This window comes from Cyanistes caeruleus, chromosome 4 (assembly GCF_971803275.1).
Source record: "Cyanistes caeruleus chromosome 4, bCyaCae1.hap1.1, whole genome shotgun sequence".
In the NCBI taxonomy this organism is placed as follows: domain Eukaryota; kingdom Metazoa; phylum Chordata; class Aves; order Passeriformes; family Paridae; genus Cyanistes; species Cyanistes caeruleus.
Window position 1 is genome coordinate 38,805,262 of NC_141704.1, and position 69,191 is coordinate 38,874,452.

Consider the following 69,191-nt stretch of genomic DNA (forward strand, 5'->3'; position numbering starts at 1 on the left):
TCTTGGCAGTGAGAAGCACAATTTCTTTTGAAAAAAAAATTATTTCTGACAGAATGCAAACTTGGAAAGTTAGTTTTCCTTCCAAAACTATTCTCAGCTGTATATGTACACCTAATGTTCTTCATGATTTCTCTATATTTAGTAATATTGTTAACCTTTGACATCCTGCTAGATACATTTTGGGACTAACATATGGTGTGAGAATGTTTCTAAAATACGTCTCCAGATTTAAAGAAAAAAAAATTATTTATCCATTTATCTCCTAGTATTTTAACTGATTCATTAAAACTCAGCCAATAAAAACAAATATTTAATGTAAACATGAAGGACCCGGCATTTTCCTGCCGTGCTGAGAATATTAATATAATCTTTAAATGTTAATGTATCAGAACTCATGGATACTGATTCTGAAGAGATTTTGGAGACTTATTTTAGATTTTTGAATGTGACTAGTCCCACAGAAGGCAGAAAACTACTCACAAATGTAAGAGTAGAAGTTTTTTTTAAACAAAATAATATGGAAGTTACTGTGTTTACAGGCTGAGCCAGAGGGGAAGGGCTTTTGTTAAATAATTGTTTCCCTTTAGACTTTCAGAGACCTAGGAAGGTGTTTTTCCTGCCCTGTACTGATATATCTAAAGGAATTTCTTTTGATGCCAAGGCTTGAGGCCTCCTCTGTCCAGAGGATAAATGGAGTAGACAGTCCATGCCCTGAAGTCCATGCCTTTAGCAGATAAGGGTTTGTTGGAGCTGGTGAAACTCCCAGCACATCTGCAATAGGTTGGTGGTGCTGCTGTGGCTTAGCTGGGTGCATGGCTGTCGTGCCTCGAGGAGTGTTCCTCTGCAGCCATGCCCCTTGTGTGGGCAGAGCTGGCAGGTGGAGCAAGAAAGGGGCATTACACCACAATGACCACAAAAGGAAAATCTTTGTGCTGCAATGGGCTTGGACAGACTTTTCAGGTTTGGTTTCATCTGTATCAGAGAGGTTGAGGTGTGGTTAGGAAGGTTGATAAACTAGTGGGAAGGAACTCCTGAAGACACTGAGGACAAGAGATGACACCAGGTGGGGAAAAGGCAATGAGAAGGACAAGGGAGGATGTAACTGAGGTGAAGGGAATGCAGCCATAAGTCCAGTGTGCTTTGGGCAAACAGATAGTTGGTAAACACTAGGCTCTTGCAGTTTCAAGGCAGTAGGAGCCTACTTTCCTAAATATTGTGACAAGTTTTTTAAACAAGAAACTGCCTTTTCTAACTATCGTCTCCCAGATATGCTTTGAACTGAGAAGGTAGAGAGAGATTCATATTCATTGTTGGCAGTATCAGGAAGGGCAAAAATTATATGAACACTGATCCAAGAGGTGTTGGGACAGTCCTGGGAGTTTCTGGCTTCACTGCAGGGCAAGGAGAAAGGAAAGGAAGAATGGAGAAGAAGCTGGAAAAGGAGCTTTATAAAGCTGAGGTGGGCCACCTTTATAAAGCTGAAGAGCACACCTGTGAACATGGCAAGTAGAATTAGGACATTGCAGAACTGGCAGATGAGTAGAAGACTAAGAAAAAAATAAGTGCCAATTAGGTCTGGGTAGCCTCAGAGATAGGAGCTTTTGCTGCTCTAACCAAGTTGCAGTTGTTTGGCTATTAGGTTATTTGCCTGCTCTGGGAAGTTGCTTCTTTGTTTGGCTGCATTCCTGGTTTGCTGAGTTATGTGCTTGACTACCTACAGGGCTACTCAACAGGAGCACCTTCACATTATAGTAGGCAGCCCAATCTACTAACAATAGATAGCAATTAAAAACAGATCCCTGTTGTATCCTACATCATCATTAGATTTGTCTCTAGTGGGTGTGAAGAAAGATGAGAGAAGGGATTAGGTGGTTAATTAGGACTCACTTCTTCAGCTGATCTCAGGCCACTGGTGTTTTTTCCTTGGACTGGAGATGACTAAAGATCATATGAAAGACCAAGATACCTTTATTATAATAAAGATCAAGATACCCTAGCAGTATAGGGTAAGCAAAAGAAATGGTTTACACCTGGAGACAACAGATGCCTGATCCCACCTTTATTTTATAAAAATTGCTAGGTTAGAAGTACCAGAGAGTAAATGGAGAGAGAACATGAGATACGATCTAATTTCATCCAGCCTACAGAATGCTATCTGTTGTTTCATGCTCCATGAACTTCTCATTGCTTGAGAATAAACAAGGAGGGTACATTTTAGTTTGGTACATTGTGAAGCATCATACACCAATATAGACAGTGCTGCATTCCACACTTACTTAGAACTCCCTGTTGCTCGTTTGACTTTAGAAAGCAAAACTGGCGCCCATTTCAAAATTCTCACCTCATGTTTTCAAATATACCCAGTATGCTTCCTTATAAACTATAGCAATATAAATACAGAATCAAATAAATTGCACTTGGCTGCCTGTGTAGAGTTGCAGCATTAGTAAGTGTGCTACGCTTTCTGGCACAGGGTAAGAAAAAAGCATCTATATATGCATTGATTTCCACAGCCTTATCTTTTAAACACCTTGTGTTCAACATATGTGAAATGATTAAGAAGTATTCTGTGGTGCCCTCCTGTCTGCCACATTTTGTCACTCTCAGAGATAAAACAAAACCAAACCGAAACAGAAAACCTCAGGGCATTTTAGAAGAGCCACATGAGTGATATCCTGGACCTTTTATCCATTTCATGAAAGGCATTAGTGACTGATAATGATAGCCTGTCAGATAATACCAGAGCCAAAAACTAATCTCAACTTCTTAGCTACCTGCTAACCATTTACTGCAAGAGTTCCTAGAGTCTGAATGCTTGAAAAAATTCAACAGAGAGAAAGCCATTATTCTGCCACCTTGTTAAAATACAGCTATGGTGGTGCTGTTCAATAGTGTTTACAGTGCCACAATGGAAACGCAGATAGTGAAAAGTCAAAGTGCTAAAGAGAGCCATCTAAATAACATCAATTAAGAATAGTTTTATAAGAGTTGTATTATTTTAAAATGAATTTTCAAGGTTTTTAATCTGAAAGAAAATAAATAGAGTATATGACACACGGTTATTTTAAAGCTGAGATATTCCTAGCTAAAATATGTGGTAACTTTGTTAGCAATGTTAATCTCATGGTTAGATTATTTCCATAGGTACCAGGATGTGGAGAATTTGAAAATGGAAACCAAAACGGGTGCCATCATGTTACTATTCTCACAGTGCTTTCTGCTGCCTGTTATTTTCCCGAGTCTTGTGCTGTATTTCCCTTTTACATCTGTTTCCATTGGTCTTCTCTTCAATTCCCAAGCATCTTGCACCAAATTGTGAATAATTTCCCTAGAATGTTTAATCACATTCTCCAAACTTTTATCAGAAAAAAATCACTTTTCAACTGGAGGAAAACAAATGCCAGCAAACAGAAGGTATTTATAATCCCTTGTTTCTTCATCCCCTCCATATGAGTTGTGACTGGTGGAGAGGTTCTTGTTTTGGCTAGGTTGCCAGTATACTTACCTCCAGAAACCCGCTGACACCTCAGAAAATCTGAGCAAGAACAGTAGTGTTTTTCCCATTATACATAACCAAACAAAGAGGATGGGAAAGCTCCTGAAGTCATAACACAAAGGGAATAGTGGATGCAGTTTAGTCTAAACGAGATTTATTTAAGATTTAAGCAGATTTTTTCCCCTTAGGGAGTTATGATGCTATTTTAATGTGTATTTCTGGACATTTAACACATTGCTGCAATCACTTTCAGATGACTTAAACATATGCATACTTATTATTGTTTATTCTTTCTGTCATCTCATACATTTTCATTCAGCTGCTCTTTATTTTGAACCCTCTTTGATGTATCTTGATTTAGGTCTTGCCAAACTGAGAACTCTTAATCAAGAGAAGAAATACTTCAAAAAGAGTTTCTGGCATTAGGTCTTCTTTCCCCTTCTCTCTCTTCTTCTTTGCCTCCTTCTTTTGTTTTGTTTTTGTTTTTTCTCCCCTTTTAACAAGAGAATGGAAAGAGGGAGGAGAGGATTAAAACATGGACCTTGCTCTTCACAGATGTGACCATACAAAATATTTTGCTGCTGCTTCCCAAATTTCTTTGAAGCCTGCTTCTAAACCTTTTTTTAATATGTTTTTAATGAAGCTTATCACACAGTTCATGGCCTGTGGGTTAGAAATTGTTTTGTAGTAAAGTACCACTAACTCCTGCAGGGATCTGAAGCTTCCATTATGATGTACCATTGCACCAAACTGTGATGTACCTTTTGTTAGACACCCAGACTAGTAGTTTTATTAATTTTGGCAAATACAGCAGTAGCTGCAGAAACAGTAACTGCACACACCCTATGATAGTTACTCTACTCTGGACAGCATCAGGTTCAGTCCTGCAAATTTCCTATTCTGTCCTTTGATGCCTGGCAAGCAGAAGGAAGACATGCAGGGGAGTGAAATAACATCTTCAGGATGATACACAGATTAATGCAGACTGAATATTAAGTTGGAAATTGATACTTATGATTGATTTTGGTTAGTTTCTGGCTAAGGAGACCCCTCACCATCAGCCTGGCTTTGGCTGCATACCCTTGTTGTCTGTGTGGTACTGCTTGGGCCAGGATTTCTGTCCTAGCAGTTTTACCTACTTTTCCCAATTCAAATGGTTTCCAATCTCTGTGAAAAATAGTACCATATCTGAAGAAAAATATTTTCATACTTGGTTTCAACTTGATAAACAATCCTTAACAGATGGACTTAGAAACAGCCTTTTCAGCTGTTAGTCAATAAATTCAATTAAATTGTGCTTCTCTTCCAATTGGAATGAAATCTGATTGGCCCCCAGGTTATCTACAGGCAATTCACATTTAATTTTCTTGTAATGAATTGTTAGAAAATTCACTTATTTCACAAAGTGCTGGAACTGTTCTAAGCTACTTCCATTCAAAGTGAGAGACACTTGCATCACAGAAATCTCCCTTTGAGGTACTCACCTATGGCCCTGTTCGCAGTTAATGGAGCATCGCTGACACATGTGGGATATGTTTTGTCTTTTCTAGAGATGTCTGAAGTAGATAACATGATTGAACTGCTTATTTTTCTCCCTGGTCAAGGAGTCTATGTGACCAGGAGACATCTATGTGACAAGGAGAGCATTTCAGGCAGACTAATATGGATGAATGAATTTCACACTATGAAGGCGCAGATCCAAAAATTTCCAGTGTAATAAAATTGTGATAAACAAGATTTCATGTGTGATCTCATGATGTGATCACAGAATGAATAACAGAATGTTTAAAATTAGAATACCACACTCAACTGAGAGTTTGTCTGACTCAGCCACCACTTCTGATATTGTTCTGGACATCCACAAAGAAATTAAAGACTGAAACTGGGGCAATCTTTTCTTTTTCTGGATATAGAGCTAAGGAGAAATTTAATCTCAAAGACAGATTTCTGCACTGGGATGAAGTTTTTCTCAGCATTGTGAGTGTTGTGTGCCACTTGCTCTGTGTCATGTATCTAGAGAAGTCTTGGACTGAATGCATTAGAGCCTTCATGGTTTTGGGATAATGTGACTCCCTTGTATTTTCTATTAGTGTTCTCTTTTCAGGTCATCTTTATACCACATCACCTTCTCCTAGCCTGAAGTGTTCTGTCTCCCATAGTTCTTTGTGAGATTTTGATCTCTCTTATTGATTTCTTGGATGTGTTTACAGTTTTCTTTTTACCTCTTTGATACATTTCATTTCCCATGAATGTTCCAAGCTTCTTTTTGAATTGTTCAATAGATACCTGGCTCAACATTTTCTCCAGTTCCCACAGTTCACTTTCTAGCATATTCTGGAAAAAACACACATACACAATTTAATTATTTCCTCTTACCTTCTTTCTTGTGACTCTGGTTTTCCATGGATTTCAATGTATCTACCCTCCTTTTTCATATGCTGCAGTTATTGATTTGTTTTTTCCACATTATTTTGAAATTGAAACATTCTCTCTTTTCATTGTAATTTTTGGCTGTAAACCTGCTGGTGTCTATTTGATACTGCAGTGCCATTTCATGTGGATACTCTGTGTTGCCATGCTCTCACATTTAAGTTTCATCAGGTAGAAGGGCATAAAAAGATCCAAAATCTTCGCTTAAAGTCTCTGGTATATCTCAGAGATATATATTGATATGATATATTACTTAAATAACATGAGGCCTGTCTGTTTTGCAGTATTACTAGCAACAGTCAGTTATGAATCCTTCATGCTTTAAAGTTTGAATTAGAGGGAATCAGGTGTTTGGAGTTAAATATATGTGATGATCCTGCTGAATCAGACACAAGGATTTGTCCTTTATTTCTATTCCCGTTAATCTAGTCCAGCTGAAAGTTTACAAGACATGTGCTGCGCAGAGAAAAAGATCTATAAAAGGACTCATATCTATTATGTCCTTGAGTAAAAGAATTAGTAAGGTATTTTGAAACTGATTTACTTTTGACGCTGTAGATTTCCATAATCTTTTACAGCTCAATAACCTTTTGCTGTTTTACAGTTTCATCTTAAGAATCTGCCTTTAGGAAACCAGCAGGCAGGCAAGCCAGTATTCCTGAAGCAACTTTTCTTGTAATCATACTATTTCAAATGAATGTTCTTGGGGTAAGGTAATTCAGAAGGTGATTTTAACCCAGCACAGGAAGCCACATCCTACCTAAGGATCTCTTTGAAGGAGTCTAGTCAAGCTTGTACTCGGCGCGCAGTGCTGGGGCAGGCCCTCTGCAGAAATGCAGTGATCAAAGTCGGACTGAACTGACGAGATTTTTTCCCATGACTGGCGGTGTTTAAGGTTAGGATAGAATCACATCCTCGTGACAGCCGTGTCCCTTTGTTGAGCCTTAGTGATTCCACTTCAACATTTGTGCCTGCCACTCCTCCAGATGCAGGTTAGATAAGAAGTTACCCTTTGGTGTAGTTCCACAGCCCTCTTTCAAAACACCATATATATGTCGACCAAAAAAAAAAACAACAAAAAGAGATATTAAATTATCTGTATGAACTTGATACTCAATTCCCCAAACCTAACCTTGTAAATATTTAATGCAAAAATATAGTAAAGATTCTCAGGCAAGCCATACTGAGGATCTCCATATAGAACAACTCTACCTTTCTGTGTTCAGACTCTGGATTGTGTCCCACACTGTTCAATTATTTTGCTTTGAACAATTAAGAACAGCAGATAAAGCAGCACCCCTCAATATTTTGTTTAAGGATTTATTTTCTGAGTTCTGAACCACATCACATTGTACAAACTTCTAAGATTAAATTACACAATGGAAAGTATGGTCAAAAGCAAGCTATCTAAAAAATATTACTCAAGGAATCATGATTTTTCATCTCATATATTTGAAGAGTACACACCTGTAAGAATTAATGACTCCAGCACTTACAGGGAGTTAATGGATTTCTTTAGATGTTCACACCCAAGCTATTGGCAAACTGAAAATTATGTAATAAATTACCTGATTCAGTTCTAGGCACTGAATCATATACCTGAGCAATGGGCAATTTAAGCAAAATTTCCACTTCAGGAAAACAACAAAATTCTTTACTTTTGTTAATTTTGAAATTTTAATTGCTTAAGGAGAATGGCTTATGACTTAAAAAATGATAGTTGAAATTTTTCCAATAGAGTATTCTCCTGTAGGGAAATGCTGTTAAAATGACAGAAAAATCTTGGATTGAGACATGCCCATACTTATACAAAACAGACTGAAAAATGGTGTAATTTAGATTTTTGTCTTGAATGTAAAATAACACTTTAAAACCAGTACATAGCATTATAAATCATAACATTACAGCAAGAAAAGGAAAAGATATTATGACAGGACAAAAGGTTATGGCTTTAGCAAATGAGAATGTTCCAATTACATGTGACAATTTTTCTATAACATTATCTCTAAAGAAAATTTGACATTTTCATTTTTTTAAAATTCAGAACTGAAACACATTAAAGCCCATGGAATTATACTGCTCAGTTTTTACCATTTGAAATACCTCACCTTTCATGGATGATGCTGTATTCACCAAAGTTCAGCTGCAACTGTTGCCCTTACCATTTACAGTAATCCCACAACAAGCATGTTATGTTTTGGTAAGCTGTTTTTCACAGTTAAGTTTTCACACTTTACACAAAATTTTAGGCTGATGTGACTGGTTCTAGTCAAACCCAAAAGGTGCAATTCTTCTGCATTTCAAAATACAAATATTGGCTGCATCTATGTGCCACTGAAAAAGAGAGGAAATGTTTAATGTGTAATGAATTCTCATGAGATCACCAAAATGTTAATTCATGTGTTTTGTTACTTTGGGGCAGGAATCTTTGTTAAATTGCACGGGAACTGTGGGCATCCCATAGCTACTGGAGTAGTACAAGAGTAGTAACAACAAGTCATTGCTGCTCTTGCTGGAAGTGGTAGATGAGGATACTGTTAGCAGAACTGGAGAGAATTAGAACAGGAAGCATGCAAGCTGGTGTGAGAAAATTTCCTGACAAGTGTGAAATTGCAAGTTATGGAATATTTCTCTAAGGGAAGTGGTATCAACTTCATTGCTTAAGATGCAAGAAGATGTATAATGAAACAGGACAAGTTACTAAATATTAAACTGTAAGAAAAAATTAGACAAAGGGACTGAAGAATGTCTTAAATCTTTCCATTGCTATATTTTTCATAAAAATTATATAGAAGAGGATTAAATTGGTTTCTTGGAAGTTCCATGAATCTATATAATTATTTTCAATGCATTCCTTTAAATAAGACATATCTTCCTCCATCCATCTCTGCAGTCACCTGCCCTGGCCCGCACACCTTAATGAGTATGGTCATAACCCACTTACTGCTGCTTCTGTGCTGCCAGCACTCATGGCATCTTGAAGTGGGAAATATATGCTGAAGCATCTCTGTTTCTTAAGAGAAATCTTAAGAGCATGATAATAAAATTAATTCAGTTTGTATGTGTATCATAGGTGTAAGTTTAAATAACCACATTCAGAATTTTCTGTGCACTCCTGGTTACAGAATGCACGTGTCTGTTGGGGTAGAAAATGTCCAGATTGCATTTTCAGACCATATCACCTGGGGTCAGTCTAGACAAGGCTATCCTGAATTTTCTCAGCAGATTAGAATGAATTTTGCTCTCTCCTTCTTCCTGTATCTGGGGTGACCAGCTCTGCCTTAAGAGGACAGACAGTGAAGCAAGAACTGGGAAAACCAGCAGAAGTTAAGGGAGCTGGTCTAGGGAAGTTACAGCCAAGTAAGAGACCTGAAAATATCTAGAAAGTGTCTACATATTTCCAGTAGTCTGGGTTTGGGATGTGTCCAGGGAGGAAAAGGAAATATCTGGTGTAAGTGGACACTGCTTCCATGTGTCCCTCAGGAGCAGCAGGCTGGAGAGTGCCAGTGAGAGTTTCCAGAGCAGTCTTCTGGCTGGAGGAACAAAAGAAGGAAGGTTGATACCCTGAGAAAACTTCTCTTTTCCTTTGGCCTGAACCTAGTCCCACCAATTGCTGCTGTGGCCTGTAACACAGCCCCAGATCTTGAATGGTCAGTTCACCTAGTGGTGAGCTGGCATCATTTCATGTAGTTTATGGTGTAACAAAAAACTGGTACCATATCCCAGCATTTCAATATAGATTACAGTATAGAAATGGCAGAATAGCAGACTTCTTGGAGACAAAATCCATAGTGAATACTGAGTAGTAAAATCTTTTCCCTTGGAATTAAATTATCTGACATAATGCAGTCAAAATGAAAATATTTAGCTCTTAAGGGAGGATCTGATAAGAATACATATTTAAATTTTATTGTATTCTGATAGCTTTCTTGGTTGATTTGCAGAAAATAGTTGTACTCCACCCTGCAGTACCATATACAAGGAAATAGCAGCTTTAATGAACAATGAGGAATGTCCTTTGTGACCTTGTTTTGTAGAGCCTTGTTTAAAAGTATAAAAGATTTTTGAATTATAACAGATTAATCTTCATGCATCTCTCAGCTTTCTACTTCCAAATTCTACAAGCGTAGTGTAAAGTGTAGTGTTGATTTCAGGTCATTTGTGCAAGGAGAACTTCAGCTCAGATTCTTCTATAGCAATTCAGTATTTATTATCAGTCTTTTATTACTTTTGATCTCAGTCAAACACAGCTGGGTGAGGTTTATCCCATAGTAGTTATACAGAATATACATAATGAACAAGTAAGGTCCACTGTTCTCATATTTTGTGGGTAACCATTTTTCATAACTTAATGCCTTTAAGGACTGAACTTCAAAGGCCATTACTGCTGTAAATATTCAAATCCTAAGTAGTTTTCATACAAACATGGGCAGTAAAGCAAAATTAATTTCTAGCTGGAGCTCAAGCTCCAAAGGTTAATAGTCTCAACCTTTTTTGTAGATAAACTTTTGGTATCCAAGACAAAGGAGCAGTGTTACTTGAATTGCTTGTTTGCTGCTGCATAGCACCATCACCTGATGCTGAAAAAGATCTGGAAGTGAAATGAGATTGTTTACTCTACTAGGGAAATGTCCGGTTCAAAGGAGCTGATTTCCAGGAGCTGGCCACTGAGGCTCTCTAGACTGCCTGACCATTTCACTGAACAAAGGGGGCAGATCCAAATCAGTGGCATTCCATTTTCTCATATATGCTTGGTAGATTTATTCAATGTCTGCTAGCCTGCTTTCCGCTTTAGTTTCTGAAAGTACTGGGTAGAATCCATGACCAGAGATTTAGGAGGCTTGAAAATGTCTTTTAGAGTAATGAATATCTGTGCTCCCATATATCTCTTCTGGCCTTATATATTCTGTTTCTTATAAATGCTTCTATGGAAGTGGTGCCCCTTCTCATGTACTGTCATCTGCCTCTGACCTATTTGACACACTTCAGTAAAGGATTTGATCTCAGTAAAGTACTGAGATATTGCTGCTGGAGGCGACAGATATTTTATGAGTTCTAAATTCAGGAATATTATCACCAGGCATTGTACTAAACCAGAAAGCAGCTATTAAGCTTTCTATCTCTTAATGCAGTGTTTGAAGTCATATGCTGATATCCCTGGAATGGTGTCAGATTAAATCTCCTGGACCCTGAGTCACTGGTCTATTTTATTGGACAGTTTCTCTGCAGCTATTAGTGTGTTTCATGTACAGTGGTTGGTGTTCTGCATCCTGCTGCCAACCTCAGGCTATTGACTCTCAGCAATTTTGTGTTTGTGACCTAATGGTTTATTTTTACTTCTGCTTGCACTACTGTTGTGATATCTGACTTTTCTTGGAATCTATTTAGCTATTAAAATATTACTGATCAACTAGTAACTCCTTGCTTTCCTGCTACACTTTTGTTGAATTCACTTAGACGATAAATTTTATAAATCTAAAGCTTCACAGGGAACATTGATAACCTCAGAGTGTACGTGGTAATATATTCATACCTATTGCCTTATACTCTAAGTTACGAAGAATTTACTCAACTTTTCATGACAAAAAGTTTTAATGCTTTTATTGTTTATGACAGGCTTTGAATTCAGAAGGGAGAGAGCCTTGGGCTAGAGATGTGTCTTTTCTTGCTCCCATGCAATTCCAGAGAAGTTTAGCAGAGCTTTAAGCTGCTAGACATCACTGTTTCTTGTCTCCTACAAGAACTCAGAGAAATCTTAATATCTTGCACAAAAGAAGTGCACATAAACATTTTAAATAGCTGGGTTAAAAAATACTGCCAAAGGAAAAGTAGCAGCAGCAACAGCTGCCTGGAAACCAAAGTCTGACAGCCTCAGGAAGATAACTAGAAACAGACCATCTTGTGAAAATTATTTTTCTGCCCCTCAGAAACCCAGCTGAAAAGATTCAGCATTGGCTATAACAGTCTGTTCCTATAGTTTGAGACAATAACTTCCTTTTTTTTTTTTTTGCCAAGTGCATAGGACAATGAAGATATCTGCAATGTTTTATGGATTACACTGGTGTGATCCTGTCTGTCTGAATTTTGTATTCATGGTGACCTGCAGCCCAGCCAGGGTCTAGACAGTAATCCAGCCTGCCTGCTGCACTGGGCTGACTATCCCTGTAGGCAGCCCATTGTCAGGTGTCTGCCTCTTTCCTTTGGTGCTTCATTGTGCCTGTCCCCATGTGCTGCAAGATGGAAATCAATCCTCCTGCACATGCTCTGCTGTGATCCTGGTGTAAATATGGATGGGCACACCAAGCCTTCCTAAGGTCCCAGAGGAAGCCTGAACCAGACGAGGTGTGGTCAGCAGTACAACAAACCTCACTGTAGGGAGTGGTGGCATTTCACTTTTTTATATGATGACCTTTCCTATGGTTTTAACATTTAGGAAAGAAATCTAAGGTTAAAGGATTTAGCTGCTTTTCTGTCAAGGCACAATATTGTCCATATTGGCCTTGGGAGTGTCCTAGTTACTAGCATAAAGCTAAGATCACTTTTGTATGTTTTCCAGCTGGCTGCAGGACTCCTGCCTGTCTGGCTTCATGGTGGCTCAGATTAAAAGAGGAGATCAAAGTCTCTTTTCACAGAGGTACAAAAAAATTCCCTTATCACGGTGTTCATGAAACCAAACGCTGGCATTGACACCAAGGGGTAGGTAGCACATCCTTCTCTGCACCTTTCTGTGTCCCAGTGCAGAAGAGAAGTAGGCAGCTAAACAGAGGCATTTGCCACTTTCCTACCAGTCCAGATATGATTTGGTGAACACTTTCCTTCGGATATGCCTCAATAAGGTGGACCTTCAGGAGGCCTCCAAAGACATCTTGCCCTCTGCTGATTGAATGTGGAACTCAAACCAGTTTGCTTAAGCTGGGTTTGATGGTATGCCTCATTTCACTTTTGGGATGTAATTGTGCCTGCCAAGATTAACTTGAACCAAAGGGAACTGCAAGTACTGTCAAGGAGGAAGTGAGACAATGGCATGGAGATAAGGCATCTTTGGGTATAACGTCAAAAAGTTAAACAGTGGCCAAGCAATTGACTGGGAGAATGTTAATTCTGGGTGCCAAGCAGGGCTGCATAGGCTATTTGCTAAGGGTAAGGATCAAACTGAAACATTTATCAATTCAGTTTAGAAAGTCTGAAGTAAAGTGAAATAAAGGAAGAGCTTGTGAGATGGCAGCTTCATATAGTACAGGTGATCAAAACATAACAGTGTGTCTGCAGCTACACTGCCCCCAGGGGAGTGAGAAATAACAAAAGGGGAGTGAGAAATAACAAAATTAATAGAACTACTAAGCTTGCATGTTTTTTTGTTCCAGCTCACTGTGGCCTGAGTCAGAATTATTAATGAGTTTCTGTGTAAGAAACGGAGTTGTTTAAATTTGCAGCCTGTGGTCACACCTATAGGCAGTGTTTTCTGAAAGGGGCAAAGGGTCTCTGGTGTGGGGAGATGCAATAGATTCCCAGGTCACTGGTGGAAGCAGGGGTTTGATTTGTTGGTGGGATTTCTGTTGAGAAAGTGCCTGTCCCATCTGGCTTGTGAGCAGATGCAGGACTGTGTATGTCCCAGCAAGCCACTGGTGCATGTGGAGGCCAGGGAGGAGAGCGTGTGAGTCTGGGGAGTTTTTGGTGTGGCAGAGGAGTGGCTCCAATTCCCATATTTTCTCCATGTGCTAGTCTGCTGCTGGCTGGGACAGCAAAAGGAAAATTTCTGATGTGTGGCAAACACAGCTGGCCCTGCCACATCAGTCAAGCAGAAAAAAGAGGAAGATTTCATCAGAGGTTGTAATATATTCACCCAGAGATCGAGTCTAAAGTGCTGGTTGCCACAGTTAAAGATGTGAAGGAAGCTCATCCTGTCATCTCTCAAGGATGTGCACAGAAGGAAAGGAAAGGCAGAGTTCACCCTGAGGCCAGTGACACCCTCAGTCCTATAGATGAGGACTGAGATGGAGGACTCTGTTTTCAGGGTTGAAAAATATATCTCTGATGGCAATATACATTGGGAAGAGGAGATTATTGCATACGGTACAGTTTATTCCTCCTTTTAATTGATTAGAAAGGAAAAATTGAAGACATTGTATTAAGCCAGCTCTGCTAACAGGGATTTTATTCAAGATTGCAGAAAGAGGAAGTGAGAACCTAGGAAATGTCCAAACAATCACTTCCTCTGAATCTGTAATCAATCCCTTGCAATCCCCAACCCTTCAGCTGCATAGCAGTGTGGTCTTTGTCTACAGGATTCAGTGCACAGCATAATCAGTACAATGCATAAGAGCTGTTAACAAACAAAATAATAACTTCTGTAGAAAGAGATAAGTTTAAAAATGCATTCCAGCAGGGCTAGTTGGTTTCTATCCAAACAATCAGTACTAGTCCCCAAATAAAAATATCTTCATCCATCAAGGAATCCTTGGGATTAAAAAACTCACCTAGCTAAACAGAAAATAAAATGTAAATATACCCACAAAGTCTTGTTGCTGAAATATATATCACTTTTCTAAATAAAACTGACACTCTGTGATATTGGAGAAGTGATTAAGGGCCCAAAGTGTATTCTTCCAGTGGAAAAAGCTATATATAAAGGAAAAGGAAACAGAAGGACTTTCAATTAATTTGTCCCTATTCATAGTTTATGTGACAAATAGCTACAAGCTCAGATGTTCCAGAACTGCAAGCTTTTTAAGTCACCTTTAACATTTTTTGTATTTGATAATGTTGCCTCTAAAGTGCCATAACCCAGAGTTTTTTAATATTTGTCCAAGGGAGTATTTATTTGTGGGTCTGTTAGTTGCATCCTATGGTCGCTACTGCCAGTTGCTGAGTTTACAAGAGGCATAAATACTGTCTGAATGCCAAGAAAAAACAAAAGCAAATATCCCTCTCAGCAAGGTGAAAAGCTATAATTTGCAAACAGATATAATTTTCATGGTTCTTTCTCCATGACATAATTTTTTTTTTTTTTCCTTGTTTGCCTTCTCAGATGATCTTTTTTACTCAAACATGACCTTTCCAGGAGATGGAAGTCACATTTTCCAGCCATCTTCTTTCCATCCACAGCTTCTGCTACTTCTGGCTGAGGCTCTGGGGTGTGTTATCAGATGGGGGCTTATGAAGTCACTGTGCAGCCCAAGAAGATCTCAGCTCTACTACAGAGCTCCAAAAAGACCCAGTATTCAGTGATGCCTCCAGCTGACAGACTGGAGAGAGAGAAATGGTGAGGGTAGCAGGCAGTCTGCTGGGCTGGGACCCCGGTCTCACACGCTGCTGTGCTGAGCAGCACGTCCTGCAGTCATCTTCCTGCAGCCTGGGTCTCACTGTGCCCCACCCTCCCATGGGACATAATGGTTTTACTCTGGCCTTGCACTGTCTTACTCTCTAACATATAGAAAACAACTTTCCCTTTTTTGATGGGTTAGGAGGCTGCAATGGCCCAGAAATGACAGAGGCACGGGAAGGGGAGCCAGAGTCAAGAGGAGTGTGGGGATATTCTTGGACTGGCACAAGCCACCCCTAATATGCCATCAGAGACAATGTGGCTGAAATAATTTTGTGCATCCTTAAGCAATAGTTCTGCTCTTCCATGCTGCCCTTCTCTCTGTCCTTCTCTCTCTTTCCTCCCTGCTAGCACAGCTATAACACCAAATCTGCTGCTCCTCAGCTTCATCTGTTGTTTCACTCCATGCAAGCCAGTTCAATCCAACAGAATGTTCTACACCTAACATTTGTTTTATAACCATAAATTGTTACATAGTTTACATTTCTGTTGAAGATTGATGCTTTATTTCATGTATTTGTGTTAAGACCTACTGAGTCTTTTTGTCCCTTTTCAATATTTTAAATCTTTGCACTTTTAAATATATAATAGAAAAGCTAAAACTCACCACTGGCTGAGATCTAGCACAAGATCTTCAGGGCTGGCCCAGGAAATAATTCTTCCTGTTGTTCAGTTCTTGTCTCGACAACCTCTTTGGGACCTCACCACAATGAGGCCTGAGTCTTTGCCTTTCCCTTAACCTTAAAGTTAGCCCTAATGCTAACTGCAGCCAAGACCTGAGCTTTACATAAGGACCTCCAGCCTTGGCCCTTTCTCTGCCCAGATTTCCATAGGCATCTCTTTTGTAGGTCCCTGCTCAAACTGGACCCTTAGGCTTTGTCTCACATCTTGCATTAGCTGTAACCCTGAAAGTGACTGAATCCTTTACTCAAGATCACAAGAAAAGGGGAAAATTATTTGTGATGCCCAGACTTACCTTTATCAGCTTCTTGCAACTCCACATCAACTATACCACAAAACTAACACAGAATAAACCTATCTGCAGCCAAAACAACCAGAAAGAAATAATTTCCTTAGGCCTCCCTTTTGCAGCCATACTCAGATTTTTGGAGTTAGGGGAATGACAAAGCCTATTAATTAAATTAAGAAGTACTGCAAAGGGGTTTCCAGGAGAAGGTTTGTGCACCAAAGGTATATCTCTCTGAGAAGTCTGATCACTCCTTGGGAGAGATTTATTGTCAGGGTTAACAGAGATGCACAGCCAAGGTGTCCAGTTGTAGTGGGGCTGTAAAGGGCCTGCAGAGGCAAGGTCTGGGCAATGAAAAGAATTTCCCACTGACCCCTTGTTTACTTGGCCAGAGCTGAAGATTCTTCAGTACTGCCCAATACACCCCTAGGATTAGAGTTGAGGCAACAGAGACACAAAGCATGGGGGTCTGGTTGAGGGCAGTAGTCCAAAGACTGTTAAGGGAGACTAATTCCCTTGTAAGGGAATTCCCTCACAAGTAGTTTTTCATCCAGTCACAGGTGCCCTTTGTTCTGTCATTTTCCTGGGACGTTTTCTTGTAGGATATCATGTTTATGTCCATTAAAACACTTGCTGAGAACTATGAAGAGCAGACGTGTCACGACTTCTTGTTATGTGCAAACTGAAAACAAAATTGCAAACAAGCCTATAGAAAATACCCTCCAGCTGGAGTGTAAAAGTTGAAAAGAAATTTCCTGTAATGTTATGGAATACAAACTGTGTATTAAAGGAGCCTTTAGAATTTGAAATTAAGTATGCAAGAGGTGATGGAACATAAGACTCTTAACACAGGAGCTAGTGTATGGGGTTGAGTGAAAGACCTTCTTAATGACTTGTAAGACAGGAATGGAAGGAGTATGAGGTTCCAATTGTAGTCTTGAGCACAGTAAGTAATTTAAAAGTGAGCAGTGACTTTATGGGAGTGACCTATGAATACACATGCTGGTGGTAATTCAGGAAAATCCCCAGAATAGGAAACTGAAGGAAGCAAGCCTAGTCTAAAAGCACCTATCTTGGCTCAGAGTGAACTGTAGACATAAATAACAGAACTGGTCATTTTTTACTGCTACTGTAAAAACCCCACATCTAAGAACTGAAAAGAAACTTGCCAAGAATTCAGAATTTCCCAGATTTTTAGAACTTCAAGTTTCAAATTCTCTGAAATCCAGATTTTGTTTTCTGGACCCAGTTAGGTTGGTTTTGTCTTCAGATTCATAATGCCTGATGAATACACTGAAAAATAATCTTCTTTCTCTAATAAATTTTTCTGGGGACAATAACCTGAAATGTATCACTTGATATCAGTTAATTCTTCCTTTACACTGATAAAATTAGCTGACACCTGGCAGGGGCTTCATAAGCATGACAATGTTTTCATAGTGTAGCAGAGGCAGGAGCCGTGTGCATCACAGTGCTGTAACAGTGCTATTCACATTCTGTTAATGTATGTACCCCAAACTGAATTGCTCTCTATTGTTGTACTCCAGCAATGAAGAGATGATGGTGTTTTTCTATCATTTCTATTTTCTATTAGGATCTCTATTGTGTGCAGCTGCTGCAAGCTGCAGCCCCCCTTTCAGCCCTGAGTATCATTTGCCTTCTCTGCATTACACATTAGGAGGGGACAGAAATCCAAGGGGGGGATGATCACCAGCTCACATGGCAGCCCATGTGTATGAAGAGATGGCAACCTGGATACAGAGCAGCATCCTAACCAGCTTCCCCAGCAACAAGAGCTCACAAACAAAAGACTTGGATCATGTGATGGAGCTGATGAGGGTGCCACACAGTAAACAAACAAGGAAAGTTTTTGGGAGGTGGGAAATGATATTTAGTCGTCTGTTAGGGTGACCAGAAAGAACTAGATTTTATTCAGTAGTATTTGAAAAAGGAAAATGTCTGTGTATGTGTACTGACCTGAGTGTTCTTGAGTGTAAATCAGGAGCAGAGAGACAAGGGCAGAGAAAGGCTCTAGGACTCCTAAAGAAATGGTGAAGCTGGGGCAGAAACACTGGCACAGGAATATCCAAGTGTTGATTAAAAATTAATTGTTTTGCTAAACAGCAGTCCTGATCTTCAAGTGGTGAACTCATTTAACTTCATACCTCTCAAATCTGTCTTGTGTCTTTCCAAAGTTATCTACAAGGTTATACAAATTTCATGTCCACTCAATTTTTTACTTGGACTGCAGCAGATACACCTATATCATAAAAATATTTATTTTTCTTGCTTAGTTCTTAGGCAATGCAGTAATATGTTTCCCTCAGAGAGGCAGGTGTATCATCTGGTCACCACTCTCATTCACCGTGGATGCTGTGTTACATGTAAATCTCCAGCCCTGGGTTGTGGCAAACCATAGACTGCAGTTTTTCATTTCAGCCAGCCTGCAGATCTGTTTTGTTGTCCTTACACAGCTGACCTCAAGCATGAAGTGCTGCTCTCCAGGTCTTGTCTGCACCTAGATGAAAAGAGGCCTCTCCCTCCAGCATTTGCCACTTCACTTTCAGCAATCCCAAGCAAACCTCTAGTGTAATAAATAATTTCAAATCTATTCTTTGTCTCAAAAAAAAAAAAAAAAAAGAACAATACTCAGGATTGCTCCTTACGCAGGCTCACTAATTTTTCTATCCAGTGAAGAACTTCTTTTGAGGGCCAAATGGATTAAATGCTCTTTGGTCTTTTTCTCCTGTTGGTCTAAGTGATATAGCATCTTCCTTTATATATAGCAATGGATTGACGCATGTCTAGGTTCAACAGGAATGGGTTAGCTTTAATTCCAAAAGTAAACAATAGACTTGTTTATCAGCAATGAAGACTGAAAGCCATTCACTTCTCTTCATGGTATTTAGCCTTTACCACGTCAAGCACTAACGATTTTGAACAGGGAAAACAATTTTCCCTTGCACAGTAGGCACTCTGAGCTCCTCTCTCTGGTCTCCACTGCAATTAACACTGAAATAATGGCGTTCGTCATGTTCGTCACAGAGGGAAGACATGCAGTAGTCTTCAGATCTTCAAAAAGACATTTCTGGTGTGGAGATGCATTATTTATGTATTTTAACTGTAAATCTGTCTGATAATTCTGTCATTAAATGCTATCTCACCCTCTCCTTCTGTCCTATGCCAAAATGGTAAACCCCCTGAAATTAAATTACTATTTTTAAATTCTAGAGCATTAGTTTATTTGTACTTTCACATGTCTTTTAATATAGTGTGTTGAAAACCCTGAAACTGTTTTCACAGTTTGATCAAAGTGTGTGTTTAACACACAATCTGCCTCATCAATGGCAGATACTGAACTTTAACATCAAGAGATGTACGTATATGTATCCTAGCCACAAAAATCCTTGAAATCCTCTTCAAACTTGGAGCCTATTTCCCCACATTCAGCAGTGTTAATAAGTCTGCCCTTTGTGTTCGTAGTATACTTACAATGTATTTGGATGCTGAGTAGCTAAGAAGATGTACTCACAACTGATAAGCAAGCACGAACAATCTAAGAAAATCCAGCTATTTCTGAATATGGTGATTAATTCTCCATCAGTTCTAACGTTATAACATTACATCTGAGGTTGCAAAATTGTCACAAATTGATGCAATTAAGAATTTCCATTTTCTAGACTGAAATTCCAGTTCTTAAATTCCTTTTAAATCTATGCAATACACAGCTTTTCTTAACCATATCTTGTCAATCAGCCTCCACACCCAGTGGTTCTGATTACAGCTCTTATATCTCTGTTAGTGCATTACTTTTCACCTTGCTTGAAATACAACAACAGAAACTTTTTCAGTTAGAAATTTTGTTTCATGTACAGGCAACTAGATTTTTCACAGTTACCTTACTAATGCTAGCAGGGACATACATTACTTTTCTATAGTATCACTATAAATTGAAATATAGATGAGTAAAAGAAAAATTAATACTGTATCTTTGGGGATAATATGTTCTGGGGTATCTAGAAATATCTTTAGCCATACACACACACACACACACAGACACAGACACAGACACAGACACACACACACACACACACACACACACACACACACACAAATGGGACCGGAATATCAAATGATAAACTGTGAAATCCTAAGTGTAATTTCTTTTCCTTTTCACTTGGTTTTGTGGTAGTGCAGACTAGTGCTTTATCTCCACGCTGCTATGCTTGTTCAATATCTGGCATGCACAGCTGTTCACATGCTGTCTCGTGTATGTGCTCTCGTTATTTTGACCTATTTAACACGTGTGGTGAGGCAAAAGTGAGTGGCAGGCTTTTACATATGCATTTGAACTACATGGCTGCCTGTGAGGTGTATGTATGTATGTATGTATGTATGTATGTTTGGCTGTGTGGGATGGCTGAGAGCAGAGATCACACATGCAACCATGTAATTTAATGTTATGAATGAATATCTGCTTCCAGCCTCATTGTTTTCCAGACATTGTTGTGCTCAGAATGGGCTCGCCTGGCATTAATTTTCTGCAGCTAATTCCCTTCAGTGTCTCATTTAAATGTGCCCCATTTGCTGTGCATTTGAAGCTGAAGGCCTCTCTTACATAATGATGTACAGCACGGCCCCACAGCATGCCCCAGTATTATCTGAAATTTACACAACTACCTGTCCTAAATGTTACCAGCTCTTTCCCTGACTGAAATGTATTTAATGGTTTATTCCTTGTCTACTGTTTGTTTTACAGTAATTGAGGATGCGTTCCATAGTACAGTTTTAAATGCAATATGCCAGACAACTGTTGTTTCCTATTAATCATCTTAGCTGAAATAATAAAAGCACTTTAAATTTTGAATGCCAACTGTTCCTTTAAAATCTAAATGTCTTCTGTGCCTGTCTGTTCCTTTAAGTGGAAGAAAAAAAAAAGGAAAGTATTGTGATGATTAGATACTTTGAGGCATTTACAGAAATGCTACTGTTTTGCAGAACATAATGAGACATATTATTTTCCAGGAATTGCAAGGAAATGAAAAGGAAACATAAGTCACCCAGGTGTGCTGCAATTCTGAAAATGAAGCACAATGCTCAGTGGCAGCTGAGGCAGAACTGTTTATTTACAGTAAAACATTTTTAAATTCCTTTTATTTTTAGCTGTGCTCCTCTTATTTGTTAAGGAAAAGGGAAAAAGTGGAATTTTGGTTTTTCAAAATATTAGGTTCTTATTATGACTCATCACGTTAATGACAAAGGGGGATTATACAAACTTGGGGGAAAAGCCACTTGAATTCAAAGAATTTAAGTCTGTGGATCTCACTACTGTTGTGGGATCTTTCAGAAATATGAAAGTCCAAGAGAGAGATCTCATAGATTGAAAGAATAGATATCTTCTTGCTTTGGATGTGGAAATGGAAAGCTACTAACCCTAAGGAAAATAACTACAATTAACTGCATACTAATATTTTTTCCCAAGATCAGTATTTCTGGAGGAAAAATGTGCAGAGCCTTTTGGAGTCTCTGAATTTCTGCTGGTAGCTCTTTTATGGCCCGGCAGCTGGTTGCCTTTTTTAGAGATGTCATGGATGCATGAGATTTGGCTTAATCCCAGTTTGAAGTTTTCTTCCCAATCAAAGGCTGAATAGGTATTGTGCTTCCTACCTTACTAAATGCTTGCTGAGATTATCCTCTGTCACTTGCTGCTTATTATCACTGTATCCCCAAAGAACCATCCTCTCTGATGCGGTGCTTTTAGAAGTGTTATTTCATCATTGAAAAGATGGATTCCAAATGAAAAGGCACTCTCTACAGAAATAACATTTCATCTCAGGAAGATAAAAGGAGCTGCCTGTGGCTAGGTCTGGATTGTGCTACTTTTCTTGCACTTCCCTATTGATTTTTGAGCTTCAGGCCTTCTCTTGATTTAAAATGGGAGATAATGTGAATTCATAGAGGCTGCAACTGTAGAAAGAACTGAGACAGTCTGAGATGGAGATAAAGACCAATTCTTGAGGTGCAAGATGATGCCTGGAGAGAATCAGGGGCCAGGGAGAAAGGAGAAAGGATGAAGAGCAAAACAGAAGGAAGGAATGTGAAGTCAAGCCTTAAAGGACTTGCTCAAGTCGTGATCATACATGCCAAACCTGTGTCCTATCCCACTGAAGCAATGCCATGAACAACCTGTCTTCTTGCCAGTTTACAGTAACAACAACGTTTGGACCCTTAGATCCCAACAAAACTGGTTTGGCTTCTGTCCAGTCTGAGAAAAAAAATCCTCCTGCAGTCAGATTTACCAGGCACACTCTGTTCATAGGGTTAAAGTGTGCTTAGCCCTTGTAGCAGCTCTGAGTCAACACTTGCAGAGCAAGGGAATCTCTGTGAAGGAAAGATGGACATAAAAACTCACAAGCTCATTAACTGGAACAGAGTTACAAATGCTCAGCTGCTATCTACCCCTTCATTCACCTCTGTCCTGAGCTGTGAATGCCCTAAACTGCAGTGAGGCCACCTCCCATGTTAGTGCGTGGCAGCCTTTGCTGCCAAATGGAACCTGTTAGGGCATCCTACTTTGTTATACTGTGGTCCTTTTGTCCCTGGGGGAAAAAAATGCTACTGAGAAGTGATTTTTCTGCAATACTATAAATATTAAAGAGCACTTCAGACCTGTGGGCAATATTTTGCTTTCCTTGAGATGCAGCAGCTTTCCTCTCTCCCACCATCTTCTAACTGATGTTCACATCTGGCACACTTAGAGTGATTTGGTTGTGTCTCTGGTGGGTTTATGAGGATTAGATTGTGTCAAAAACATGCTGAAAGGTATTTTTTACTGAAAAAAAAAGTTGAAAATAAAGAAGCCAATGCTTTCTGCCAGCTAGGTCTCCTGAGCTGCCTGGATTCTACTTCTCACGGCTCCCTGATATGCCCAACTTTGAGGCATATCATTTCATCATCTTTGAGGCTGACACATTCCTGATCTCTGAATTGATGGCTCCCCAGCTATGTGGCTCACACCTCTGTTGATTTCACAGCAGCTGGCAGTCGTGATTGAAATTTTTTCCCCAAGCCTTTTTTTGAAAATTCATTTTGCCAAAAAATTTGGCATTTTTTAATGCCAATTGTCATTACAAAAGGGTTTTCCATTACACCATCCACATGCAAGATTCTTCTTTCAGAATGGGGCATTTCTGACTAAGGGAAGCATGTGTTTCCACTGTGGAGCACGAGGCACTGGGGACATGTGTGGTGGGTCTCTCAGGCCTGCTAATTCATATGTGAAAGTGTGGAGCAGGTCTAAAGTCACAGTCAAATATGCCTTTTACAGAGAAATAAGTGATAGCCCTTTATTCAACAGGGGGCTGTGTTTATTCACACAACAATATGTGTGCCCTGTCAGCTTTCTCACTGCAGGTTAGCACAAAGGAGCTGTAACACAGGCATGAAAAAGTCCATTGTACCAGGGCCTGTGCCAGCTCCAAGAAGAATATAATCTGGGAAAACTGAGAATCAGTATAAAGGCTTGAGGTCTGTTAGCCTGACACAGAGAAGCTGGTGTTTCTGTCTCCTTTTGCTTGATAGGAATTGTTACTAAAATGGTAAAAATTAGAGACATTTCAGAGATACTTCAATCACTAGCTAGTCCTAAATCCCCTGAACCAGGGAACTGCAAGATTTTTTTCCCATTTGGCGATCTAAATCAGCATTAAAAATATATAAGACAGACTTCATGAACTGAGAAACAAAACCAAGTGTAAATTAAAGAATGGGATAATTGAAAGCAAGACATCTGTCTTAGAAACACACATGAAAATGTTCAAAAATGTTATTATTTTTGACAATCTTCATTATAAGGCAATTCTAGCCTGGGTTGGGTCCTGACTGTATTTCATGCTAAAAAATATGATATGAAGTGAGTTCTTACACAAAGATTTTGGTGTAGAAGTTTGAAATGCTGCAACAGATAAAGACAGGCAGGAGGATTAATGGAGTATCTTACTTATCTTGATCAGTAACACACAGAGATCTTATTTCACACATTTACTAAACAGCTCAGAAAAGAGAGGAAAGAGGGAAGATTTGAAGGCCTAACTTGGAAGGGTAGCAGAGGAAAGACATGTACTAACTGAGGAGGACAGCATTTGCATCACAACCTTTATTCAATATTTTACTTTTTCTTATTTTTCCATGTGTAGCTATAAGCCTTATGCTCCGTTGATCACTCAAACCCTGTTCTGGATTCTTAAAACAGTTCCTGACATAGTTTTGGCTCGTACCAATTCCTCTGGCAATTCCTGAGCGCAGGAGTCAAGCTAGGCCAGGAACTAGTCCCAGCAGAAACCGTGGAGGAGTCCATGCTCTTTTGGAAGCTGAGAATGGACAGATGCACTCCATGCAGTTGGTCAGTGAGTGGTCCTGGGAGCACTAAAGAGCTGTAGCCTGTGTTCACAACACATCTCACACTGGCTCCAGTTACACTTGGAAATGGACCAGTGCTCTCTGTATAAAATCCCAGGGTGTCAAGAAAAGGACTCCTGTTCCGGCTCACTGCCTGTGAAATGCTGATTTGAGGGACAGACCTTGTATAATATCAATAGTCTATGGCTGAAAAAAGGACAGAGTACAATTCTCCTGCGTCTTTAGCATAAGATCTCACTTTCTTTCTATTTCTTTCCCTTAAAACTGGCAAGCAGATTTATCTCAGCTGGAAGAGAAGACGTAGGTGTTTTCCTGTTCTTCCTGGATAGTCTAATTGATTATTCTTACTTATAAAACACGTGAATGTGCAGCAGAGCAGACACCTTCTCATCCTACCCTTTTCTAATTGTCACCAGTTCTTTCTTCACTTAATTCAGTGACTTAATCAATTGACTATAGAGTCAGTCCCTACTTGTTGTTCTCTTGCTTGTACAACTCTTACATTTTTTCTTGTAAATTGGCTTATTTCAACAGAGGCTTCAGAAAACGAATTGCAGAGCAGGTCTCTTTTGAACTGAGGTGAGTTTCTCAGGGGTTAGAATATCTCCTGCAAGATAAGATTTGTGAATTCAAAGTGCCTTTGAAGTGCTACAACCACTTCATAGGTGCTGCTTTTTCCAAAAGCATGGGCATTCCCATAATCGCTAGATACTAGTTGTGAGAAGAGTTTTTCTGCTGGGACGTAAACCATACACCAGGGTAGTGAAGCTGAGTTTGTGTGTGACACAGGCTTGCGGCTTTTTAGGCACACAGCATTTTGTATCACAGAACCACAAAAAAAAAATAGAAAGTGATCCCCTAGTCCATATCCCCACTAAGTCAGGTCAACTTGCTCAGGGCCTTGTACAGGTGAGTACTTTGGATCTCAAAGAAAGGAGAATCCACTATTCTCAGGGCCCCTCATCCAGTGCTCCACTACCCTTATTAGAAATGTCCTTTTCTGAAGTGTGTGATCATTCACTGCATTTTGTCCTTGTGCACCTCTGAGGATTGCCCTCTATGGTCCCTTTTAGACTGTGGTGGACAGTCCTCTTTATGCCTCTTTTCTCTGAGCTAAATGATTCCAGTTCCTTTAGCTTCTCTCTTCTATGCTTTAGAGCCATTATTCTCTCTTTGGCCCTCCAGAGAGCTCTCTCTGGTTTGCCTTTGTATGAAAGTGTCCAATGCAGAATATTCCAGATAAGAGTTCAGGAGTGATAAGCAAAAGGAAATAAACACTGCCTTTGACTTCTTGCTTGTCCTGCTGCTGCAGTAATAATCCACTCATTCATGTTCAACTTGTCCACAGTGATCCTCCAGAATGTTTTCTGCAGAGCTGGTACCTAACCAGACAGCTCCCAGCCCCTGTTGCTGCATGAGATTATTCCACCTCAGGTGGACTTTGTGCTTGCCTTTATTCAGCATCATGACTTTCTGCCCCGTTCATTTCTCCAGACTTTGGCTCCTTTCGAATGACGAGCCTGCCTTCCAGCGTGTCAGCAGCTTCTTCCAGCTTGGTGCCACCCATGAGGCGGCTAAGGGTGCCTTTCTTCACATGCTCAGGTTGCTGTTAGATATACTGTCCCAGAACTGAATCACAGAACACACCCATAATTGGCCTCCAGTTGTACTTTGCACCATTGGGTACAACCCTTCAAGCACAACAGTCCAGCAGTTCTTCCCACCAGGCTCCTGTCCATCCATCTCCTCACACCTCCTCAGCTCTGAGGACACTGTGAAAGAATATGTCCAAAGCCTTATGGAAATCAAGGTAAATTTACTGTTCTCCCCTTATCAAGTCTTTCATCACAGGTGGCAATCAGGCTGAACAAACACAATTTTCCTTTCGTAATTCTGTGCAGATTGTTTCCAATCATTTATTACCCTTCATGCACCAGGGAAAGGTTTCTACAAGCTGTTACTTATCATGCCCTATACTGCATCCACCTTCTGCAAAAAAAAAAAAATGTTAAAAAAAATCCTTGGAAACAACAGAAACTTCTTTCCAGCATCTGAGGCAGTGATTTTATTGTGTTAAAATCTTAATGTAATTAAATTTCCACATGTGCAGTGAGGAGATTTTTAATCTTGATGGTTGTGTGTAATGTACAGTATTAAAAGGGTTAACAAGCAGGCTTTGTGCTGTTTCTCATTAGGGCAAGTTCAGCTTTCAGCTTTCAGGCTTAAAGGCTATCTCATATCATATGTATACTGCCACATATGTAATTTGTTGGGTAGGACTGGTTACATTGTGGAGATGGCATAGAAATTCCCAAGAATCTTTCCTGCCCATAATAGCTTTCCAGAAGACAGAACATAATGCTGCCCATGCACGTTAAATCTTTGGATGAGCTAATATGAAATGCTTCTGCTGTTCTAATTTCCTCTTGTGTGTATTTTTTCCTGGCTCAGACTCAGTGACCTAATTCTTTTCTTCATTCTGTTCAAGGTTTTTGGTTATTTCCAAGCTACTCACATTGGACTCTTCTCCATTGTGGAAATTGTGTCTTTATTTCTGTTTTGCATTAGCATATTATTACTATTTTGTACTGCATAGTTGTACTGACTGCCCTGTTTCTCCTCTGTCTCCAGACCTGAGGATGGATACTAATAATTGTATCATGGCATCTCCCAAAAATGGTGACCAGGGCATTCTAGTGAATATAGTTCTTGTCCACTAGGGAATTTTTGCAAGCCCACAGGAAGATCTTGTAGGGTTTACATTGAAAAGATCCCATTTAAAAAGTAGTACCTAAAGGAAAGTTGTTTGCTTTCCTAATCTCTTGACTGGAAAAATGAACCAGTCAGTGTTTCTCTATCTTGCTTTTGAAAGCTGCATGGAGATTTGTTCAAAACCCTTTTTCACAAGTTATGTATGGTGCTAAATTTAACTAAACAAAATACACAAACTAAAGGCTGCTTAGTTTTCACAATTGTGAAATCCTCAAGCTAGTATATGCACGTCTCCCTGCTAGACTGAGGCATGCTTAGGCCGGTTCAAAGGCATGTAGAGAGCAGACCCAGCAGTTTTTCTGTCTTTGATTCTGATTCAAATGCACTTTTTTCATTCCAGTGCATAAAGGAGGTTGACAAAAGGACACATTTGCTTTTTTTTTCTTTTTTTTTTTTTTTTTTTTTGTTTCATTCAGTAGCACTTCTAGACATCTATTTATTTTTTGTGTTGTGTTTCTCAGTAGTTACTATGTTGTGGTTCCTTAGGGCTACCTTAATAAATATCTGCTTTCAGACTCAGACTTTTTATTGCAAGCAGATTTTGTGCATTTGCAAAATAAACTCCATGGCACCACTCATAGGCTTAGTGTATTAAATATGACATAGACTGTTTTAAACAATCTTCCTGCCTTGACATGAATTGGTATGAGTGCTGTAATCACTGTTTATCTGGCGAGAGAGAGGATCATTCCAGTCAAGAAATAAAAACACCCAAAATTATGAACATAGGTTTGGAGCTTTAGCCTAGGAATTAAACACATCTTTTCCATTGAAGTGCTATAGAAATGGATTTCTGTAACTTGCAAGTCATATATATGAGAGACTCTTTGCTTGATCTGTCTTTGTGCAGCCAATACCATTTCTTGAGCTGAAGAAGGCTGTATACTTGGACCCTGTGAGAAACTTTCTCCAGTAAAAGGCCAGATTTTCCACATTCCTGCAGACCTAAAAGAGCAAATAAGCTGCCTGTCACAAGTGCTTTACTACCTTTAATTCTCAAGCCTTCCTGTCAATCTAACTGATATTGCCTGGCTCTGCTTCTTCAGTCAGTCTTGCTCACACTCCTTGTCAGCACAGTCTTAGAGTTTCCTTACGTGCTGGTGTGGTTTTGTACACATTTTAATCTAAGAGGAGCAGGGACCCCCTGGTTTGTCACCGAGACAGCTCTGAGGAACTCCAGCACTTTAATTTTGGGAACTTTTTAAAAAGTGGGTGGCAGAGAAGTTCCTGTCTCCTAGATATTTTCTTCAGAACACTGTACTATTCCTTTTACTGCTGGTGTTAAAAAGTACTGTAGAAAGTGTATTTTTCATTAAAGGTAAAATCCAGGAACACGTGCAACTTTCTGGTTTTGCTTTGCTTCTGAATGATGAAACAAGAGCATGTATTAAGAGGCTTCTCACATTACTTGTAGAACAAAAGCAACTAAGTTGCTGGCTTCTAAAAAAAGGAAAAAAGTTTTGAGATGAAAAAGAGTTATATTTACCTCGCTCGTAAAAAACTTTCTTTTGTTGATGGTTTGGGGTATTTTTCTTTTAGTTGAATTCTTGGAAAAGTGCAATTTCATTTCAAGACATTTTGGTTCATATCACAAAGTGAATTTTATTAAGCAATAAGACCAGACAGGGCTTGAATTATTGTGCAATAATTTATGCTTAGGTGCATTCTCAGGCATGAGCCTGCAGGCTGAGTGCTATCAAACCCCAGTGTTCCACATAAATTATGTTGTAGTTAAAAACAAAACAAAACAAAACAAAACAAAACAAAACAAAACAAAACAAAACAAAACAAAACAAAACAAACACTAAAAACCAGAAACAAAACCCAAACTAAGCCAAAGAAAATATGCTGCAAGAAAGAAAGAAAATAAGTTGTGCTTTACACAGGCCATCACCTCAGAGCCCAGACAGTCTCTATCCGTGGCTGTTGGAGCTGCAGGGAAGAGGCTCAGCATCTGCTCCTGTGTGGAGTTTTGGGGAAGGCTCCCCCTGTCCCTGCTCCAGGAGTGGGCAGGCACACTGCTGCTCTGCCAAGCCTTTGCCCTGCCCAGGACACCTCTCCAGGATCTGTGGCACTCAAGATGCAGGGAGAGTGGGGCCCAAAAAAAACTTGAATCATGAACTTGAACTTTGCTGGTGGGTGAATGCTGGGATACATGAGATTACTGGAGCTGGGGTTCAAAAAGCACATTGTTAAATACAGGAGAGCTGGTAGCCACCACATTTGGCTGAGGGGATCCAGTTCCTGAACGAATTCCCACAATAGTTACCTGAATTTTTAACTAAAAAACTTAACTTGGTTAATCTTACACTGTTAGACTAAGTCCCCTGTCTAGTGAAGGACACATAAACCTTCCTTGGAGAAAAACCTTTTCATGACAAGATTGTCACTCACAACATTGATTACTTTGTTTACCCAGGCTGAAAAAATGGTCTGAAAACCACCTTCAGCAAACAACTTGACCAAAGAGAAACACAGAAATTATAAAAGCAACAATGAAAAAATAAATATGCCTCAGGAAACAAAGTTAATTCATCTCTTGAACAGTATTTTAATGGAAAAATAAAAGGACAGGCAGTTTCTAAGGTCAAGAAAAGTTTTAACATCTCTTCTGATTAATTTTTTATTTTTGAAGGGACTAAGATATTATTACCTGGGGAACAGTAAGCAATGTATTAATAAAAAGATAGCTCTTGGATGTAAAGCAGAAAGAGAGAAGACAGAAAATGTTGAGTGTTGAAGGCTGTGTTGATTTTTGGAACTTCAGATGATATTTTCCATCAACTTGATAAGTGAGCAAGCAACAAGAACATTTGTTCTGTGCATAAAATGTGCACAAAAAAGTTCCCTTAATGGAAATCCAGCAGAAAAACCAGCCACATGGTAGTGCTGAAACAAATGGAGAATAAGACATATAATTATTTTGAAAAATTATTTTTGGGTTGGATTTTTTGGGCTTTGGCTGTTTATTTTTTTGGTGGAGAAAGATAAGAGGAGGACAACACATCAACAAGGATTAGCCTGTACCCCATAATTTAAGTTAAAGGTTCTATTTTTGGAGCAGGGCTAACATGCTTGAGCTAAAACCTCCAAAATCTCAGCTGAGTGCCCTTTTCAGAGTATTTTGGCTGTTGAACTCTTGAAACTCAACAATTTGAGCTGAAAATTTTATCCAGCCTAACAAGTCTTCATGAAGAAATTGGTTTTGAAGAACAAGATTTCTAGTAAAGTTCAAGTTTTAAAAGTAATTCTTGGAGAACCTTCACCCTAACTCAGACAGAAAGCAGACATAGTGAATAGTATTGGCATTTTCTGGAAGAGCCAATGACTCTTGTGTTTCCAGACTAGCAAAGACTGAGCAACCAAGGGAGAGAAGAAGAGAGCTCCCACTTCACTCACTTGGTCCTGCCCTCGTCGTGGCTGTGGCTGGCTCTCATGCAACATCACAGTCTGCTCATACAGATTACTGTGGGTCCTTAAACCCCACAGGGTGCTGAGTCCAACATGTCATAGATGACTACACCTAAGACCAAATTGAGCCCTCGCTGCAAGGCTGTATCTGTGGCACGTGCATGCTGCTGACTCTGCATAGGCAATGACGAAAAACCTGGGGTTTCTTTTTTTCCCCCTATTTCAGATTGATGTTTTTCAGTCAGACTCTCTTTGTAGCTGTCTGCACATTTTTGAAAATCCCCTCCCTCAAGTTCTTATTTGTCCATTTCCTATCTCTGCTCCTTTCCTCCTCCCTATGGATGTAATCCAATTTGTGTGCTGAGCTGCAACTTCAATGATACCTCACTATATCTTTGGTGTCGTGGCTAAGAATTTGGTCAATATAGAGCACAATTCAGAGCTGATGCCAGTCACTAGTGACCATAAACCCCTTGATCTATTTGTCATTGCTGTGAATTGCAGTTTTCAACTCACTGTGTCTTTTGTGGGGAAATACAGCAACAGTGAATAAAGGAGAAGCAGGTGGTCCTCTGTGGTGTTCCTCTTTGTTTCCTGTTACCTTCCTACAAACCCAAATGCATGTTTTTATCAGTGCAATTTCAGTAATGATTTTGGTTCCTAGGGAGCACTCAGCATGGGAAATGTGGAATATTGTATTCCACTCTTGGCTCCACAGTGTACTCTGGATCACAGGGAGTTCCTAAAAATACTCCTTGCCACTTCTGGGAAGTGCTTTGAGATCTCTTTGGGTTGAAAACTGCCACCAAAGAACTAGGTGTTACTAATTAATACTTCTTACAGGTGGATATTTTCAAAGAGTTACTTCAATTTTGCCTGCCCTCCCCCCAAAGTATACACAGAGAAGGCAGAAAGGGAGTGAGAACAAAAGATAAAGAAATCTGCTGTAGCACAAAGGTTGATTTGGAAATGAACAAAAGCCGCTGCCCCTCAGTGAGCATTCTTATTTTAGTTGTGCCAAATCCATTCCTCATGCAAACCCGTTGCCTAGGGATGTTGTTAGGTGCTGTGGACACACTAGCTCTGCCAATCCTGAAGATTTTATTATTTATATAATTGTATAATTTGTTGCAATAGGCTGGAGAAAAATAATTAAAAGGAAACATTTTCCAATGACCTATTTATAACGACTTCAAGGCGCAGAAGATATGGAGCCTAATGGTTCCTCCTTTAAATATGCATTGTTTCAGAGTGGACTGTAATCTCTATTTCCTTGATTGATGGGGCCATAATGCCTGGGAAAGAGAGGAATGGATGAGCCAATCAGAAATAAAGACCCAAGAAAAGGTCAAAATGGTGGAGCACTTCACTATATTTCTTGAAAGATGTTGGGTATTAAATGTCATATGCAATCTTTGTCATGAAAATGAAGTAACAAGCCACTAGTGTGACCCTTTCGTTTGAATAATAGTCTTGTCACTTTTTCTAATGCTCTTTTGCCAGGATTTAAATTGAGGGACAGCACTGTCTATCTTGTAAGGTATTTAAATAATACAATATATTCAGGAAACAGAAGGAAAATGAGAAAACGGGTCAAACAAGAACAATTTCCATTACATACTTGCTTTTCAAACTTTGCCTTTTAAAATGTATTTCATGCAAGTTTAAACTGGATACTAAGAGTTAAATACACTGTGATTGCAGTATTGTTGTATTAAGATAATTTTTACTTTGGCTTTTTACTGTGCTCAGTGTGCCTAGAAGTAGCAACAGCTTTACAGTGTTTGTCTCAGTATGAGCAGACAGTTTAATTAGTGAGACAAAGGAAACACTGACTGGAAGGAAAGAAATTTGACAGTTTTTTTCTAGAAACTGCTTCCCAGTTGAGATATAGAGCCTTTTAAAATGCTTAACACTATCTTCCAACATGCATTTCTATATCATTATAGTACTGCCTCAGTCTTTCAATCAATAAATCTTAAATTTTCTTCAGAAGATTCAGCTTGGTCATCAGTTCTATGCCCAATACCTCTCGCTTCTGGCTGCCCTTTACATTGCCATGTCCCCCTTGATCTTCATCAGCTGTATCCCCTGCTTTTAAAATTTCCCAGCATAAGAAGTTTTCTGGTGGCTGAAGGGCATGTCTGGAGAAGGATATTAGGATTGCTACTCTGTTGTCACCCTTTCCTTACAAACATTCTGTTATCTTTTCAGTGGGTGCACTTACTGGCAGAGCTGCTAAGGAAAATAATTTAAAATCTTCTGCTGGAAAGATTTGCCAGGCTTGCCAAAGCTACGATGAAACTTGCTTTATTTATGTATATAAGAAAACCAGGAAGCACAGGGTGGGTGCAAGTGGAAGCTCATGCCTTGTAATAAATTATTCAGCTTGGGTTATCTACTGAAGCATCATGTTTCTACCTCACCCTTCCCACAAACAATTCCCTGATATTTGGGACGGAATCATGAAACAAGTTTTGCAAGTCTAACCCATGATGTTATTGCTATTTCTGCGTCCTTGCAGTGTGGTTAGTGTTGGGCATGGTTTAACTTAGGTAGAAAAGGGTGAAAACTCTTTTGGTTGAGCAGAATTACAGAAAACTGCCATCAGGACAAAAGTAATTTGTCTCTGACTGTAGTAGCAGATAACCCACTACAGCACTGGCTTGGTGCCGTCAGAGACAAGGTCACAGTGATCATGTCCAGCCTGCAGAGCAGGCATGGATACTCCCTGCAGTCCTGTCCCAAACACTGTAGACTAGGGAGTTGGTTGGACACTTTGAAATTCCCCTTCTTGCCTCATGATTCCCCCTTTCTTTCTGCCTGAGATTGCAAGCATGGAATGATGGGATTTCACACCGTGGCATTTATCTCAGTGTGGAGTAAGGGAGTGCCCAGAGTGCCTGTTAGAGCTGAGAGCTCTGGCCTGAGAAGTTCTCCTAGCCCCTTCTCAAGGATGTATTGTAGACATATTTCCACTTAGAAAATACTGTATTTGTGGCAAATACTCGAGGCTGAGATTACAGATTGTTCATTCCCCTTTTTTTTTCAGACCCTTGGTTTTTTGGGTGCTTGTCAAAATAGCAGACGTCTAACTTGACCCCTTATATGCAAAGTATAAAAGTCAGACTCAAACAAGAGCATAAAGACAAAGTAAGTTCTGTTGAGAGCAAGCTATATATGCCACTATGTAGGAAAGATAATGAGAAATTAAAGGCCTAAATTGTGAATAATGAAAAGCTAACTTGTTCCACATACTGCATATTTATGGATTTTTAGCTGGACTGGAAGTGACTGAATGGAAAACTTCATGTAATGTGCCACCTCCTACCCAGTTTCACTCCATTGAGCTTTACTTTTTTCACCCCTTTCCTATGAGAAGAACACATGAATCTTTGCCTCCTTCCCCAACCTTCTCGAAGTTCTTAGATATGACTTTACCATTCCCACCTGCAAGACCACCTGCACTGCCCCTCGCTTTCCTTCATTCTTTCTCATTGTCTCATGTTTAACTGAAAGATTGAGTAGCAGTGTAGGAATGCTTCTTTTGTCTGTCTTGATAAAAGCATTATCTCAAATAGCTCAGCATTGCTACCTGTTTTCTGGATGCACAGATGTCAGACTAGACAATGTGCTGGACTTGTGTTTCCACACCAATGAGCTTGGACCTGCAACTCAACAGGATCTAGAAATAGATCACATTTTCTCCCTTTACACGTCTTTTCTTACCCTGACTGTTTGTCTTATGCACATTTTACAGTGTTGCAGTAACAACATCTCAGTTTTTCCTCCCCTCCAACAAGGGCAACCAATAACACCTTTCATATCTGAAAGACTGCCAAACAGGGGTTTTGCATATAAAAAATCTCTGAAAGTAACGAGAAAGGGATTAAGACATGCTATCAAAATGAAATATGCAACACCTAAAATCTTTCATTGTTTTGGCTTTTACTTCTCTACTTTAAAAGAAATTTTATTATTTCCTTCAGTGACTGTTGCTGTGAAGATGACCAGGCTGAGATCTCTGTTCACACATCTAGAGCTTATTTTAAGTTTAGTCTTGTACAAGACTGTGTCAGCTTCTTCGGCCTACTGGAGCATATTTATTGTTTTTATTCTTTCAAGCTCATGTTGCCAGAGTAAGCTCAAAAACAGTCTTATCAGACACGATTTTTTCCCTCATACAGCACAGAGGAAACCAATTCTGCTTTCTGCACACCTTCTCCATTCCTTCATTTCCACCAGCAGCCATGGAGACCTGCCAACTGCAGACTGAAGGGGAATCTTTCACCCAGTAGCTCATCAGAGAAGATCCCAGCCACCAGCCAGTTGAGCATAAACTGTTGCAGAACAATAGCCACAACCTCCATTTTCAGGACGCAAAGCAGCGAAGAAAGAAAATTCCCCCAAATCACCCAATTCTGCTCAGATTGATGCCATCCATTTGCTTCCCTTTCAGGCAACTGCAGAGGGAGGGTGCTGAACTCTAAGTGGCAGTTGTTTCATTGGAGTGCAGAAGTCTCAAATTCCATCCATGACTTTCTTATTGCTAAGCATTCTTAATGACAGCAAAAGTATTTGTTTAATGGGAACCAGATTTGGGTCATAAACCTTAAACCTATCAAGCTTTATGTCAGCTAATGTTTACCTTATTGTGTTTGGTTTTTTAACTCTCTGGTAAAAAAGACGTTTCTGTAAAGGGAATGCAGGGAAGCAAATAAAGCAAAGGAAAACAGGAAATACTATGAACTGCGTGTGACTTGCAGCTGCAGGGTTCCTCACAATAAAGAACCCTGCCTCAACAGAGCAGCTTATGTGCTTTAACAAATATCAGCTGTTTGTTTGGGGTGTAATGAACAAACTAGAGCCAGAGTGACAACTGCTTCAAGTAATTATGAAGACAGCTTGCAAACTATAGCCCCACTTGTTTCAGATTTTAAATGACGACAGTCGGGCTGCTGTTGCTGCCAGCTTTATTTCTGAGCACTTTTATTTCCATATTTCAAAGGTCAGTGTGTGGTGGTGATAGCAGCCAAAGAAAGCCTGTGTGAACGGGGTGTGTGTGCCTGTGTCTGTGAGAAAGAAAGAAAAAAGAAAGAAAAGCATTTTTCAGCATTACCAGTAACTGCTATATTAATGAAACAGTTATAATATGTTAAAGCCCAAGAGCCCAGAAGGATTTGGAGTTTCTTTGCTGCAGGCATCATATGTGTAGTGAGGGGGACACTGCCCTGAGTAGTTTCCAGTGCTAATGGTAGCGGTGGTGGAACAGTGATGCTAGGGAAACTCAGTGTTACTCTACCACAGAAAGCCATAGAAACATAAATCACTTATCCAGGCACATCAATGGTTTTACATCCAGGTAGAACCTGAATTAATTTGAAAGCCCCTGAATCTCAGGCCATTACTTGGGCTTCATCTTTTCCTTCCTCTGATATCTATACTTTCTGTATTATAATGCTGTTGATTTACAATTGTAGTGAGACTGAGGCTCTTTTGGTATAGAATAATAAATATATACTATATAATAATATATATATATTATATGTAAAATAATACATAATATAGAAATATAGAAATATAGAAATAATATCTATGCAATAGAATAATACATATATGCATTATATAATAAATATTATGCTATTGTATAATGATAAATTATAAAAATAAATAAATTATAGTGTATATGATAAATTATCTGACATTATTGATAAAAGAACAAGCCCTTATGCTGAAGAGATTGTCACTTCTGTGGACCTATGGCTGGTAAAACTTCTACAGGACTTTTTGAGAAATTTTACTGATTTTAGTCTGATTCTTCTACAAAGTAATCTAAATTTATTTTGCATTCCTTCTTTTTTTTTCACATGTATTTATCTACTAAATACTAATGAGATAAACGGGAAACAGTGCGGAAATGGAGGTGAAGGAATAGTGACACAGTTGAAAGGAATGGGTTCTATGATGAGATCTGGACAGAAGAAGCAGACTTGGTCACAGAACTGGAGTTTTATTTCAAGCACACCTTTGTCAGCACAGGGCTTGTGGAAGAAAGGTCTGAAGGGTGTATGAAAAGAATGAGCAAGTTAAGGGTCTCCACACGGGAATGTCAGTAAATTCTATGAAGACTTGGAAGCAATGATTTTGTATGTGATGCCATGGAAATTAAGCCATTGTGCTGATTTCCAAGGAAAAGATTGTGGACTTGCGTGAATCACCTGGGTAGACTGGAAAAAGGAGCCCGACAGGGTCAAGGCAGCATCTTGGCTGCACTAAGGAAGGCAGGTCAGGAAGTATAAAATTCCTACTGAAATAGGAGAAGGGTTATGAAAATATAGAGAACAGTGTGTGACAAAAGGAGGGAGGCATTTTTGAGATAATATGGATGTAAAAGGGATAGAAATTATAATGTTTTTTTGGGAAAGAGTACAGCTGACAGCCCAATGGTTGGAAGACTTGGATACAGGGAAGCCTAGAGATTATCTTCTCAGTTGCTTATGTATGTGACCTGAGATCACAGTGATGGGGTAAGAAGGCAAATAAATAATGCATCCTATCCTCCCATCAAGCTGATGATCCTTTGGAAAACAAGCTTTTCCAAAATTGCAGGAAATTAGGAATTTCTTCAATCAGATCCATAATTTACATAAATGGGAAACAACTGATGAAGAGCAATAGGCTGCAGCCAGTTCCTTCAGTGAACTCTGAAGTGTTTCTTCTTCAGCCTTTCTTCTAATACAGTTTAGGTTTGGCAGCTGCCTAATCTTGGTTTTTTTCCCTTTTTTGGCAAGACACCAATTTCACTTATTTTCAAGCCCACTCCCAAGCATCCCCTTGAAACACTTTTAAACACTTATCTTATTGTAAACATCTACATTGCTCCAATACCCACTATCAATGAGGCTCCATATATGATGTATTTTCTAAAATAAATTTTGATTCATCATCTGTTTAAATTATGCTTTCATGGGATTAATGGAAAAAAAAAAAAACAAAACCCTGCTAAATTTTGAGAGGTTTCCTTGTCTTGGTGCTCCTGCTCTTTTTTTGAGAATTGTCTCTTCCATAACAGATTTGACCATCCTTGCAGATGAAGCCCACACGAGGCTACATGTGCCTGAAGAGCGGAGCATCAAGAGAAAAACAGCTGAGAGAGGAAACAGAAGTGCTGAATTATCTGACATTATGCATTTCTAATGTATAAAACCTTGAGTCTGAAAAACTGAGAAAATATCCTACTGACTTTGCTTGTTTTCTATATAAGATAATTTATGGAATCTACTTGCAATATGTGAGCAGTAAACTATGTATAAGTAAAATTTGAATCCCTTTTATGACAGTGCTTTTCTAGGTTTCTTTCATAATAATAGCTTTGTCCTCTTCAAGCCTCACTTGGCAGATCTCCCATCCTGTCTTTTTGTAGGGGGCCTCCATTAAAGTGAGCAGAGTGGCACGTGCTGCTCTGAAATAGCCAAGTAGTCTCTGAATTTCTTTTAGTGCTGAGTGCATTTTGTTTTCTGAGGGTTGTTTTTCTCCTGATAGCCTTAAAGCGCAGGCTCACCCAAAGGCAGCTCAATCTCAGCTGTTCCAGTGCTGCTGAAATGAGGGAGGCAGGGAGCTATTGCTCTAGCTGTCTCTCATGGCTGTCATTTATAGGTTTCTTGCCCATTTGAAGTCCCTGGATATTTTTGCTTCTTACCACATGAGCTGCTGCAGTGTCATAGCTTCCCTCTTCTACGGCACAGTTATATGTGTGTAGAAACTGGATTGTTAAATGCAGATATGCATTTAAACTACCAGTAAATCCCAAAATAGCATAAATAAAACCTTAAAAAGTAATATCCCTTTTTTTTTGCTATTATTAATGAGGAATTAGGTTTGTTCTTAGTAACATTTCCACAGGTTACGGTTGTAAATGGTAATAAAAATGCAAAATCACTAAGCAAATACCCGGTAGATTGTGGAGATAAATGCAATTATTGTGTTTTGGAACAGATTGAGAAGGAGACTTAGCAACACCTCACTAGAACACGGTAGCATTTAATAATTGGCTTGTTTTTATTCTTGTTTTATAGAGCTGAGCTTTTTACTTTGAACTTTGGTTCTTTGCTCTTTCCTTCAAGGACAGACACCATAAAAAAGGCAGATAATTGGTTGTTAAGGCCGCTCAGTGGCTAAATGTTTGTGATGAGACTAAAATACATATTTTGACTTGCACGTTTATTGAGGTGAGTGGTGTTAAGCTGGGCTCTTGCGCCATATCTAGGACTCTATAGCTGATACTTTCAGAAAGGCATTACCATCTGAAATCAGAGTTGGTCAGCTATGTTAACTAAGGTGTTTTATTCTGTGGCAAATAGCCCAAAAAAGGTTTAAATACAGATAACTGATGTGGCTCAGGTCCAAATAAACTATTGAAAAAACCCAGATCATGGATTTCAGGGATGTCTTATAAAGCTACTGAAAACAATGTTATTCTGTTGCTTTTTTTTATCTGAGGAGAGGAGAAAAATATCCTTTTCCATTGACTTATGTCATCTAGGATTGTGTGGGCCATGACAAATGAAACCATAAACTTTGTCTCCACCATGTTATGAATATTCTGCATGAATAGCATCTTCCAGGCTATTTGTGAGCAGAGTGGCTCATAGGGAGCCTGTTTTAGAAAGATATTGAGCATGCTGGGAGATTGCCATTTTCTCCCTTACATATCTCTACTTTTATTACTCTTTTACAAGAAACTTAAGCTTTGATGCCAAGAAGCACAAGGAAAAAAAAAAGTTTCTCCTTTGACTATTACCTTCCTCTTTGTTGTACATGAGCATTTCTTTTTTATTTCTATTTTATTTTTTATTTCTATGAGAGGTTAACTCAAGGGTGGCAAGATAGCTTTTCATTTTCATCAACTTTCTCATATCCAATTCCTGCTTCATGATGGACTGGATGGAATTATTTAGTACTTTTAAATATCAGTTTAAAAGAAAGGTATATAGACAATTGCAGCAACAGAAAAAGGGAAAACAAATAAAAACCCAACTCAAACCAAGAAAGTACAAAAACATGCAGATCAAGCAGAAAATACTGATACATTAAGTCTATAAGGTATTCCCAAAAATTCTTCTAAGATCCCAGTCTTGAAGCACTTGGGACCTTCAGTTATAAGAAGTGTGAGACATTTCTTTAGCTCAAGGTTCTTAGTGTAGCACAGGCCTTACACTTGCAAAAAGAGGAGGGAGAGGAATCCTCATTAGACAAAATCTCACTTTCATATCTTCTGCATAAGGTAATACCACTCTGCAAATAGACTTTCAAAACACAGATTCTTCTGGGAAGATTTATCCTTTTCTTCTGCAAATTTAATCTAATGTATTGATGGAAGAATACAATGTCAAGTTTTACTGTGTGAAGAGAGAGAGAGAGGCTAGGAGAACCTTCCTTAGAAAATTATTTTGAAATTCCTGATGTGGTGAAATCAGAAAGAACCAAAATATTTACCCAGAAACACTTTCAAATATTTTAATTAAATTTCACATCACTTATTTCCTTACTAACAGTGTAAGGTGTCTTCAGGACAAGTCATTTTCCACTGCAGGTACAGTAGCAGTATTCAAAGGGGAGCAATATCATGAAATGGAAATCAAACTCTTCGTTGTTGTGTTTAACATTTTCATAATATTGCTCAAAGCATCAACTAAATTTCAGATCAAAATGAGAAGATCATAGGCTAAAATACGGTTATGGTTTATGATCCAGAACTAAACAATGTTGTATTGTAGCTCCCTGGAGAATGGAAGAGGCATTTTGCTAAAACCAAAGCTTTGCATCTGTAAAATGTCAGGGTGAAAATGGTTATGCAATATTTTGATGAAAAATAGCTGGACAGAACTGACATGGTTCTGGCCAGTGAAGTGAAGTGAAGTAAAAAGCCTCCCCACTGAAGGCATATAGCTCTTTGTCACCATGAGACAAAAACTTGGGAAGATGACTTTAATTTGCTGATGAAACTGGGACAAACACTAGTGTTGTTTTCTAAAGAGTGAGATAAGAGCAAAGAGATGTCTGAGAAACATCCATTTAAGGCATCACTGTATCCATCAATGAATATAACTGTCCCTAAAGGAGTTGCCAAAGCTGTGCAAAGAATATTAGGCAGCAGGTTGATGACATGTATCTGATGCTTAATTGTAAAAGCGATGTGGCTCAGTGTTAGCATCCAGCCTAGAGAGAATATTCCCACATAGCAGACACCAGCTGTTCCAGGTAAAACAAGCACAGCGCATGGCATCCATGCCATGTGGGGCTTTTGAGGACTATAGAGAATTGAGTACTGAAACAAATCTAAACATGAGTTTATTTAAATAGGTGTGTTAGAAAAAATCCCTTTACTTTTTCTAGGCAAATACAAGGGCTGACAAAGGATGGCATTACAGCAAAAGTTTGTTAAGCCCACAGATATTTACCAGTTTTGTACAGCAAACTTTCCCCCACTACATCTTAATTTATGAATTTTATTAATTTATTGGTTTATTAAAAAGAGTGCTGTTAATTTTATCTGTTCTTTAGGAAAGACTGCTCCTAAATTCTTGGCCCCCATTATTTGTTCTTCCTTCCTGTTCCTCCTCCAGCCTGTCCTTGCAGCTTTGAAAGAGAGCACACTGCAGAAACAAGGGGCTGGAGAAACTGGCCACTGAGGCAGTGCAGCTTTGGCTTGAGGCTTGCAGTCTGTAGGAAGAATAATAACCTGGAATATCAGTGGCCATTGTGTGTGAGCCAGGAGCTCAGATTGCTGTTGGCTGGGGGATCTCTGCACCACGCTGTTTCCCTCATCCTGATAACCACAGTGATTCAGCCCTTGTCTTCCCTGACCAATAACTGTACAGGACATTTATGAGCTGTACACATCAAATCCTTTCAGATTATTGTGATTAGAAAAACCTAGCATGATTATTTCTCTCATCCTCTGTATTTACCAATAATTTATTACTTCTTGCTTATGTTACTTTTCAAATGCTATGTTGTTGTTGAATTAAGCAACTGGGGGAGGTGAAGCTGGAGATACCACAAAATTTTAAAGTAATTTTCATGTGGATTGAAGGCTAATTTGGAGGCTGGTGCTCTACAGACATACAATGAAGGTAATTATATCTTTAATATTTTATATTAAAACCTAGCAATAAAATAAAAAAGATGAAACTGCAAGATCTGCAAGAACTTGTTGGGGACAAAGCAAGAAATCCAGATAACCAGAAATATTATGCATAATTAAGAAAATTGCTAATGATCACTTTAATCAATGACATTAGAGATGGAAAGGCTGCTAGGTCAAGTATCTCATCCAAGGCCTCTGACAGTGTTCCTTATCACTGAGAGAACAGTTTTCAATTTCATGCCTGATTTTGGCTCATCCTTCATTTCTAGCTATCAAAAAAACCCATCTGAATTTCACAGATCTGATCCTATTTTTTCAGAAAGCTTGAGGCAAAATGAAGAAGGCATTTGCAAGAATGGAGGGTTTAAAATATGAAAGATTTACGTTAGAAAACACTTCCATAATTCACTCTAATCTGTTTTGGCTTTGCCTGGAACAGCTTTGCATTTATTCTCTGCCTTAACAGCATCTTGCATCTTTGGCAGACTAAAAGAATTTGGGAGGTAGTGCTGTGGACAACTCAGGGTCTCACTGAAATAAGATTGGACTGTGTTATGGCTTGAGCACTTTCCAGCAGGTAGCTGCCAGCTCCCTAAAACATCACTCTGAGTCTTGAGAAAAACAAAAAGTATCACTAAGGTATTGGGCACAGGCTTCAGCAAGGCTGAGCAGGAGCATCTGCCCTGTGTGGCATTTTGCAGGACACTGCTAACAGGGCATCTGACTCAGCTTTCTAGACTCTTTTAACAAGGCAGAAGAAGCAATGAAAATGCTCAGTTGTTTCTGCCTCCACTGATAAATGACCTTGGAAGTGATGGATTTTTTGGCAGTGAATGTTAGTACTCCAGTGTATGTTTCTGCATCCAGGTAAACTGAGATTCATCACATTAAATGTAAGTAGGTCCACAGCCTTACTAAAGCAGCAGGTCCATATTCCTCTCTAAATTAGTTCTGGAGTTGGTTTGTTGTCAAAAAAGACTGGATAGGGAGGGGAGGACTGTGTGGAAAGTGGTAGGGAGGATGTGCCTGTATGTGCATTACAAAAATCAGATGTAGATCTGTATCAGCTGAGGGAACTGGGGTTGTTTAGCCTGCAGGAAAGAAAGTTGAGGGGAGACCTTATCTCTCTCTACAACTACCTGAAAGGAGATTGTAGACAGGTGGAGGTCCACCTCTTCTCCCAAGTAACAAGTGACAGGACAAGAGGCAACTGCCTTCAAATGGCCTGCGGAGATTTTAGGTATTTTGGATATTGAGATATTCTTCACCAAAAGAGTTCTCAAGCCCTAGACCAGGTGGCCCAGGGGAGTGGTCATCACCTCTGGAAGACTTGAAAAATGTGTCAATGTGACTCTTAGGGACATGGCTTTGTGGTGAATATGGTGGTGCTGGGGATAGAGCTGGATCTTAGAGTTCTTTTCCAACCTAAATGATTCAATGATTATATGTGTGACCTGAAAGATGGAACAAATGCTTGAATCCTCCTCTGTTCACACCTTGATCTTTAATAGGATTGATGTAGCATAGAGTAAGTATAAGAAAACTGAGTAATAGGAACAGTATTTGTCTCATGCTATGTGTGTAAAGAAATTAAATAAAATTTTAAGTACATACTCCAAATACTGCACTTACAGAGAAAGATGCTCTTTGAATTTTGAAAGACCAGAATGTTTCCCCATAAATACCAGACATTCCACCCTCAGAAAACAGATTTATGCCTAGGCTAGATAAAACTGAGAAGCACTAAGCAGAAGTATGTACAAAGAATAGGTCTAGGGAAAGGGAGAACATTTCAGGGGCAAAGAGCTGAATAAGCATTTTATTCAGGGTGAAAAAAGATTTTGCACATAAACACAGAAAAAAAAATATACTGATAGTTGTATTTGCTTTTCCTGTCTAAGGTTACTACTCTTCTAGAGCCATAGGTCAAAATCTAGGCAGGATTAGCTTTGCCCTTCATCCTCAGTTTTCATCTCTATGGGAATAGATTAATATTTAGCAGCCCACGCTACAGGAGGAAATCCTCAGTGGGTGCCATTCCTCTGATCAAGGGCATTTTCTTTCTCAGTACACATCTGTGATTGACTAAGGGCTTATTTTTTCATGTTCAGCAAAGCCTTCTGCAATATTATAATCAAATTATGGAGCTGCAGAATTGTTTTGTACAACTTATATAATTTAATTAGTGCTTTTTGCATCTCCCCATAGGAGAACTCTCTTTCTTCCTCTCTCTCTATATATGTATATATAAAAATCCACACTTATTCAATTTTTGTTCCTTTTTTCTACCCGGGATGGAATATAAATATTAAACAATGAGACTCAACAAATTAGATAAATTATTAATTAATCAATTAGTTCTAGATTTTTGCACAATACTCATCAGTCCTGCTTCATCTGACACATGTGCTAAGGTCATTTTTCACTTGCATTAATATAAAATCAGATGAGTAAATGAGTGGTACATGTGTTGTTTAGATTAGTTACAATGTAAGACTCTCAACTTGCCAGACATATGGATAAGAGACACAGATTAAGCAGGTCTGAGCTGAATGAAAATCCTATTTCTGTGGTAAATATTGCAAAGCAAACAAGTATAAGGTAAATGTGACTAAGACTGCATTCAGCTTCAAGGTAATATCAATGTAACCCCAGGACTATTCTGTATCATTCTATTAATCCATTCAAGGCTCATTAGCAGATGACAAAAGAAAACAAAAATAATCAAATTAGCCTTCTTTTAATTGTCTCCCATGGTAGAGGTGGAAGAATTTTACAATTTTTGCATATTCAAAATACTAATCACTCAGTAGTCAGGTTTTTTTTCTTATCTTTAGGAGGGATTTGGGTGGCAAACTAAAGAACTGCCTTTTTTGAAAAAGGAGTCAAGTTCAGCCTTGAAAACTCATCTCTTCCTAATAATAAAGCATTGAAATCATCATGAAATGTTGCAATACGTTTTTTCTTATTATTTGTAGGCTGGAGTAGCAGCACAGGAGAGTCAGCATGTGCCCTAAAAGCTCCTAAATTCAGAAACAGGTGGAAAAGTCACAAGGGTGTGTTTGAAGGTGCACCTTTACACATCCTTAGGGTCTTATTGATTAGTCAGTATGATGGGTGTCTGTACAGAATACCAGCAGCCCTGCTCCTCTGTGCTCAGAGCAATCTGCTGGCAGGAGCAAACTGGCCCAGGGAACTGCTGTGAGCTGCTCAGCACCTCCTTCATAATGTGCCCATCGGTTCTGTTTTCACTGTAGCTTTCACAGGTTGGGCTGGCAGAACAGCTCCTTGGCTTATTGCTTATCATTTGTGAGCTGTGCCAGCTCTGGTATTCATATATTAACTCTTCTTCTGGGGTAAATGAGTTCTCTCTGCTGACAGCTGTGTGCCAGTGTGTTATTTGATCTAGTACTGGACCCATTTTTGCATCTTTGAGCTGCTGTTTGTGATTTTCATTGATTTGTAATGTTCTTTTCTACAGTTAGGAAACTAATTAAAAAAATAAAAAGTTATTGTATCTGTTTAATCATGTCATAGTGGTGATACAGAGGTGCAGTAGTTTGTATTTTTGAGCTTTTATTTCCTATAGCCAAGAAATGCTTTGCTAATACTCATTTAGGTTCCCTCTCTAGATATATGCAAATTCTAGTTGAGAAAACCTGAGGCAACGAGTTTGGCTTCATCTTTTTCTCTTTGTTGATAACCAGAAACTCTTGTCACAGGAGTGGCACATCTGGAAGTCTGTGCCCTGGCCTGCAGTTGTAGGGGTAAAACACACCCTGACCGAAAGGAAAACCTGCAACTCACTTGCTGATTATCCCATAGAGCCCTGTGCTATCTCAAGGTGACATTGTGCTACTGCTCTGTGTTTTTAAACTGAAGCGTGGTCAATGGCCATACTTTACTCTGTAACGTTTGCGCAACTCTAAAATTGCAGCTCGGAAATGGAAATGTATCAGCCAAAGTGCTGAGCAAATTCATAGTCTGACTCCCCATCAAAGTCTCTATGATTGCAGGAATGTAAATGGACACTTGATTTAAAGCATTTGCTTTTGTGGTGAAAACTCTATCAAATCTACTGCTCCTTTCTAAGCCCCACTGTTGTAGTCTGCGTTGCACCTGCTTTATAATTATGTGCAACACAAGGATAAAATACTTGTGATTCTTTCCTGCAGTCAATAAGGAAAAAGGGCTTTCAACACTGTGCTGTAAGTATTTCAGTTTCTTTCCCCTGAGACTGAAGTATCATAGCAATCAAGGTTGCCAATTACTTTTAAAGCAAGCTGTTTATAGACCATTATTCCCAAGGCTTTATTTGCTTACTTTCTTTGCAGGTAAGATGATGGAAGCAGTTCAGCGATTCAAAAGCCTGCCACTATCTCTTCTAATGAGCTCCTACCATCAAAAGAACCTGTTTTTCTCTTCTTTTTCTTCTGTCCCCTCATTTCTCAGGGATTTTCCTACAGATAGGATGGTTTGAGAGTAACTACATCATCATTCACATATGGACACGAGTATCACATATGGAATATATAGTGAACAAAGCATCTGAAAATTAGAATCAAACATTTTTATTTGATTTGTTTTGATCTTTGTAAGGGTTCCATATTGTGACCATCATGTTAAATAAAGAAATGCCTTCTCTTTTGTGTTTCTGGTTGTAGGATAAAAAAAGGATGATGACTGATAAACATTGGGTTTCACAAACGTCATTTGACTTGGTAGAGATATTTTGATAAAATATACTGCCCTGTAAAGGGAAGAGGTGAAAACCAGATTAAATTTAAGTCTCAGTTCTAATTTCCATGAAAAGATATAATGCTGTCATACTCTTTTCCAGCATAGTTTAGCATGGTGTTTTCAAACACACATGAATTTGTACAGAGTCTAAAGATAATATGATATTTTCCACAATGTATCAGAGGAATTATTCCCAATTATGTCAAAGACTCCTTAATCCTATCAAACAGAGTTCAGGTAAGCCACACCTGGACTTTGTTGCTGCTCAGTGAGAATGAAATTACATGGGAACAACTGAAGAGGACTACAGAATTGTGGTCTACAGAATAATAAGTGAAAGAGAGCAGATGTTAGAAGTATAGAAAACCAAACCAAACTGTTTAGATTCGTAGGACAAAGACTGAGGAAGGAAAATAGGGTTCTGTGTGGCTGTATGATGGTACTTCAGACAACAAAGAGGGAGAGGAGTCTTTTAAAATAAAGACAGTACTTGCTCTGGGAAAAAAAAGGTAAGTAAGACCTGGCAAACTGGAATGCAAATAGTTTTAGGGACATCACAGGATTAAAGTTCTGGGACAGAATCTTGACAGGATCATAATTGCAAAATTCATAGGTGTTTCAAGGAGTCCAGTGTTTTCACATCTTTGTTTATACAAATGTGGTTGCATGAAATAGCTGATGATCAGTTTCATTAACCCAGAAGGCCTCTTCTGCTGCCAAGTACAAGAAATGGCATTTGACTGACTAATTAGTCTTTTATTTTTGTGTGAGAGGAGGGAGAAAGCTCATATGCAATTGTAATTGTTTTTCTCTTGATTTCTTTTAGTTTTGACTTTGATTTTTGAGTATGCAATGATGTGACCTTGATGTTGTCCTAAAATAGTCTCCAAGAAGGATATATATTACACAAAGATATATGTGCTAATTAATGCCACACATAATACATTACAGCTTCTGAGTAGAGAAAAATTCTCAATTCTAAATAAAAGAGTACATTATTAATGTATTCTCTGAGTTCAACACTTTTAAATAGGCTCCTGGATTGCTTTTACTTGTGGAGAAAGCACCAGTGCGTTGGTCTGTGCCCTGAGCCATTAGTCTGCTTAAATGATTTTTTTATTTTTCTTTTGTTTGTTACCATAGTAACATTCAATAATTTTTTTTCCCTCAGTTGTTCATTTTCAGAGGAATTCTTTAAAACTCCCATAGATGAAAACAAAACAATAGCTGGGGAAAACACAGCTGAAGCTATATAGGGGAAGTTCGAGACAACAGATGATAATTTGTAAGCATGCAGAGCTCAGGTTTTGTTATCAACAGGAAGTGTGTTTCTGTAGATGCCATTTGGTTTCTCTTCCAGTAAATCTGTACCATTTTAACAGAAAGCAATATGTAGTTCAAATATTTATAAGACAAATGTATAATTAATTAATGAGATTCTTTTATTTTTGAATAAGAAATTTTTCTATGGTCATGGAAAAATAATGGCAAAAGAGTATTTGAGAAAAAAAACTGTTAGTGAAGATTTATCTGAAGTTTCTTTTTCAATTAGGATAAATCTACATATTTCTCCCTCCTCTGTATTTCATGTATGGAACAATAAATATTTTAAATAAATATTTTAAATAAATATATAAATTATTACTGCATGTGCTCTCTGTTTTGTTGGGTTTTTTTGCTGCAAAATGCTGGAGCTGAATTGGGTGATACATTTAGTATTGCCCTGGCATAGGCTGAGAGCAGGAAATGAATGTCTGCTGTCAGGGAAGGAATGGTTCAAAGCCCTGTGAGGTCAGCAGATGATTTTCCATTTACTGTAGTGGGTTTGGTTTGTTCTGTTTTCCTCTGATAATTCATTATGATTTTAAGTGAGATAAAGGGTCTGCAGAATCAGATCCCTGCATACGTGACTATGGAATGGCAGCTGGCAGTGTTTAATAAACTGTCTGCAAGAGGCAGCTGGGTGCTTTTCTTATCAAAATGTGTGGTGGAAGGTTGGGGGTGGACCTTAGATAATGAAGTATCAACAAGGAGGAGGGAGTTTAGTGCAGTAATAAAGATGAGAAAATAAGCTCTTGTCTTAAATTTTTAATCTTGTCCAAGTCAAATCAGAAGCATAAATTGTAAAGGATTTGGTTTATTATATTCTTGCAAAAAATTCTGGTTTTGATTTAAAATTTCTACAGCTATACTTGCAAAATACTGGGTTATATTACTACATCTGTTGGGGAAAATTACTTCACCTATAATTCTTTACCTATTGTAACTATAAGCCTGAATAAACATCTGAGTGTGCAGAAAAATCCCATGTACCTTATTCTTTAAATCTGCAGTATTTTATAGCATTAATAAATATGCTATAAGGAGTGCTCCTTCTATTTATATCACTTTTTCAAACTTTAAAAATGATACTATGTTTATGTGCTAGAATCTCCCTTCTACTGCTTATCTTTGTAAAGAGGTTTTGTTTACTTGAAACACACCTTCTGTGCAAAAAGCTAATTTTTTTTTTTTTTTACTAATCCAAATTATTTCTGCTGCTTAAAACAAATCTATTAGCTAACTTATCCTGGAGAAAAATGGCTTTAATCTCAGAGACTGCATTAGAAGGAAAGTAAATCAATAAAGGTGAACGTCATGGAAACAGATGATTAGGGCAAATAAGAGGTTGCCTACTGTACAATAGGGTTATAAAATAAACTAAAACAAAAGTCTATCAGAATACATCAAGAATGAACTTTATAAATAGGTTCCTCTTCAGAATGCTGAATGGTTGGATTTAACTCTTGCAGGTCTTCTTCCCCTAATTTTCTGCTTACCTTCTCCTCAGCTCCTTTCTCTCAGTCCTTTTCCTCTTGCTTCCTGCTGAGTAATAAACTAAATTCCCTTGTGGAAAGGCCAGTGATCCCTGATTAACTAATGTGTCAGCTTCTAAGTGCCCACAAGTACCTTGTGCTGACATGTATGTGATGTGAAAATAAAATTACTCTGAAACAGGTGGAAAATGGACCACTTTGTTAAGTGTGTTTTTATCTCCCTGAACACGCAAACACAAATTCCCACATGAAGTTTTGAGCTGGTTTTTTTTGGAGTGGGATTCAGGGAAGAATTTGGAGGGTGGGTCTCTAAGTAGGAGGGGTGAACAGTAGCCACAGTGACTGAGGACTTGGTTTAGCTCCTAGAGTTTAATAACAGTTAGGGTTAATGGTTTGAGGTGATTAGCTGGTTCCAACCAGTCATTCATCTGCAGGAGGGATCTAGTTTTGCTCACTAGTTTTACCAAAGAAATGACACCCTAGAATTTTGCTTGAACTTTGGTCTTTTGGTGACAAATGAGCCTGGAAACAGATAAGATGAAATCAAATTCTACAGCATGATGTCACTTTTCTGGTACCCATATCAAGGGCTGTCCAGGAGCTGGGATGGAGTTCTGACCTGACAGTGCTGGCAAGAATTTGACTCCTAATTCTGCATCTCAATATCTGGGTTTTTTACCTCCTTATCTGCATCAGTGTACTTCATGCCTAGTAATTCTAAGCACTAGTGAAAATTGAGACATTCACTTGACAAAATGTTGATTTGAGTCATACCTTTGTATTTTTAAAGCAGGGATATTTATTTTTTACCCAGAACTAAATTCAGAATAATGATGCTACCACCTCTGCGTGCTCACAGCATATTGCATTTGTGATTGGAAACACTGAAGGGAATTTGCAGGAGCTGACAGGAGTTTTAATCTCTGTGCCCTCTACTAGCCTAAGCCAAACGAAAATCTTGACAATCCACTTCAGCAGGGATGACAAGAGCAGAGCTGGAAATTTCACTGCAGCAGACCCAAAGCTGTTGATAAGAATACACAAAGTTATTAAGCTGAAGCTGAAGAAGGCATCAATCATTTCAAAAGGATACTATTTGATTCTTTTCTCAAAGTCCAATCTGACCTGACACCATCCTTTTATTCCATACAGGTGCATCACTGTCTCATCCTGCTACATAGTTAATAGGTCCAGTAACAAAAAATAAAAATAAAAAAAAAAAAATCCCCCAGCAATGTCGGTGTATATAAGTGGAATGAGGGAAGGGGAAAATAAAAGAGGTTAAAGGTTTACAGGTACAGAAAGGAAGTACCTTTCAAATACCAATTTAAACTTGTTCTATTATTGAAGGCCTGTTTGTCACCTCCACAGAAGCATGGAAAAAGTGACTGGCACATGCAATTACATTTTGAGATAAAATATGTTTAAAAAGCCTAGCAGTATCTTTTATCTGAAATATTAAATCTACCCTTCCTCTCTCTTTTATATTGCAGTTGCTGAAAAGAAAAGAAAGGAAAAGAAAGGAAAAGAAAGGAAAGGAAAGGAAAAGGAAAGAGCAGAGAACTGCTCTTATTCATGAGTGAAAGAGGAGGCATTCCAAGGAAAGCACAGCACAGAAGAAACTTCAGTGGTAACAATGGATGTTGTGGACAAAGGACAGTAGTTGGCGAGAAATTATCCTGACTCTAGAATTGAATTCTCCTTGGTGCAAAATATGCTGATTTTTGTTGTTGAACTTTAAGCTAATATCCTATCAAAAATCAGGATACAGGCGCTGCTGCATTCTGGGTTCCCACTGCTTCCAGAGTGGCCTATTTATTTAAATGACTGGACTTTGTGCATGTACAATAGACTGCTTCCTGGGAGTTGAGAGCTCTGTAAAATTACATCACAAAATCAACACTGACTGTGACAGACCTTGAATTTCTCATATGGTGGAACAAACAGAATAGCACATAGTCTTCCAGGTAAACACTTCAGGGAGATTGACTAAGTGGGTGAACTTCTACATTTAAGTCAAAAGCAGTAAGCCCTGGAAGCAAGTTAAATCGTAGAATCACAGAAATCTTGAGTTGGAAGAAACCCATAAGGATCATCTAGTCCAACTCCTTGTTCCTTGCAGGACCATCCAAAACAAAATCATATGAGTGTCATCCAGGTGCTCCTTTAACTCTACAGCTCGCTGCCAAGTGACTGCTTTAGATCTGGTCTGCCTGCTGCTATGGTTAAAGTTCATTGTGTAAATAACAGTTTAGTGCTAATACAAAAGATGTCACTGCAGACAGTGGGTAAAGGAGTGTTTGTGCTAGCTCACATCCAGGCACAAGTGACTCAGGATGAGGTTTGACGTGGGTCAAGTGCTGCTGTGGATGGGAAGCCTCATTACTCTCTCTCTGAGAGCTGTTGTCCCCAGGAGCTGTTTGTTTCTCCATAGCTTCTGTAGCAGAATTTTCAGGAGCACCTCTGCACTGGCTGTCCCCTATGACCACATAAGCATATGACCACACTAGACTGGTGGAGAGGAACTCCTGATCTTTTCTGGGCACGATAATAATGTTCCTGGACTAGTTGTCCGTGTCCCTCTCAGCATGGTGTGGGAGGTGAAGGTCTGGTACACCTCGTACCAGACATATCTTTGCCCTACTGCATTCCCATGGCCATGGCTTTAGCACCTGTGTGCGAGTCCATGTGCCATGGCTGTGGCTCATGCCCAGAGGTTTCCATGTCCTCACTTATGTTTCTGTGCTGAAGGCAGAGGAGGAATTGTATGTGCATAACCTGCTACATGCCAAAAGTTAATTGCCAAGTTATCTGACATTGGCAGCATGGGAAATGGGGTGCACAAAGCTGTGGTTTGCCCAAGGCACACATGCACGTGTTAGTCTGAGCACCTTCCTGGTGGTCTGTGCCCTTACCTGGCCATGTGTTTTTTGGCTACTGAACATGGAAATTTTGGCCATCAGAGCAGATGAAGGTAGCTTGCATCTCTCCAGAGTGGTGGGCAGAACAGCTGTGCTTAGAGTCTCTTCAAGCACATGAGGAAGGAGGAGGTTAGAGTGAGATTGAGGATAATTGTGCTTTTTAATCTGGTGCCCCTTTCACCATCTCTTATATCAGCTGCCCGCTTTTCCACCCCATTAACTGTATGAGCATGCCCTTTTATCTGCTTAAAGGCCTTAAAATACAGTATTTTATTTGTGGATTAAGGACAATTTGCAGTACTAAGTAACCCATGCTGATGAATTCCTCTTTGCAGTCGGGATGTAGAGGATTGCTGCAAGGTTGCATGGCTTTTCTGTGTCGCTTACAACAGATGAATAGATGCAATTTGTCAAAACCCCAGTTAGTTTATTTGTTTATGCCTGAATACAGTATTTCCCCTAGAGTTTAAATTAGTTTACTTACATTCAATATCAGAAATCAGAATGCATGTACTTGTAGTTTTATAACCAAATCCAAGACAATTTATTTTGTATGAAATGTTAAATGACTTAGTATCGGCTTTCTCAGTTTGTTTATTTTTTTCATTTTCTGGATGTTGGAAAAGAAGTCCTTTTTTTTTTTACTCCTAGATAGTGAAAAAAATACATCATTACATTCTCAGTTTAGCTATGTAAATGACCTTACTGATAAATGAAAATTGATATTTCAAAGCTGTAGTTTATTATAGCCTGATGGCATGTTAGCCCTTATCATTCAAGGCAGTACTTAACTCTGAATAATACATCATGCTAACTCTCTGAAATTGTTATTATGAGACTTTAATGTGCCATAAAACATGTCTTATGATCTTCAACATGCTCAAATGTCAGTCTAACACATTATTCTCATATACATCTTGGAAAACAGTAGTTTGGCAAAAACTGTCTTCATATATAGCACTTCTTGTACTATGTTTCATACATGGATTTATGTGCAAGTATGAGATTTACAATATCTGAATAAAAGCATTATCTTTTCTGCACACAAAACAGAAAAATGAGATCTGAGCCATAACTGGGAATTCTAGATTCTGTCAAAATATCCTTATTAAATAAAAAGTGTTGTTGACAAAGCAGATATGATACTGAGGGAATGTGTGTGAATACATTATTGTGTTTGCACTTGGACTATTCATGTTCCATTCTGACTGGAAAGTATTGCTCTTAGTTTTGATGATGCTATTTTATTTTACATTTCTGAGGAAAATGCATTAGCTAATCTTGAACTGGAGTATGACAGGAAAGAACAAGGACAGAGAAATAGATTCTTCTTGGCTCAGACTCTTGCAGCATGGAATTTATGCATAGTACGGCACAAAGTGATTTGTGAACTGCTGTCTCCAGCCAGGTGGGCCAAGTTTGTTCCTATTCACATTTGTGTCCACTCAGCCTCAGAGATGCTGTGGGCCTTGTGAGGGTATTGCTGAAGGAGGATGTACAGTCAGTCTGCTTCTCTCAAACCCAGAGCTGAACAACAGGCAGTGTGCTGAGCCAAAGGTGTTTGCTAACCATCAGAGTCTGCTGGGGCAAGATGGCAACTCCATCATACCACCTTCTCTTTTTTTTTTTTGTGATGGCTAAGGTGAAAAAAACAACCTGTCAGAGAGATGTTCAGCTATCCAAATATTCCTGTGGCTGGTCAACACAAGTGGAGGAGTGCTCTGCAAGGCTTGCAGTCTGATTCCTACAAAGCTGCAAGTTTAGCATTGTATCCTTGGACCATAGCTGGAATAATCACTCAAGGGCTGTGTTCTAAACTTTGCAAAGGCAAGTCCTAAATTTAAGGGTTTTGTCTCATTTCTGTCTGTATTAATCAAAATCTTTTAATTATGGACTTAATTTGATATGGTCCATATAAAAAATGGTTTAGAAGCCATCCCTAGAATGGACAGTTCCCAAATCAGATTCTATGTATTTCAAACTAAACTGAAAATTCAACACATGTGTTGTTACATATGTCCTGCATGTTCTTCATTGAGTAAGTAAATTAGTGACTGTAACCTATATCATTTAAAAATGCAACAGATATTTGAGCGAAACAAATAAAACAAACTGCAAAAGGCAAAAATGTTCTTATTTATTCACACTGATTATTTAGGCAATGGGATCTGGTCCAGAAAACTCTGTAAAGAAACATAATTGTCATCCAAATCCCCATGTTGTTGAACTGCCAGATCACATTCTTTCTCTAACTGTGGGACAGTTTTAGTTTTGTAACACAATAGGTTCTTGTGAAATAAAAATGTAAAAAAAGCTGTTCTTGAATGTGTATTACATTTTCTGGTTTTCAGCCTAAAGGGGTTTGTTACTGCCATGCTTGACATTATAAGCATGTATTATGTTTTCTGTCTCATCAGGTTTAGAATTTATGTTAAAAACACGTGATCTGAAGGCCCTATTGAAATCTGTATTTACACCATTTAAGGATACATGCTTAGAACCATCTATCTTAGCATGTTTAAAACTATCTAATTTATATTAGACTAATTTATATTAGGCTTTTATATTTAGGTGGTCTGATTTTCTAAAATTTATCTTTGTAGCCTATAGGAACTGCCTTTGATTGTCCTGATTACATGTCTGCAATGATCAGAGACACTATTTTCTGATTTTGAAGAGGTAACAAAGAGAAAGAAGGAGAGAAATAATGACCAGATATAATGCTGAAGGCACAATAATTGAAAGGAAGAGCAGTATTTCTTAGTATGCTGCAAACTGAATGGAGGTTGTTCAGTTTAAAGGAGAGGTTACAGGGTCTATTGCACAAGAAAATTTCAATTCAGGGCCAGGAGTGGCCACCTGTGGTAAGGAAGATGCTGGTGAAGAAGAGGAAATGAGTAGTATGATGCATGGATAATAGGCCTTGTAAAGAGAGGATTCAACAAAGCAGCAGCTGGAGAGGCATCGTGGCACTTGAGCAGTCTTTGTTAGGTGTGGTGCTGCTGTACACTGCTGTACTCCTCATTTCTGTTGAAGAAACCAACAAGAGACAGTCATGCTCAGGAAAATTAGATTGCATAGTAGGAAATATTCATTAGAAAATACCAGAAAAATGTGTTTTTAAGAAGGTTTGTGTATACCTTCTTTCATTAAAAAATCTCCAATGAGTCTTTCTCACAAAGAATTCAAGGAAGTAGTTGTCTGGTTATATCTAAGGGAAATTTCTGGATTGCTACTCATAAGAATTGTTAGGGGCAGACATAGATCTCTCCATTCCAAAGCAAAAATTTGCAATGTGTTCATAATGGTTGATCTACAGGAGATACATATAGGTAGACGTAAAAATATTTATAGGTAAATAATTTATCCTGAATCTTATTGACACTAACCAAACCACAGACAAATAGCAGTATGTAAAAATATGTGATGATCCAGTCATCACCAAAGAGCTCAGTGCCAATTAGTTAATTCAAGTGGAAGGTTCTCAGAATGAAGCATATAAAGCATTTTAAAATTCACATCTTCAAAACATTAAAAGTGAATAAAGCTCCACTGAAATGGCTGGGGTTGCTCACACACATATGTATGCAAAAAGAGGGATTTTTGAGCTTGAATGCTTGGCATAACTACTGAAACTTCAGGGATGCAAGGTCCAAGTCAGGGGCACACACCGAAATCAACCATGACACTCTGCAAGCCCTGGTTGACCACAAGTGGAATATTTTAAATCATTGAGCTTCATGTTTCTTCTTTTACAGAATTGATCACATCATCTGCTTTTAAATGTGAAACCAGTGGGATGGTATCCAATACCAAACCATCCAACTAGCCCCTTATCAAATGAAAGAGCTTTGTATCCTAAGGTGAGAGCAGATAAATTATTCTGAGATGACATCAAGGAAGAAATGAATCACAGAATACTTCCATCAAGAAGTTGTTGACAGTTTGAGGAAGGCAAATAATTCAATGATTAAGTGAGAAGTCTGTTATTTTGCTTTGTTTTATATTATTTGTGAAGTGTGATTTTTTATTTTTATACTTTCTGAGTAATAGTAGATGACAAAGGATAACTAATGTAACAGAGGGAGAAAGGTCACTTCGAAATAAGTGAAAGATAAAGGTTCCTAATTAAGTAACTGAGAACTTTTAAGGGGCTGAAAAATAATAATAAAAATGAACGTGGATCTTGGTCATTGCATGACCTAATGCCTCTATCTCTTGTGTTTCAAGTTGATCCCAGGATAATCAATCATACTGAGACTGTCACCCATGCAAGGTTAAGTGTGAGATGAGGCAGCTTCTCATCAGAAAACATGTGGAGACCAGGAAAATATCCTCCATATGCACCTCGAAGTGGAGAAAAGTATTTTTGAATTTACTCCAAATTAGATCATATGAAGTTTCATGTGGTTTTTTTGTTGTTTTTCTTCTTGTTTTGTTTCTTTTTGGTTTTGTTTTTTAAATTTTTGTTTCCTTTTTGTACATGTACATTATTTTGGCTATGACAGTCCAAAAGGTTTGATTTTTCATGGCATAGACCATCATAGCTATGCTGAAATCAGTGAAATTATGGCAAGATACCCCCAGTCATATATTTAATCCATGATGCAAAGTGACAGTGCTTTCAACAGGCTGGAGGTGATTTTTGCCATGACCCTCTTGCACACAGCTTCACTAATATAATCCAGCTCACATGTAGTGCTGTTCTCTTTTTTCCTGCAAGCAGGCAAGCAAACAAGCAAGGATGGTAAATACTATGACCCTCACTTCATTCAGACAGCTGACAACAGAAGAAGGTTTTCACTTGGACCATAGCTGTTTACAAAATGTTTTGTTCAGCTCTGACTAATAATTGGTCAGGGAAATTATGCAGGGAAGTTTCTACATGGAACTGACACATTGCAGAGATGACTAAGTTAATAAAATATCACTCTTCCTTTTCTTCCAACAGCGTGGTGCTCTAGACAAAGTCATTTGGTTGACCTGGAAGGGGAGATATTAGAAAGACCAGGGCATCTTCATTTAGAGCAGGGCTGTTAGTTCTGGTATTCTGGCTGAAGTGGTGTCTGGTGTGCTAAAGTCTCTTGAGGTTTAAAACACATCAGGGTCTGACATCTCATCTTTTTCTCTCCCATCTAGGTCAAACAATTCTTGTTATAAACTGTTTATGGTAGGTATATCTCACAATGCTTAAACCAGAAATTCTCAGTTGTGAGAATGAATCTATTCAATTGACAATATTTATTCATAACATAGAGGCATGCCTGTTTCAGATATAAATCCTCATTTTCTTCACACACATATGAAGATCAAATCTTGGCTCTCCCTAGCAATACCCATAGGTAGAAAATCCAGATATATTAATTTTTTGCAATTTCAAAATATTATATGTCATATCTTCCATCTGTGCTGGGATCAGTATGGAAAATACCAGCCTTGAAATTAAATTATATATTTATTTTTTAGTAAAATGATTAATAATGACTGCTTGTGAGCTCTTACATTTTATTTCTGTTTTTAAAGCTTTTTTTAAAACTAAGGACATATTAGATATGCATTGAAGCTTTCCCTATAAGTTAAGCATGACAAGCATAGAAATAATTTTCTGGCTTAATGTAGCATAAAAATTGTTAAGATGTTTCTGACTCTTCTAATTTAAAACCTTCTCCTGCTATTTATCCCCCTGCAAATAGTTTTATTACCTTAATTTCTTTTGGAAATTGGAGACAACTTGTGACTAAGAGACTGCAAAGTTGATTCAGTGCTTATTTGGAAACTAAATTATGAAGGTCTTTATAATATTACAGAGTTTAGACACAGACAGGATAGCTTTAACTCTTAAGATGAGTATTCCATTATGAATCATTCAAAAGGACTTATTTTCCTTGACCAACATTTTCTAAAAGGCAGGTTCAATTAATTTGTCTCAAACATAAGTTTCAAAATCCTCATTTTAGAGAAATTTAAGATACAGCATTACCAATGGTTTACCCACTTTCTAGTCTGCTGTTTTAAATGGTAAATTGACCTTGTTTCTCAGTGCCTTGTTTTATCAATTAGTAACACTGCTACTTAAGCTTCTAGAGCATTTGGGGAACACTGTCTCTGGGGTTTGAGTTTGGGTGGTATTGACCACTCCAAATTTCAAATCATGACAGGACATATTTTTGATGTATGCTGTGTTTTAGACTTCCATTCACCTGTTTGTCTGGTTTTCTGAAGGCCATAGCAGGATTTTTACTATGCACGAAACTAAAAAGTTGCTGGTTTGTATTCCTACATGGTATTTATGAAACTCATGCTATGAAGCTCAATAAAACAAGCTGAGAGAAGAATTCTCAGTGTTTTTCTTTACCATGGTTTTTCCAACAAAATTCAACGCTCATAAACATTTAGATAAAGCTCATTTCTTGTCATCTAAAGAAATGATCTCCAAGACCAGAAGCTCATTTCTTTCAGCCCAAAGGAGGTGCCAATATCTTTCTAGGTAAGTGTAAAACCCAGCACATATATGGGAAAAAGTTTATTTCACTACAGGCTGATTTTTGCATGTAAGATGTTTTCTCCTTTCCTAAACTGCCAAAACTTCTGCAGGATTCTAAGCGATGATAACCAGAACAGGGAGAAAGTGTATATATTGCCTAATATTTTTGTTAAATGTGTCACTTAAGAGGAAACAAAGGAAGAGGAAGCAATCTTTGGTAATTTCTTTTTCAGACATTTATTTGCACCATGGAGGCCAATGTTGCATTCCCTTAGGTATAAGAAGTGCTAGAGTAAAGTCTGAGAGCTTCTCTCTCTGACAGTCAAACACAGCTGCACGAGCTGGAAAAGCACTGTGTAGGCTATAAAATGGGATGTACAAATAATCCCACTTTACTTTCCAAAATTCGCTCTCCTCTGCATTAAAGGTTGAGCAGAACAGTTCTTTCACCTCCTGGTGTTCATGGCTAAGGACATGCATGGTAATCTTCCTCAACCCTGAGCAGTATTGCTAAAACCACATTATTCATACTTAAGCACTGGGGCCTTATAGAGCAGCTGCTCTGTAAATTCACCAGAGGAAGGTGATTAAATCTTTGTATGGCCACTGTACGATGTGCAGAGCTCTTGGTGCAAGAGTGCTTGCTGTGCCATTCTGAATCTGAGGTGTCAGTGATTAAAAGTCGGTGTGAGACGACTATTTGCAGCTCAGCACTGATGTGACACAGTAGTTAGTCCTACTGTCATCAGAAAGGTGCCAAAAGATGGGGGGTGGGGGGGGGGAGGGCTTTGGCATGCCATGAACTCTTTAATCCGGTGTAAAATTGTGTTTGTTGTCTTGTGCCTAACTTTGTACCCTTTCTGACTTCTCATTTTCTACTATTTCTCTCCTTTTGTGGTTTTTCTGCCTCTTCATCCTCTTTCATTTCTTCTTTTGTTGTCTCAGTCTAGGGCTAGTGATCTTTCTTCCCTTTGTCTCTTTTAGCTCCCCGCCCTCTTACACTGAGGGATGCCTTGCAGTTGGTATTATTATGAGATTAGTAATGCTCCCAAGACAGCTGGAGCATGCCACACTTAGCTAAGCCAGTCCTTTCCTTGCTCTCTGTAGATGACTTCAGAACAAACAGAGCAGAGAGAGGCCCCAGTGAGGGCAGTGTAATGATCCACTTCCATATGGGGTATAAAGTTCATTTTTTTTAAAAAAGGGGCTATTATTTTTACATTTTATTGTTTTCTGCCTGTCCCATCCTACCCTGCCACAAGGCACACAGCTGCAGATCTGCCCTGCTTTCTGGAGAGGGCACATTTTTACAGTCTAGGTGGACTTCAAAATTACCCCCATGTGCCGTTCCATCATGCCTGTAACCCTGCGTGGATGATATATATGTTACATACCCAGAGGTGGCAGTACTATTTTCATGGTGTGATTTCCTTGGTGTCCTGTAGCAGCTGTGTCAGGCAGCAACTGCCTTTGCAAGGATGCCCCTCAGAAATGAGATCTTTAAGTCTCCATTGTAAGCAAAATCCCTGGGGGAGACAAAGAAGCAAACCAATCTGCTCCTGAGCTTGGCCAAAGACATGAAAGCTGAAAGGACTGACTTGGCACAAGTTTTATAGTGAGATCAGGTTAAGCAGAACCTGCACTTTAGCCTAACAATGATAAACTGTGCACAGAAGGAAGAAGAGACACAGGGAAGCTGAAAGCAAAATAGTGACTGAACAGATTGCCCTTCAGGAAGAGAATAACAGCTTTTACTTTGTATCTGGTATGATCTCACTCCTGAGTCCAAGGAGCTCATGAAATCCTTTAGTAAGACTAATATGCTACAGAGGGATGTACTGTTGAACCTCAGGTAAATTCATTGGCCTTTTTTCCTAGTCTGTGCTACCCAAAATTCTATTTTGCTATGCAACTCCTGTACAGCAGCTTAATTTTTAGATTTTCCTCAGAATAATTGCAAAAAAAAAACCAGTTCCTTCACTTTCAGGCTTGAAGAAATACAAATTCCTAAAGGCAACACTGTTTTACTTGAATTGATGCATAAAATAGATATTTTATGTAATATAAATTAAGTAAACCTGAATATAGAATCACAAGTTAAACTGAGCAGTGTCATATTTTACTTATCAGTAGCATTCACGACTTTGATAGATACATCTCTAATAGGGAATTGTTTTGTATGAAACAATCTAGTTTTCCAAATCACACTGTGACTATTTCAGTGACTACACATCTGCAAAAATCTCTTTGGCCTGCAAGGAGAAAAAGGCATATGCAAAACATGGAGCTGAACACAGTCTGTGTTTCAATAACATCTGTAACTAGATAAGTGCCTCAGTTTCTGGGATCCAAATTGAGGCACTTCTAAAGAGAGCTTGGTATAATCTGAGAATGCAGAGAGCTCCCTCTGGAAAGCAGTGGCTTAACTGGCACCATCTTTCTTAGATGTGGGTTTTTTGGGGGGTGGTGGTGGTTTTGGTGTTGTTACTGTATGTAACATAAAATATATTTGTTATCTCTAAAATACAGCTACTTGGCCTATGTCTTTACCTGTGAGCCTGCATTGCTCACACTCTTGCCTTTTGAGATAAGCTTCAAGTATTTACAATTGGTGCTCCCATTTAAAAGGCAAACTCTACAAGCATGTTTTTGCTTCATAATATTCCATGCAGGCGAAAGGTTCCATTTCCACAACACACCACAAGACTGAATAGGGTTTCTTTTACCATCTTCAGTGCTGTTTTAGTCTCTTTAACAAATAAGGTCAAGCTTACCCAGTGTATATTAGAATTCCAGGGGCCTCTAATTATCCATCCTATTTACTGAACTTTGTAATTTCCATGGGTTTTCAGGCACTTCACCATTGTATATTGCTTTTGCAATAGATCACTTTATCTATTTCCCAGAGAACATTTTTTTTTCTGTTATCCATTCATTAAAGGGAAAGTTTGTTTTCTCCTTAACTCCTAAAGAAGGCAGAACTAATCAGCTATGAATTTTTATTCCACTCATCATGTCATCTATAAATTGTGTTGTAAAGTAATTTCTTTCTGCACTAGAGAATTACAGAAACAGTGCAGACCAAGGACAAAGACATATCCTACGTAAGCAGACAGATTCCTGCCAGCATAATCTGTAAGTGGGAAGTTAACACTTGGCTTTTTGAAGCAAGTTATGACCTGACAACAACAATAAGCTTCTCAGAACTAGGTCAGAGAGACTGAAGGGTCAAAAAATTAATTAATGTTATGCTGAAATAACAGAGTTTTGGTACTGTTCAGCATGCAGTCATTCTTCCCTGCTCCTGCTCTAAAGTAATATACTCAGAAAAGCCACAGAAAATGTGTCTCTCAACTGATTCTGAATAAAACATAAGAATATTTTAAAACTATATGAAATCAGTGCTGGTACTGCTTTTCTTTTTCTTTTTCTTTTTCTTTTTCTTTTTCTTTTTCTTTTTCTTTTTCTTTTTCTTTTTCTTTTTCTTTTTCTTTTTCTTTTTCTTTTTCTTTTTCTTTTTCTTTTTCTTTTTCTTTTTCTTTTTCTTTTTCTTTTTCTTTTTCTTTTTCTTTTTCTGTTTCTTTTTCTTTTTCTTTTTCTTTTTCTTTTTCTTTTTCTCTTTTCCTTTACAACAGAGATAAAATAGGTATCATCTTTCCACCTCTTGAAAATAATACATATGTCTAAAGCATTCATGTTTTGGCTATAGATTCTTTATAGATACAGATATACCCAGCTGTGGTATTGCTACTAATTATTAAATGTCTCCATGACAAAATAAAATCTGTTGGATAATGCCCTAAGTTTGTGTGGAATGATTTCACAGGGACCTGTGAAGTGTAAAGACAAAAGGCTCACTCAAATACAAGCACAGGAGTGAGCCCTGTTTGCCCTCTTCCTCCTCCTCCTCCCCCCTGCCATCACCTAGAGCAGTTGTAAAGGGCATCCTTTTGATTTGGTTTTATCCATCTGCCTTCTAGTGTCAGTCTGCTTACTGTCAAGCTTGCAAGTGTGAAGGAGCTTGTATTGCCCCTTGTCTGGATGACTGGTGTCTCTTAGGATGAGAAAGGCCATTGGAGTGGCTCTTCTGGGGCAGGAAGTGTGATAGCAGCAGCATATTTAGACACAATTCTCCTGCAGGATGAATCACTTTATCAGCCTGTTTAGACATGAGTCATGGAGGCTCATGAAAGGGTTCCAATGGCTTGTTGTTGCCTTAATAAATTGTGTGTTGTGAATTAATTTATGTTCCTGGCTTGTACCTTTTTTTTTCCTCAGGAGAAATCTTATCTGGGAAATACCCTGCACCAATAGAAGATTGCAGAATATCTCTCGGGCACTTTTTTGTTCCAGGGCCTTCAGTGATGGTTGATTCACAGTGGAAGAAGTAAATCTGGGGGACTGCATCAACCTTATAAGAAATTCAAGTTACTTTTTTTGCTGTGGATTGGTCCGTGAAATGTTAAGTGGTCCACAATGGAAAGGGTAGAGAGCAATGCTTGTGGGACTGAGGAAATAAGGAAAAAGGTTCAGGGTGTAGGTGGTGATTTCATGGAGCAAGCTTACCATGCTGCCTCTGCACAATGAACAGAGAGCAGAAAATTGAGCAGAAACATTCCTTTTCTCCTTTGGCTTGGTCCTTGGGAATTTCTTGATGCAGTGCTCTGTGTGTGGTCCACAACTGTACCTCTATGGGCTCAGGGCTGGGTTGGAGCTGGAGGGCATGGGCAGTTTCAGGAGCAGCCTTTCCGCAGGTCTGCTCAGCAGGGAGGGTTTGCCAATGGCAGCTAGTGCCACCCTGGAAGGCCAAACGGAGCTTGGCAGCCGTCCTGCAGTCCCTCCTCTCCCATGGCAAATGGATCTTCCTGCTGGAATACATTCACTTGAGACCAAGGGGCAGGGTTTTTATGCATTTGTTGACTTTTTGCTGCTTGTGTGAACACATGCTAGCCCACGGCACACTGTGACTAATGCCCAGGGTATGTGGTGTTTGTAACCGGGTGTTTGCACAGGGCTACTGCCCTTGAAGTGGCAGCTGCCAGCTCTGTTGCCTGGCAGACTGCACAGAAAGGAGCCCCTTGTTTGGGGAGCTCAGCTGGTGCTTCCCCAGCTCCCACCATTGTGAGCCGGTTTGTGGTGATGAACCAGGCAAGTGCCAAGCACCGCGGTGTGTGTGGGCAGGTGTGCACCTGCCCCGTATGCTCATGGGTGCAGCTTCTGTTTATGCAGAAATATGGGCAAACAGGAGGTTTGGGGTGCTTTCAGCCCTTTTGGACAGCTGTTGTGGGGAAAATACTCTGTGAACACCTGTAGGAGCAGAAAGGTCTCACACATGCTGCTGGCTGATAGACATCCACCAGTGCTCAACAGAGTAAAGATTTCTTCTTTCTGTGGCTCTTGCAATTTTTGCTGGGATAGCTCTAATAAAGCTGAGATTTAGCTCTAGTACAGCTTTTCATCTCTTTAATCAGATAGTTTAAGACCAAGGAAATACTTGAAGCTCCAAAAAGAGTTTAGCTTATATTTTTTAAATTATTTGTTGGCAAACACTTTTATTTCCACGGCCCTGTTAATTAATGAACAGTAAATTGAACTGCTGCTTCCCCCTTGTTATTTTAAGAAATACTCTTAAATATGCTACCCATTTGTAGCCATGTGTCATAAATATTTTATTTAAGGGCTTAAACCCAAGAAGTATGTTCTTTAGGTTTCCTTTCCAAACCGAAGCAAATGCTTTAAACGTGCTTGCATTCTCACTTGCCATCATACAAGTTGCTCTCTATCAACTACATAAAGATGCTGTTTCAGCACACTTGAGTCTTACTGCAGCTTGAAAGCTGAAACTTTCTGTCAAATTCAGGAGCTTTCTATCTTTTATTATTTTATTTTCTCTATTCACAGTTCACAGTCAAAGTGCTTGAGTCATTTGCAACTCTGGCAATAGCTGTGTTTCCCTGCTGGCCAGGGTCAAAGTCTGGCTCCATTCAAGTCACATAAGCTCCACATTTTGTGGTCTGCTACCAAAACTTGACTAAACCACCTTTTTCCTAATCTGCCCCTTACCTCTTCCACCATGTAAGGTGATAAGAGACTGTCGTCTTAATATCTAGAGGAGAGGGATTTATTTTGTGCATGGGTTAAAACAATATTTGCTTAGATGACAGCTACCCCAAGTAGACATATTGCAGTTGGCTGTGCTTTGCCTGGAATAAAAGCAGTTGGATCCATAGCTGTGACAGTAAATGAGGATTAAAATGACATCCTGTGGTTTCAGCATCTGTGCTCTGAAAAGAGATACAGGAGTATATATTCTAAATGTATAATCAAGGAATGGGAAAGATTAACAAACAATATCTGTCCCCTGTAATCAGCTTTGAAAACAACAGCAACAATTTTCAATTGCTTGATTATTTGATGGGGTCTAAATATTTGAACTAAATAGTAATATGCACCTATAAACAACTGAAAATGCATGACTTCAGATAATCTTAACCTCAAGAAGCAGGACTGACTAAACACTTCCTCTTGTATGTCCTCACCTTTGATTCACTGTGTACCACCTTTCTGCTGTCTGTGTCCTGACATAAATAATATCTTGCTGATGAGGCAAAATTAGGATTTTATGAAGTTTTGGCTGACCTCAGTGGGGCTGTGCTGGTGTTATCAGCTTTGTCAGATGGTGGGCCACTTAGCGCTGTTGCCCTGGTCCAGACACCTGTCTCTTGGTTCCTCCTTAAAAATCCAAATATACTAGGTAAACAAATTCTCATCTTATTTACTGTCTCCATAACCATTACCAAGTATTGGAGCCACAGAGATCTGATACTGCAATTGCCACATGGCTGTGTTTGCAGAAAGAGGCAAAGTCTCTGTGCTCACTTAGCAAGAGGAGCACTTTCAATTTTCAGGACCATGCTTAGGCCAATATAATCACATCAAAGTTCTATGTTAGTTCATCAGAGGTGAGTCTACAAGGAAAAAACCTATTTTCCCTTGATTTACTGGCCTCATTCATTCTGGATTTCTAGTATTTTTCTGCAGTTTTCCAACAGTCCTTGGAAGTCCCGTTCAAAGAAGAGTTAAGAACAACATTTGGTTTGTACCTTGCATGCACAACACAGGATTGCATACACTGGGACAATTTAATACATTTTTTTGATTTTATGTAATCTAAAGAATGGTTTCATTCTTGTGTTTTTGTAGATGAATATGCTAACAAAATTATTTTTTTCTGTTTTAAAAAATACCAGTGACCAAAAATAGAGAATGATGTGCATGCACAAAATTTTACTTTCATGTTCTTTGGGGTTAGCTCATTGTCCATGCTCCAGAAGTAACATAAAAATACAGGATTATTGTGGGAATTGGAAAAGCATTACCACCGGAAAAAAATGGTTGGAAAAAAAGATTACTGTGACAAACATGATATATGATGGCTTTAACTTTCTATCCAAAATCACTTTCTATCTGTCATTCACCAGGAAAAGGAAGGGAGGGAAATTTGTATTCAGCAAGAAGCAGTATGCTGATCTATAATATTCTCTACTTGGAGACTGACCCTGGGCCAATTCTTGGAGCCTAGGTCTCATAATTTTTCAAAGTCGCTGGATTTTGTGTAAACTGTAAAACCACAGTTTTCCCATCATTTGGTTATGCAATGGCTGACAAGAAACACAGAAAAAAATCCAGTGTGGAATCTTTGAAAGAAGTGTATAGACCTTACAGCATGCCCAGAACAAAAAATGACTATGGAATAAAAATGGGCATGGTTTTGGTTTTGTTATGAAACCCTTTGAACTGTTTGGTTAATTTTTGTCCATGTTGAATAATTTCAGGGCTAGCTTCTTCCTGAAAACAGTAATTTTTCCTTACTGTGTTAAAACCCTGACATAGTAACAGATGTATTTAAAACATGTTCCATTCTGAGTACACAAACTAAAACCAAATTTTACTTAGAACACTACTAAGTATTTGACATTAAACATTGGAATCTCCCTTCTTTTTGTATTGCCATTGACATAAAACACAACAAATGCACTGGACATAGACTACAGAAGTTGAAATAACATCCCTCTGAAACAGCACTTATGATCTGATCATGGTACATGGGGTTTCTGTGTGGCTGTACATATCTTAAGCAAGCTCAGTATAAAAATCTTTAATTAAACAGGAACTTATGTTCTAATTCAAAACCAAAAACTAAATCTGATGCCTTCACAAATATGCTTACAGTCAAATAAACACATATACTTCACAAAAAAACCCCACAACCCTTCAAAGCAACCTTCAAATTATTACTAAAATAATAGCCAATGAATAAATTCCCTTTGGTTTGCAACTTGATTTTGAAATCATTTACAAAGCCATGGTTAAAGTCCTACTAGACAAGCTATAGAGCTCTGCACTATTAAATACACTGATTATAAACTGGGTTAGTCTGTCCTTCAGGGCAATGCCACAATAGTTAAGGCAGTGCCAAAAAATCACACGCTTGCAGAATATTTGCTTGGAAATAAGGACCGTATTGAAAGCCAATGTCAGTGGCTTCAAGATTCTGTCTCACCAACCCAGGGATTCCAGGTAGTGGGATGCACAACCTTGACAGGTTTCCAGAGGCACAACGTGAGCAGCATTATACAAGGGGTGGGAAAGGTTTAACTTCATATAGCTGCACAGTTCAAAAAGTCTTTAATATTTGCTCTTTTTTTCTTTCTTATTCTTATTTTTCTCTTCTTTTTTTTCTTTTTTTTTCTCTTTTTTTTTTCAAGAGTTTAACTTAGTTGTGTGGTGAGGCAATTGATGCATTACAGGAACAACTCATTTCCTTTAAATGGAATGACATGGCACAGCAGCTTCCAAGCTGTAATATGTTGATTAGGGTTGTGCATAAACTGCAATCAGGTGATAGCTGAACTGGTTTGAAAGTATAAAATCAGAGGAGGAATACATTTAAAGTGCATGATTAAGAAAGCTGGTATAACCAGGTGTTTAAGCCTCAAGTGCAGTGTGTGCTTGGAACGATCCAAGAGCTACTGATAAATGTCAGAGTGGAGAAAAGGAGCTGAGTTGGTGCTTCTCTCCTTGCTGTACAGTGCTGAGTATGGCACATTATAAATAATAGATCTTTCTACAGAGAGTTAACTTATTCCTTAATCACCATGAGGGCTGTGGTTGATGTGTTTGAATCCCAGTTCAAGCATTTGCAGCTGCTCTGACATGTATTCCTTTATGCCCTTGGAAGCCAGCCACCCCTTCCCAAAGAACAGTCCTTATTTTTTCTCATTCCATGTTTTCCCTGTGCTTGGCCTCTGAGGGGAAAATTTCAGAGTAGTTTAAGAAAAATCATTACATTTGTCTTGAAATATTCCTTCTGTCTTAGAAAACAGTCTTTGTAACAACAACATTTGAGCACTTAGAAAATCTGCTAGCATTTAGAAAGTTTACCTCCGTGTGTGAGAGCAGATATGTGTGTATGTGTTATGTCAAGATAGCAAACTGTGACCTAGAAAAACAAAGGGTCACTTGAAACTTGTCTTCAAGTTAGCAGCAGTTGTTTTATTTTGTTTTATACTGAGCAATACAAAACTCTTAAGAACACATATATTTGAATGCAAACATTACTCTACATCAGCCTTTCTTCCATAAAAAAGGGTTACCACCTTCTCCATGAGACATGTTTGTGATGGTGCTCAGCTGGCTGACATTTGTGCTTATCTGTGCTGTTGTCATCTTTGATTGTCGGATTAAACTTTGGAAATGGCAGGAAAGAATATTTCTATATGCCATTTGTATAGGTCAGAAATTACTTACTTTATGTACTGGATGTTAGAGAGATAAAACAATATGAAAATAATTTTGGCAAATACTGTATGAATGTTTAAATTCCTGAAAAATCATTCAGTAACTTAAAGATCATACAAAATAATAGCATGTCATGAAAGTAGTCACATGCTTTATTTCTGAAATAAGTTTCATCATGGATACAGCTTTTACTTTGGTACAACTTAACTTCAGGTGAAAGAGAATGCCACCTAAATTCAGGTGAAAGAGAATTAAAAATGTCTGTGTAACTAGAGATAGAACTTATTCTAAGTTCTTTCATTTTGGGCATGGGCATGTTGGTGTCTGCAAATATACCAGTGACCTGGGCATATATTTGTTTCATGCAGTATCACTCACTCACCCCAAGTCACACTGTGAGACGCCTCCACAAAGCTCAGGCTGGAAATAAGCAACTCAAAAAAATTTCCCAATAAATGCTCTGA

The 69,191-nt window shown here is 38.7% G+C and overlaps 1 long non-coding RNA gene across 1 annotated transcript; it reads left to right on the top strand.

Moving 5' to 3' along the window:
• The first annotated feature begins 12,482 nt into the window (after positions 1–12,482).
• On the top strand, positions 12,483–53,580 carry LOC147653587 (uncharacterized). The gene is made up of 2 exons (XR_015286481.1): positions 12,483–12,622; positions 51,015–53,580. It is a non-coding gene; the product is annotated as an uncharacterized LOC147653587 (long non-coding RNA).
• Positions 53,581–69,191: the final 15,611 nt, after the last annotated feature.